At 32.4% G+C, this 72,089-nt stretch overlaps 4 protein-coding genes, 1 long non-coding RNA gene and 1 other non-coding gene across 9 annotated transcripts in view; 1 reads left to right on the forward strand and 5 right to left on the reverse strand.

The window, feature by feature from the left end:
- Positions 1-12,604: 12,604 nt before the first annotated feature.
- Positions 12,605-17,831, reverse strand: LOC144574979 (Polyketide synthase, enoylreductase family protein). The gene is made up of 10 exons (XM_078325089.1): positions 17,557-17,831; positions 17,204-17,301; positions 16,971-17,102; positions 16,538-16,681; positions 15,867-15,969; positions 15,665-15,764; positions 14,973-15,049; positions 14,314-14,392; positions 13,609-13,727; positions 12,605-12,860 (listed from the first exon to the last, which is right to left on the reverse strand). Exons 1-10 carry the CDS (start codon positions 17,724-17,726, stop codon positions 12,767-12,769), a joined length of 1,116 nt encoding a protein of 371 aa, XP_078181215.1. The 5' UTR covers positions 17,727-17,831; the 3' UTR covers positions 12,605-12,766.
- A 3,143-nt stretch (positions 17,832-20,974) lies between these two features.
- LOC144574746 (DNA topoisomerase 1 beta-like) lies at positions 20,975-29,610 on the reverse strand. Its single transcript, XM_078324791.1, has 16 exons — positions 29,453-29,610; positions 27,224-28,342; positions 26,422-26,616; positions 25,458-25,538; positions 25,221-25,280; positions 25,038-25,132; positions 24,651-24,807; positions 24,048-24,173; positions 23,816-23,896; positions 23,532-23,622; positions 23,290-23,444; positions 22,942-23,010; positions 22,750-22,839; positions 22,548-22,651; positions 21,842-22,010; positions 20,975-21,401 (listed from the first exon to the last, which is right to left on the reverse strand). The coding sequence occupies exons 2-16, from the start codon at positions 28,313-28,315 to the stop codon at positions 21,333-21,335; spliced, it is 2,634 nt and encodes an 877-aa protein (XP_078180917.1). The 5' UTR covers positions 28,316-28,342; positions 29,453-29,610; the 3' UTR covers positions 20,975-21,332.
- A 3,724-nt stretch (positions 29,611-33,334) lies between these two features.
- PHOT1 (phototropin 1) lies at positions 33,335-43,936 on the reverse strand. Of its 2 annotated transcripts, XM_078324789.1 has the most exons (24): positions 43,558-43,936; positions 41,654-42,271; positions 40,566-40,748; positions 39,914-40,005; positions 39,540-39,816; positions 38,404-38,641; positions 37,855-37,925; positions 37,638-37,744; positions 37,492-37,541; positions 37,288-37,392; positions 36,994-37,053; positions 36,810-36,899; positions 36,569-36,645; positions 36,340-36,424; positions 36,026-36,106; positions 35,846-35,949; positions 35,696-35,745; positions 35,492-35,598; positions 34,960-35,082; positions 34,742-34,793; positions 34,291-34,403; positions 34,060-34,200; positions 33,657-33,759; positions 33,335-33,569 (listed from the first exon to the last, which is right to left on the reverse strand). In XM_078324789.1, exons 2-23 carry the CDS (start codon positions 42,247-42,249, stop codon positions 33,667-33,669), a joined length of 2,895 nt encoding a protein of 964 aa, XP_078180915.1. In that variant the 5' UTR covers positions 42,250-42,271; positions 43,558-43,936; the 3' UTR covers positions 33,335-33,569; positions 33,657-33,666. The 2 variants fall into 2 exon arrangements, with proteins under 2 accessions (XP_078180915.1, XP_078180916.1); XM_078324790.1 differs by lacking the exon at positions 43,558-43,936 and having other exon boundaries at positions 41,654-42,323.
- A 10,498-nt stretch (positions 43,937-54,434) lies between these two features.
- Positions 54,435-55,219, reverse strand: LOC144575126 (uncharacterized). The gene is made up of 3 exons (XR_013518364.1): positions 54,981-55,219; positions 54,686-54,779; positions 54,435-54,502 (listed from the first exon to the last, which is right to left on the reverse strand). It is a non-coding gene; the product is annotated as an uncharacterized LOC144575126 (long non-coding RNA).
- Positions 55,220-58,256: 3,037 nt separating this feature from the next.
- TRNAE-CUC (transfer RNA glutamic acid (anticodon CUC)) lies at positions 58,257-58,329 on the reverse strand. The gene has a single exon. It is a non-coding gene; the product is annotated as a tRNA-Glu (tRNA).
- A 5,077-nt stretch (positions 58,330-63,406) lies between these two features.
- LOC144574744 (kinesin-like protein KIN-5A) overlaps positions 63,407-72,089 on the forward strand; it is a 10,103-nt gene continuing 1,420 nt past the window's right edge. Inside the window, exons 1-24 of one of the 3 annotated variants that reach the window (XM_078324787.1) lie at positions 63,407-63,574; positions 63,879-64,105; positions 64,194-64,326; positions 64,690-64,848; positions 65,406-65,879; positions 66,188-66,285; positions 66,374-66,530; positions 66,619-66,688; positions 66,893-66,969; positions 67,055-67,108; positions 67,181-67,273; positions 67,380-67,433; positions 67,506-67,586; positions 67,679-67,790; positions 68,048-68,134; positions 68,554-68,729; positions 69,254-69,415; positions 69,502-69,609; positions 69,771-69,929; positions 70,130-70,213; positions 70,308-70,513; positions 70,831-70,932; positions 71,389-71,498; positions 71,950-72,089. The exon at positions 71,950-72,089 is cut by the window's right edge and continues 12 nt beyond it. In XM_078324787.1, coding sequence (XP_078180913.1) covers positions 63,933-64,105; positions 64,194-64,326; positions 64,690-64,848; positions 65,406-65,879; positions 66,188-66,285; positions 66,374-66,530; positions 66,619-66,688; positions 66,893-66,969; positions 67,055-67,108; positions 67,181-67,273; positions 67,380-67,433; positions 67,506-67,586; positions 67,679-67,790; positions 68,048-68,134; positions 68,554-68,729; positions 69,254-69,415; positions 69,502-69,609; positions 69,771-69,929; positions 70,130-70,213; positions 70,308-70,513; positions 70,831-70,932; positions 71,389-71,498; positions 71,950-72,089 — 3,069 coding nt within the window. In that variant the 5' untranslated portion in view covers positions 63,407-63,574; positions 63,879-63,932. Of the gene's footprint in view, positions 63,575-63,668; positions 63,795-63,878; positions 64,106-64,193; positions 64,327-64,689; positions 64,849-65,405; positions 65,880-66,187; positions 66,286-66,373; positions 66,531-66,618; positions 66,689-66,892; positions 66,970-67,054; positions 67,109-67,180; positions 67,274-67,379; positions 67,434-67,505; positions 67,587-67,678; positions 67,791-68,047; positions 68,135-68,553; positions 68,730-69,253; positions 69,416-69,501; positions 69,610-69,770; positions 69,930-70,129; positions 70,214-70,307; positions 70,514-70,830; positions 70,933-71,388; positions 71,499-71,949 lie in introns of those variants that run through there. The other 2 variants (XM_078324786.1, XM_078324788.1) reach the window with 2 other exon arrangements.

A 72,089-nucleotide genomic window follows, 5' to 3' on the forward strand; every position in this document is an offset into this window, starting at 1 on the left:
CATAACCGGAAGCGTTCTGTAGTTGCCGTGCGCGGTGCTTTGCATTATCATAAATAGACCAGGTTCACAACGAAAACCCCACTGGCTGATGGGTTCGCCTCATTCGGTCTTATCCATTGTTCTAAATAGCGCGCTATAGCGTTTTTTGATCCTAAACACTACGCTATGGTATCAAAAAGCGCTATTTGAGCTACGGGCGCTATAGCGGTAATAGCGGTCCGCTATAGCGCATAGCGTGTAGCGCAAATAGCGCGCGCTATGTAACATGAGCTGTTTTTTTTTTTTTTTTTCAATTTATATGGGTTTTAAATAAAGGTTCAGATTGGATTTTAACCATGATTTTTTTTTTGCAATTGGCGTACTAAGTTTTATAGTGAATTATTAATTATTAAATGAGAGATCTATCAAACGAAATCAAATAAGGAAGCTACAGCGCGCTATGCAACATGTGCTGTTTTTTTTTTCTTTTCAATTTATATGGGCTTTAAATAAAGGCTCAGATTGAATATATTAAGATATTTCTTGAAGTAACAAAATGATACTTACTATATGGTAGTTTGAATATTTTGAATAGATTAAGATAATTAATTATGCCATGATGTCTAGGTTATTTTGAAATTTAAATAGAAAAAAGATAGATTATGTCATAATGCTGAATATATTTTGAATAGAAAAAGATCGATAGTTTATGATATTAGTATTACTGTGGATATTTTGAGTCACAATTTGGACTTTGTATTGGTTCAATATGAATATTATAATTTTTTAATCAATTTGATGTTATTTATTGTTATATGAGACTTAGATAATGTTGATATTTAGTACAAATATATGATATAATTTTTATAAAAATAAAAAAACGCTATGCGGCATAGCTTTCGTTATAGCGACGCTATTCGCTATAGCTTTTTTTTTTGGCTTCCCGCTATAACGCGATAAACGCTATTTAGAACCTTGATCTTATCATCGGTTATATTATATATGTTTAAAAAACGCCGGGTGCTGCAAAGTACTTCCCATTTATTATGGTGACTAGCGCTGGCAGCTGGGCCAGGTCACGTGATTTCCATGGTTGCCACTTGGGTCTTCCCCAAAGTATCCAGAATTCCAGACCGGAGTGTCGATTAGAGTCACTGCCGGGGTCCATTTGCCGAATCTGATAAATCTCACGCATTTGTTTGCACCGTGATTCATGCTTGCATCCATCTAGAGATTGTTTGAGGGATCATTTTCTTAGCTAGGTACCCTTTGAATTCGTATCCTCTGAGATATCTCAAACTTTGCGTGACTTTATGAAAAATCTCAATCGTTTAAATACGTTATGCGTGAATCTCAGAGCACACATAATACTGACCCCCTACATCACGCCGAATAGGCACCGAACACGTCGGTCGCTCAAAAGTTGAGATATCTCAGAGGATACACACTCGGTACCCTTCTGGGACTGTTATGCAACGAAATTTTTTATGGGAATGAACATTTTTAAAAGTAAGAATGGAAATTTTAACTTATGAATGAGTAGAACTAGGGTATTCTTAAACTCACCAAAGTGTTTGGTGAGCTTAACTTCAAAATGCATCAAATCAGTTTCAAATGATAAATCCGAACCGTTGGAACCCGTCTACCTTATGAGTGATGCATCTACATGTGAAAATTTTAAACATTCGAATTAATTTAGTATAAAGTCAATCGGTCAAAATTAGAAGGTTAATAAATTAATTTTAGTGCATTCATTGTTTGAACGTTTTTTGACCGCTTGACTTTATACTAAATTAATTTGAATGTTTAAAATTTTTAAATGTAGATGCATCACTCGTAAGGTAGGCGGGTTCCAACGGTTCAGATTTATCATTTGAAACCGATTTGATAGATTTTAGAGTTAAGCTCACCAAACACTTTGGACTTTGGTGAGCTTAAGAACACCCTAGTTCTACTCAATTTCATATATATATATATATATATATATATATGAGGAGGGATAGAGGTTTGCTAAACCCCTAACGGGTGGAGCCCGTTTTGCCCGGCCCGTACCCGTTACCCGTGGTACCCGTACCCGTTGCCCGGGTACAAACGGGTAGACGGGTAGACGGGTACGGGTAATAAACGGACCGGACACCCCTATTTTGAAATAAACCCATTGTACCCGTACCCGTCTACCCGCCAACCCGTACCCGCCTACCCGTACCCCTATACCCGCCTACCCGTACCCGTACCCCTTTACCCGTACCCGTATCCCTTTACCCGGTTGCCCGTACCCGTTACCCGTTACCCGTACCCGTTATCCGTTACCCGTACCCGATCCGTACCGCAAAATTCAAATTTTTTTGAATTTTCCGCCGGTTCAAGACGGGGCCCGGGCCAGGTCAAATCAAACCCGGCCGGACCCACCCGGGTCACCTCAACCGGTGGTTTTTTTTTTTTTTTTTTTTTTTTTTTTTTTTTTAATTTCAAATTTTATTCCCTCTCCAATTTTTTTCTTTAAATACACCCCTCTAATCCTCTTCCTCTCCACACTCAAATTTTCAATCTCTCAAACTCAATCTCAAATTCTCATTTTTCATTATTCTAAATTTTTAAATTTATTGTTTGAAAAACATATGGTTGTAATTTAATTCATTTTACAAATACGCAAACGGAATTAGAGGTTCGCTAAACCCGTGACGAAATTACGAAGGTATCGAAATTACAAAGTTGTGCACCTCCCGCAAGATTTCTCCGCGAAATTTAAAGGTTAGATTTATTTTATGTTAGATTAATTTATTTTTGTAGAGTAATTTAAAATTTCATATTAGATTAATTAATTTTTGTAGAGTAATTTATTGTTGTAGATAAATGTATAATTTAAATTGAATGTTAGATTTAGTTTATGTTAGATTTGTTACATTTATTTAATTTATGTTAGATTTGTTAGATTTATTGAATGTTACATTTATTTAATTTATGTTAGATTTATTAGATGTGATTATGTGAACTTGTGAAATAATTAGATTTATTTTGAATATGTTAGATTTTATTTTTGAAATTCGGATTTATTTTTAATAGGTTAAAAAAATATGTTAGATTCATTTTTGTGAATATGTGAAATATTTTGAATATGTTAGATTTATTTTATGTTAGATTAATTGATTTTTGTAGAGTAATTTAAAATTTCATATTAGATTTATTGTTGTAGATAAATGTATAATTTAAATTGAATGTTAGATTTACTTTATGTTAGATTTGTTACATTTATTTAATTTATGTTAGATTTATTAGATGTGATTATGTGAACTTGTGAAATAATTAGATTTATTTTGAATATGTTAGATTTTATTTTTGAAATTCGGATTTATTTTTTATAGGTTAAAAAAATATGTTAGATTCATTTTTGTGAATATGTGAAATATTTTGAATATGTTAGATTTATTTTTGAAAATGATAGATTTATTTTGAATAAGTTATATTTTTTGAATATGTTAAGTAATTGTATTTATTTTTGAATATGTTAGATTTTTTTTAAAATAGATTAGATTTTATTTTTGTTTTTTCAAATTCTTTTTTTTTCTGTTTTTTCCGGATTTTTTAATTTTATTTTTTTCTGTTTTTTTTAAAAGAAGTTGTATTTGAAATTCATTATATAACTAGGTTAGATTTATTTGTTGAATATGGTAAGTAATTGTATTTATTTTTGAATATGTTATATTTATTTTTAAATAGATTATATTTTTTTTCTGTTTTTTCCAGATTTTTTTAATTTTATTTTTTTCTGTTTTTTTTTAAAATAAGTTGTATTTGAAATTCATTTTATAACTAGGTTAGATTTATTTGTTGAATATGGTAAGTAATTGTATTTATTTTTGAATATGTTATATTTATTTTTAAATAGATTATATTTTTTTCTGTTTTTTTTTCTGTTTTTTCCAGATTTTTTTAATTTTATTTTTTTCTGTTTTTTTTTAAAATAAGTTGTATTTGAAATTCATTTTATAACTAGGTTAGATTTATTTGTTGAATATGGTAAGTAATTGTATTTATTTTTGAATATGTTATATTTATTTTTAAATAGTATATTTTTTTCTGTTTTTTCCGGATTTTTTTAATTTTATTTTTTTCTGTTTTTTTTTAAAAGAAGTTGTATTTGAAATTCATTATATAACTAGGTTAGATTTATTTGTTGAATACTTGAATATGGTAAGTAATTGTATTTATTTTTGAATATGTTATATTTATTTTTAAATAGTATATTTTTTTCTGTTTTTTCCAGATTTTTTTAATTTTATTTTTTTCGGTTTTTTTTTAAAAGAAATTGTATTTGAAATTCATTATATAACTAGGTTAGATTTATTTGTTGAATATGGTAAGTAATTGTATTTATTTTTGAATATGTTATATTTATTTTTAAATAGATTATATTTTTTTTCTGTTTTTTTTAAAAGAAGTTGTATTTGAAATTCATTATATAACTAGGTTAGATTTATTTGTTGAATATGGTAAGTAATTGTATTTATTTTTGAATATGTTATATTTATTTTTAAATAGATTATATTTTTTTTCTGTTTTTTTTTAAATAAGTTGTATTTGAAATTCATTATATAACTAGGTTAGATTTATTTGTTGAATATGGTAAGTAATAAACCTTATTTTTGTGAATAGGTTTACATTTTTTAAAAATGTCATCTCATCGTGATTCGGTGCAAGAAGATATCGCGAGAATGTCGGCCGATATTTTTGGTCCCGAAATACCAACTACAAATTATCCACAAGATTATCCACAAGGACCACAACCTTATTTTGATAGTTCCTCTCAAATGCCGCCACCTAATTATCCACAACCTCCCCAAAATTATCAAAGAAGAGACCAAATGCTACAAACAAATTATCAACTCAACCCCCAAACGGGTGCACCGTATTATACTTCAAATGATCCAAACATATTCATTCCACAAGAATCACATCAACTACCACCACCGTATGCATATGGAGGCACTTCTTCTGTTGCATCGTCGAGTCAACTCAACCCCCCTATTTCAGGTACTCCTTCGACAAGTGTCACTGAAATTCAAGAAGAAACTCTCGCTCCTCCTCCGCCAATTGTCCCCCGCCCCCCACAACAACCAGCAGCAAAGAAGGCTAGAAGACCTCCCGAATACAACCAATATTGGTTTGAATGGTATGATGTGACCAAAGATGACGACGGTTACATGAAAACTCTTTATTGTAAGGTAGACCATTGCAAGAAACCTTATTTTGTTTATAAACAAGCTAGTGGTATGAGTAGCTTTAAAAGACATGTTGATGTGCATATTAGAAAGGGTGAAAACTATAACCCGAATACTACCGCGCAAATTCAAACTGAAATCACCCCGGATGGTACTTTAACCAACCCAAAATTTGATGAAAAAAGAATGCTTAGTGAATTGGCACGGTACATAACCCACAAAGAACAACCAATCAGTATGGGTGGTTGCACAGCCTTTGCCCGGTTGGTCATTCGGGGGTGTGCTCAACCAATGTACAAGAGGATGCATCATAGAAAGTTGGTTGGTGAAATAAAAAAACAGTTTACAACCATAAAAGATGACCTCAAAGGTACATTTGCATATCAATCCAATAAGGTCTCAATTACCTCCGATATATGGACTGCTGGTAAACATGGCCTTGGGTACTCTTGTATTACTGGGCATTGGATCGATGATCAGTGGATATTACAAAAGAGGATATTAAGTTTTCGAGTGTTAGATTCTCCGCACACCGCAAATGTAATTTTTAAATCTATTATTGAGGTTTTACAAGAGTATAACCTTAAGAGGGATATGGCTAACAAGGTTTTTTCTATATCTTTCGATAATGCTAGCAACAACATTGCTTCCATTGAAATTTTTAAACGGTCACTAAACCCGATTATGAATGGTGAAATGTTTCACCAAAAGTGTGCTTGTCATATACTTAACCTCGTCGTGAAGGCGGGACTTAAAACAGAAGCCATAAAATTATTGATAATTAAATTTAAGGATGCCCTCAACCACATTGTTTCAAACCATGAAAGAAGACAAGAGTTTGCGAAGTTGTGCGTAACCTATCGAGTAAGCAAGTTGAAAGTACCTTGGGATATAGATACCCGTTGGAACTCAACTTATAGGATGTTGAACCGATGCCTTCCTTACAAAGCTGTCATAGGGGAGTTTTTGAGGGGATCCACCCCTGAGGGAATGCAATTGGAACCCACCGGCAGGGAATGGGACCAACTAGAAAGGCTTTCAGCATTTCTAGGAACCTTTTTTGAAGCAACCGTCAAACTATCCTGCTCGTATTCACCGACGGCATTTGAGTTGTTGGGGCAAATCTATCAAATTTCCAAGATTTATCGTAATTTGGAACAAGCAGAAACTCACGATAAATCTCTCACACCGATTGTAGAGGCCATGAAACTAAAATTTCTAAAATATTGGGAAGATGTACCCCTCTTGGCCATTATTGCAAGTTGCCTCAACCCGGCATACAAGAAATATTACACGATAAAAATGGTTGAAGCGTACAAAGATAATCTACATTTAGTCGCAACCGGGGTCGAGGCATACGTGGATGCGAAGTTCGCTGAGATGTTTAACATATACAACTCAAGAATTAGTGGCAACCAGAACCCCTCTTCGTCCCGGGCTGGTCCTAGGTATGAATAAATATACATTATGCTTTTAATCTTTATTATTTATAATATCTACATTATTTGTCCACTAATTTTTTTTTATTTTTTAATAGTTCCACTTTCAGGAGCACTAGCAGTAGTGGATTGTTAGCAGATTTTCAATCAGATGGCGAACCGCACGCATCCACAAACGAGTTAGTGAGCTATTTGAATATGCGCAACGAAAATGAAAACGTTGACATCATGACGTGGTGGAAGAGGAATCAAAGGTCTTATCCAACACTGGCGATGATGGCCCGCGACGTCTTTGCCGTACCCGTGTCAACCGTCCCTTCAGAAAGTTGTTTTAGTTCGGCGAACAGGATCCTCTCCGACAAACGCAGTAAATTGGGTCCACATGTTTTTGAAAGACTTGTGTGCTTGAAAGATTGGATTAATGCTGACGAGCGCAACCAACATCAAGCTCAAGAATCATCTTCTGCAGCTGATACTGAAGAAAGCGTTACCGAGCCTCAGCCTCAACCTAATTCAGATTCAGACGGTGCGGAAGAAAACGAACAATGGTATATGAATCCAAACTACTAGATAGGTAGTGTCGGTATAATTTTCTAACCTCTTTTAATATTTATGGTTATTTTAAAAATTATAATTTCTAAACATTTCAATTAGTTTTTAAATTATTCATTTTAAAGAACAATTACTAACAAAAAAAAAAGTTAGAACTCCGCCTATGTTATTTTACATAGCCGGTCCCAAGCCCGGAATAAAGGAGGAGGGTAACTTTTATTTTTTAATCTATTGTTTTCAAATTATTCATAATTATTTTTAATGTAATAAATTAATTTAAGATATTATTATTTATATTTTATTGTTTTAATTATAATGAGAATTTGAAAATAAAATAAAATGACTTGCTTAAAGAAATAAATAAATAGATTTGTACTTAGCCGTATAAATATACAAATTTTCGTACGAATAATTTTTATATATAAGGTACAAATTTTATTCATTTATAAATTATAAAGACGCGAGTTGATAATTTCATGTATATATATACTCTATTTGATATCGAACTATTCATATTATAAAAATTGAATTATAAACACGTAATAATATTTATACGACACTGTAAAAAAAACAGAAAAAAAATATTTAAACAAAACAGAAAAAAAAAACAGAAACAAAGACAGAAAAAAAAAAAACGGAAAAACAAAACAGAAAAAAAAAAAAAAAAAAAAAAAAAAAAAACTGACAAAAAAAACAGACAAAAACCGGAAAGAAAAACAGAAAAAAAAAACGGAAAAAAAAACGGAAAGAAAAACAGAAAAAAAAAGGAAAAAACAGAAAAAAAAAAAAAAAAAAACCGGGCGGACCGGACCCGTACCCGGATACCCGGACCCGTACCCGCGGTACCCGTACCCGTCAACCCGCAACGGGTACGGGTAATAAACGGACCGGATATATGTTTTGGGAGTTTTACCCGTCTACCCGTTACGGGTTTTACCCGTACCCGTTGTACCCCTTTACCCGTCCTACCCGTTACCCGTAACGGGTTACCCGGAACGGGTCACGGGTAACCCGTTAGCAATTGACTAAGGAGGGATCAAGTTACAACACTTGAAAGTTACAACAAAGTTACAACATCATTTTTTTTCATTTTCAAAGTCCAAATCGTCGATCCAAACCGTTAGATATTCAATCTATATTAAAATGTGCTTACAGACCAAATTTTACATTTTTTGAAAAAAAATTTCTATTTATTAAGATGGGTACAAAATTGCTGTTTTTTAATGGTGCAGAATTTTAATAAAAACAGCGATTTTGTACCCATCTTAATAAATAGCAAAAAAATTTCAAAAAATGTAAAATTTGGTCTGTAAGCACATTTTAATATAGATTGAATATCTAACGGTTTGGATCGACGATTTGGACTTTGAAAATGAAAAAAAATGATGTTGTAACTTTGTTGTAACTTTCAAGTGTTGTAACTTGATCCCTCCTCTCTCTATATATATATATATAGAGTTAGGCTGGGTTGCTATGGATAGCATAGTGGCCTCTATGCTACGGCTCAATATTCGAGTTTTCAAAATCCAAACGGTCGATCTGAACCGTTCATCTTATTCTCCATATTAATATCTGCTTGGAGACCAAATTTTATAATTTTCTGAATTTTTTTACTATTTATTAAGCCACTTTGAAAATCGCTAATCCAACGGTTTTACTGTTTTGTGCAGCCACCGTTGGATCAACAATTTTGTAAAATACTTAATAAATAGTAAATAAATTCAGAAAAATGTAAAATTTGGTCTCCAAGCAGATATTAATATAGAGAATAAGATGAACGGTTCGGATCGACCGTTTGGATTTTGAAAACTCGAATATTGAGCCGTAGCATAGAGACCACTATGCTATCCATAGCACCCCAGCCTAACTCTATATATATATATATATATATATATATATTATATAGGAGGAGGGTTCAAATGCACCCTATCTTTCAAATCTTTTTTTCTCTGTTTTCAAAGTCCGAATAGTCAATCCGAACCATTAGATGCGATCTATATATTAAGATGTGCTTGGAGACCAAATTTTACATTTTTTGGAATTTTTTTATTATTTATTAAGCCACTTTGAAAATCGCTGATTTTACATTTTCTGGACCATTGAATCAGCGATTTTTCAAAGTGACTTAATAAATAGTAAAAAATTCCAAAAAATGTAAAATTTAGTCTCCAAGCACATCTTAATATATAGATCGCATCTAACAGTTCGGATTGACTATTCGGACTTTAAAAACAGAGAAAAAAGGATAGGGTGCATTTGGATGCACAAAAATTTGGGTGCATTTGAACCCTCCTCATTATATAGATATCACATACATATATCACATATATAACAATTATTGTAAGTAAAATATTAAACTAAACATTAGAGAAGTAAAAGTAAAGACTTTGTGAGCTCTAGCTTTTGAAAGAAAAAAAAAAAAAAGTTGAAGGTGGTGGTTATTTTCCCACAAGCAACAACATAACAAATAGGAAAAAAGCCTTTGAGATTTTGAGATTAGGTATTTTAATTATGCTTCTGAACATTATATTGGTAATGTTACCTATATAATCAGTTTTAGTAAGAATTTCCAATGGAAATGTTGTTGCCGAACAGGCCCCTATCTGCATCTTTCGAACTTCTTCTAAATTTTATAGCTGCTAAAGAAGACTGGTCTCAATTTTATAAAGGTCGGCGATTAAAAATTAAACATAAAAGCAAAGTAACTGGATGGATAAATAACTTTCGTCGATAAATTAAAAAGGTAAAAAAAAAAAAAATCTAAGATTATTTTTGATTTAGAACTTGTGAAAATAGAGATTTGGATCAGGTACGTTTGGATGGTGCAAGGATTAATGCAAGAATAGTAATTTTTGGGTTAGTGATTGAGAATAGTGCTAACTTAAGGGATTCAAGAATAGCACTAACTTTGACTATTCCAGATTAGTAGAAATATTGTTTGGATTGTATGTTAGGAATAGCACTAATTTTTAATTGATATCGCTAACCCCGTTTCTTCTATTTTTCGCTAACCCATGGTTTTGACGGAATAGCAGAATAGAGCTTTTCCTCCGCTATTCTTATTTCCTATATGTCGTTTGAATGACAAGGTTCTAGGAATAGCTCCGCTATTCTGAAAATAGCTCTATTCTTACCGCAACCAAACACACCACCAGGCCAAGTAGTACTAGTTATAGAGCTAGTTCACACAAAACCAAATACTGGTATTAGAAATTTAGAATCCAGCTAACCATGGATAAGGATTTCATGTCATAATTACAATGAAGAAAAAAAATATATATTTATTCCATTTGAAAAGTTCACGGTATATTGAACACGTACAAAAAGAAAAAGAAAAAAAGATCAGGATATATATATATATATATATTTTCATTGTTCGGTCCGGTCTTCATAATTACGAAATAAATAATTCAAAAAATATTACATGCATCTAAACTAAAAAAAACTACATACACAAAAACTATGCATCTACATAAACCATGCAAATAAAAAATTCATTCAACAATTAATACATGTATCTACACTAAAAAAAAACTACATGCAAATAAACCATGCATCTACATAATTACGAAATAAATAATTCAAAAAATACCACATGTACCATCTATACTAAAAAAAAATACATGCACATAAACCATGCATCTAGATACAACATGCAAATAAATAAATCATTTAACAATTACTACATGCATACTAAAAAAACTACATACAAATAAATTACTACATAAACTATTTTTTAATACTACAATTACAACATAAACCATTTATACTACTAAAAAAATACACATAAACTATTTATACTACAAAAAGAAAAAATTATACATAAACCATTTATTTATACTACAATTACTACATAAACCATTTATTCTAATCATTTATTCATAATTGCGGATATTTATATTAAAAAAAATTCGTCAAACTAATAATTATTGAAAACCGGACCGAACCGTCAAAAAAAAAATGAAGACCGGACCGTCCGCACAGTCTGGAGTAAATTTTGTGTAGACCGTGCGGACCACTCGGTCTGGAGAAAAAGCAGGAGAAAATAAGAAAAAAAAATAGGGATCTCATGCGGCAGAAATTGTGCAGCAATTACAAAGAATTGAGAAAACCAAAAAAAAAAAAAAGGTTCAGACCGTGGGGTTCTCACGGTCTGGGGAGAAGGCAATTGTGAGACCGTGAGAACCCCACGGTCCTTATGGTTTTTCAAAAAAAAAAAAAATATCATATTGGTTCTGTAAAATTCATTTAATTATTTATGGTTTACAAAAAAAAATTGACTTTTCTGGCAAAAATTTAACGGATTACACTGATTCGTGGGACCATCCTGTATGTTTTCCACCTGTCAGTGTCATTGTTATTAGATTCGTCACCCATTTTAACACGGATTCCAACACTCCAATCTAGAACAAACTTTAATATATGCCTACGGACTTTTCTCTCAGAAAAAAAATAGAACAAACTTTAATATTGAACTACACCTGGCGTACATTATTCTATTTCACTGACAATTCAATTATGTAACAATTAATGAGCTTTGGATGCTTCACGGCAGTAGCAGCTCTTCAGCAAAGGAAAGAATTCCAGTACTATTAAACTAAACATTGGAGAAGTAAAAGTAAAGACTTTGTGACCCCGTTCGGCAACACATGGTGGATTAAATAATAATCCGTGCTAAGGAGGAGTTGTTCGGTAAGCTAAAGGAAGGGGCGAAGGATTAAGATAGCTAAAGAAAGCTAAAGGAAGGGGGGGAGGTGCCTTAAGGAACGGGCAGGGGATTAAGATCCGGACAAAAGGAGGCTAAATGAGATTGTCTTAATCCGCGCTAAGGAACCGGTGTTCGGCAAGATTAAGTGGCTAAGGAAGCTAAAGGAGGCTCATTTAGCCTTAAGGGGGCTTAAGGAGGCCCTAGCCGAACGGGGCCTGTGAGCTCCAGCTTTTGGCAAAAAAAAAAAAAAAAAGTCGGAGGTGGTAGTTATTTTCCCACGAGCAACAACATAACAAATAGAAAAAAGCCTTTGGGATTTTGAGAATAGGTATTTTAACCATACTCCTGAACATTATATTGGTAACGTTACCTATATAATCAGTTTTACTAAGAATTTTGAAGGGAAATGTTGTTGCCGAACAGGCCCCTATCTGCATCTTTCGAACTTCTTCTAAAATTTATAGCTGCTAAAGAAGACTGATCTCAATTTTATAAAGGTTGGCGATTAAAAATTAATCATAAAAGCAAAGTAACTGGATGGATAAATAACTTGCGTCGATAAATTAAAAGGTAAAAAAAAAAATAACATCTAAGATTATTTTTGATTTAGAACTTGTGAAAATAGAGATTTGGATAATCTACAAGTAATAGAGCTAGTTCACACATAAAACCAAATACTGGTATTAGAAATTTAGAATCCAGCTAACCATAGATAAGGATTTCATCTCATAATTACAATGAAGAAAAAAAAAATATATTTATTCCAATTGAAAAGTTCACAGTATATTGAACACGTACAAAAAGAAAAAGAAAAAAGATCAGGATAAACGAGGTGTATATTGGGGTAATATTTCATGCTCTGTACAAAATTAAAACCGAATAACTTGTTTCGGTTGGCTTCCTAATTTGCCAAGAGCCTTATCTAATGCAACCTTGAAATCACTGAACGAAGTCAGCTCCATCCTACAGTTCAAAATAAAATAAAATAATTATTTTTTCCTCATTTGAATTCCCAAGTATTTCAGAGTTACCATGTTAATTAATCCTTCAAGAAATTATAATTTGGACCATTGGTGTCATAAAATTTTAATCATAGACATGATGACATCAAATGAGTAATGTGTTGAATGACACACATCGCCAAAAAACATGACCATTCCTGCATTAATGCTAGCAAGTAATTCATCTACCATAATTAAGGACCAAAAATGCATAATTATAATCTCTGATCAATATGGGAACTTTGACTGTTCAGAGACCAAAACAGAGAGTGAGGCTATGGTACTATGCATAGCGTGGATTGGTCCGTACTACAGATCAATATTTCATTTATAAAGTCCAAATAGTTGATTTGAACCGTTCAACATGATTTTCATATGAAAATGTACTTGCAGACTAAATTTTACAATTTTAAGAATTATTTTACTATTTTTTTAGATAGGTAGAAAATCACTTGATCTAAAGATTCTAGACTATTCAAAAGTAGTGATTTTCTACCTATTTAAAAATAGTAAAAAATTCTAAAAGATATAAAGTTTGACCTACAAGTACATTTTCATATGGAGATCTTGTTTAATGGTTCAGATTGATTGTTTGGACTTTGAAAATAAAGATACTGATCCATAGTACGGACCAATATGTGCTATGCATAGTACCGTAGCCTCACTCCCAAAACAAATACTGCACTAAAAATAAAAAATTTGGTCCATACTCGTATTTGAGTTCGCCGGTTGCTACTAAGTCAAGAAGGTAATCTATCAAAGCTTTGCACTCATCTGCCTTATCTGACGCCATCCATTTTTGTAGCCAAAACCCTCTCAAGGAAAGATCCTAGAAAAAAAAATATTATTAATTTGTTCTTCAAGGCAAACTCAACTATTATCCCTGGAATTTTAAAAATATCAAGTATTTTAACCTGCAATGCCAAAATATGAAAACTCCCTTCTTACTCATGCTTGTATAAACACAATTATTTATTATTATTATTATTACTATTATTACTAATACCACACATTTTATGGACCCAATTCAAGAGAAAAGAAGGGCAGTGATAGAAAAGAAAAAGAAACCAGGGAATAAATATGTAATAGTTTTCCTTGTTTGGGATAGATATCTTGCAAATTTGTTGTTTTGCATGGGTTACACAAATGACTTTTGTTCCTTTTGAAGTTCTTGTTTCTCTTCGGTTTTATACGCAGAACTGATGATAATGTGACCCCTTTCACTTAAACTGCCACCAAAACCAAATTAAACAAACATTTGTCTTAGTTCCATACCAATCTGGTATCAATGCGACCACTTTTATGATCTTCAACAAGGTTAAGAGCAAATGGTTAAACTTAGAAGCTAACATATCCTATTTAAATTTATACTTGACAGAAAAATTGATCAAATCATATGAAATCAGACAACTAACCTTGAATATAAAAGATGAGGTGGATACAGTGATAGGTTTTTTGGACATCCCACCATATGTCACCATTGTTCCACCTTGTCTTAATTAAACAAAACAAAAAAAGCAAAAAGGAACGAGATTCATTTTAACATTTCCAAAAGATAAATAAGTGTACATTGCACAAATGCTTACTAGGAGTCATTAGTTTACTATTTTTGGAACTGATGTTTCGAAATTCCCATTTGCTTCTTAAAAATTAGAGGGGATTTTATGCATATCCCTCAAAAACCTCAAAATTACTTATTTACAAAATTATTAATATCATATTTACACATCTATATTTCAAAAACTCACAAATTTACCCAATTGATTGCCTTCTCTATTAAAATTTATTTAAAATTTATAAAGTACCCATTTTACCCTTTACTAAAAAGGAAAAAAATATGTAGCCCAATTAAGAGAAATGTTCAGCCTTCTAATTGACCGGTTGTGTGAGCAAATGATTCTGTTAAACCTCATACATGATTTTTGGGCCAAAATATTACAAGTTTTGAGGGACTGAAATGCAGACAGATAAACCATTGGGACCAAAATGGAAAATGAGCGGTACTTCATGAACCATGCTGTGTAATTTTACTTCATAAACAGAGAGTGAAGTAGGGTTATGATTACATATTTACCTCAAAAACTTGAGAACCAAAGCGGCAGCATTTCCTCCAACACAATTAAATCCCAATGCTGGTTCTGGTAAATCACCCTTGTAAAAATAGTTTATTTACCACATCAAAATAGAGCTAAAGCATTCTCAACAAATACACAGTAATATACAAAAAAATTATTCAAGCCAATCAAACAAAATAATAATCAAAAGGAGTATTTAAAGGAAGAGAGGCTAAATGCTATTATGCATAGTGCAGATTGGTCCGTACTATGGATTAATATCTTTATTTTCAAAGTTCAAACATTTAAACATTTTAAGTTAAACATGATCTCCATATGAAAATGAACTTTCAAACTAAATTATAAATTTATTTAGAATTTTTTATTTTTTTTTTTAGATAGATGAAAAATCACTATTTTTGAATGGTCTAGAATCTTTAGATCAAGTGATTTTCTACCTATCTAAAAAAAATAGTATAAATATTCTACAAAAATGTAAATTTGATCTACAAGTATATTTTTTTATGGAGATCATGTTGAACAGTTCATATCAACTATTTGGACTTTGAAAATGAAAATATTGATCCATAGTACGGACCAATATACGCTATGCATAGTACCATAGCCTCACTCTTTTTGAAGGAAAACAAAATTTGTAACAAATTGAGCAGAGTACTTAGCAGTACCAAAAACAATATAGGGAAAAAATTACCAGGAGGCCCTTGATGTTTTTAATTTCCAACTGGTTTTCGGTAAAAACCACATCTGCACCAAGCTTCTTTAGCTTCTCTTTAACCTCTGACGAACCGGGCCTACAACAGTTTGCCCAAGAAATCATTCAACTTTTTTGAACTTCGGCCAAGTCTAGCATATAAAAATCTTAAAACATAAAAGAAAATCATCAAAAGTAGAACCTATCTCGGATGATATTTATGCTTTGGAGACCTCGAGCTTTTGCTATTTGAATAATGCACTGGCCAACAATACTATTAGCACCATTCTGTACAATAGCATCACCTGGTTTTAAGTACACATTTAATATCTAATTACTATTTTGCTTTTCAGTCACCACAAAAAGTGAAATAAGATGGTTATGATGAGTGTGGCTATGATACTTTGCAAAGTGCACAATGACCCGTACTATGGATTCATATATTCGTTTTCAAAGTCCAAACAGTCAATCCGAACCATTCAACAAGATCTTCATATAAAAATATATTTTTTTAATTTTTTACTATTTTTTAAAATAAGTAGAAAATCACCTAATTTTAAAATTCTGGACCATCCAAAAGTAGTGATTTTCAACCTATCTAAAAAATAGTGAAAAAAAATTCTAAAAACGTAAAATTCGGACTTCAACTACATTTTCATATGGAGGTCATGTTGAGCGGTTAGGATCAACTGTTTGAACTTTGAATAACAAAGATATGAATCCATAGTACAGGCTGATCCACACTTTGTAAAGTACCATAGACTCGCTATGGTTATGGTTATGGTTATGGTTATGGTTATGGTTATATTGCAACAGTTGCAAAACAGAGAAGGTGGAATTACAATTTGATATTTGGAATTATAAAAGAAACACCTGAGTTTAGCTTGACAAAATCTTCAAGCATCCTGACTGCAGTAAGTGGATTTACAGTAACTGTAGCTGCATACTCCATTGGTATATCATTGCGCACTTTGTACCATTCACCTTCTTCTTTCACCACGTAATTTTGCCATGTCGCTGTATCAACATTACTGGTTTTTATTAATGTTTGCTTTTTGGTAACTCAAAAATTTCATCTCTCCATTTCAAGTCATACAGGGTTTGTGTATGGTAGTACATGGATAAAAAAATTCATATGATGAATGACCATATTGATGTTTGGCAGTACATTGTGTACCAGGCCTCACTAGGGCAGTATCATACATGTACTCAATGTAGCAATTCATCGAAATCATGCCAAAAACAACCTCGATTTGTCAAATTTGTATCGAACAAACTATTTTGTGTAAAAATATAATATAAGTACCTGAAGAAAGGGGAAAGGGAATGACCCAATCGCCCACAGAGAGACCCGTCACAGAAGATCCCAAGGTGTGAACTTCTCCAACTCCTTCATAACCTCCCACAGCAGGCACTTGTGGCCTCACTGGATATACACCTTCAACACCAATTAATTGTAATTAAATTAAATTGAATAGGGAAGATAAAGAACAGAATAGCATGAGCATTTATTTAAATAAACAAAATAAAACAACAAACCTTCGATTCGATTGATGTCGGAAGGATTGATTGGAGCTGCGAGCATTTTGACACACACATCATTTGGTTTTATTTCAACCGGAGGTAGCTCAACAATCCTGAGAGAGAGAGAGGTTAAAGATTTGAGGTTTGGTTTTATGGACAAAAAGATTAAGATTTTACTACAGCAAGAACACTTCATAGGATATATACGTCTCAAATGTAGACTAATTCTCCTCGCTTTTGGATTTAACTTTTAGCATTTTTTGAATTAGTTGCCTGAGAAGAGCTTCTTCTCAGTCACCAAAAGCCTAATTGAGATGATACCTCAATTTTTAGGGTGCGTGCGTGCGTAAGAGAGAGAGAGAAGCGACCTGGTGACTTGGTCGGGAGGACCATGGTGATCGTAGACGACGGCCGTAGAAGGTGGAGAGAGAGCGGTGGAAGAGGATACGCGGAAGGTGTTCGACGAAATGCGCGGGAGAGAGCGGGGGCCGGAGAAGGCGTTGTAGGTGGCTCGCCAGAGAATCCTCAGCGACGCCATTAGATCATTAAAAAAGTTGAAATTACAAGACCGAGCACTTCAGTTCTGATCTCTCTCTCCGTGGATGAAGAAGGGTCGAGAGTCGAGACTATAAGACCTCGAACTGGAAAGTGTTTTACACCTGACCGACTGGATCCCACTGTCAGTGATACTATGTACGAGGCGGTCCAACTCAAATCTAATTATGGGCTTTTCGGCCCGATTCCTTCAAAATCACTGGGCTATCTTCGGCTTGTAAAAGAAACTATAAATGGTTCATACACTAGCAATTAATTACAATCGGAGACGATTTAGAAATTAAACTGCAAAACCCTACTGCCGTTAAGCCCAGAAATATTAGAGCTCCATACAAAGCATAACAAACATACAATGCAAACTACGTATACCATCAACCTCAAAACTGGTACCTCTTATCACCCGGTACCAATTACCAAACCACCAGAGTCAGGATCCATGCACTTTAAACAAGTTAGATACAAGCAATTAAAATACTAAAACAAGCAAATGTATATATTTGAGAAAAGGAGAACAGAATGAAATTAACCATTTAATTAAATCCTAGCTTTTTTAATACTAAACCAACATATATATAGCTCTCCTCCAAAAAAATACATCGATCATACGCGTCGACAAGATTATTGTGCGCGTCATATCAACTGCATGTGCCCTTCAAACTGTGTGCGTATATCATCCTTCGCCAAAAACCGTGCATAAATCAACAAAAACAGACGAGCTAGCTAATGTACGTACACACATATACGTATATACATAATTCAAATACGTATATACATATATCTCTATCCGTGTATCTGTCTAATTTGTATATGCATGTCTTGTCTGTGTGTGTTTATATGTGTATATATAGCTTAGTAAATTGTATGGTGAGGCAATTTATGTATATACGCCTTATGACTGAATCTCCATCTCTTCCTACTTGCTAATCTTCTTTTTTTCTTTCTTTTTGCGCTTTTCCTTTCTTTTCTTTTTTTTTTTCTTTTTTAATCTTCTTTTGATTGGTATAGAATATCTAGATATGTAGAATGGTCTGTTATGAACTGAATGGGAAGTGTTAAAATACGGAGTACACGTTGGGGTCATTATATAGAGAATAACGATTAGTTATAAGCCCTGGAAGATGTTATAATTACGCTATTACTACGCATACAAGTTTTGAGGCATAATTTATATTTTTAGAAATATATTTTGTCGGAAAGAGAGAGAATTTTTATTATACATTAGAAGAAATTGAATCATTAATTTGATCCTTTTAAAGTTTTATGCATATCTCAATCCTTATTTATAATAAATGCATGATATGTATATAAATTTCCAACAAAACTGAATCAATAATTTGGTTCCTAAGAAATTACTAAATGAACCAAATCAATAATTTAGCTTCTTGTATGATACTGAAAAAATAAATCATTTTTTTTATCCTTTACAGATACTTTATATTTGTAAAAATATGGAGATAATGTTTTAGAAAAATAGTTAAAAATTCATCTAAAAAAGTAGTTAAAAATTTTAGAAAAATATATAAAATTTGAGTTTCAAGCACATTTTAATACAGAGATAATGTTGAACATTTTAAATAAACTATTTGGACTTTAAAACATAAAAATTTTAAGGCATGATTGAGGTAAAAAAACAAAAGGACATTTTAATCTTACTCTTTTGAAAAATATTTTACTACAAATTATTATTTTTGAAAAAAATTTAGAACTATCAAATTCTATCTAAAAAATAGTAGTTTGTTGGAGATAAATGCAAAGCAGTAGTTGTTGAGAATTGGAGCAATACTGCAGGCCATTTCCGGAAAAATTGAATACTGAGTTTTAAAGGGGTAAACGCGGACGTGGCATCAGATTCGCCACGTGATAATCCTAGAAATATGCGTGCGGGGCATCAAACAGGAAACATCCGAAAAATCCACTGAGTTTACTGAATCTAGTACATGCGATGCGTAACATTGCGTCATGGTTGATGGTGTTGCGTGTTTAGCCGTTTTTCAGCGGATGCAACGAAGCGAAGTAAAGGTATGGGCCCCATATATCATGGGATGACCGCCTGACCATCTGCTGTGGGCCCAACTTAATCCTGGTTCAATGGCGGTTTATTTTTCTCTGCAACGGAAAAAGACAAAAAAGAGAAATTAATAAAGACGCCCGGCATGTGCTGCCCTAGCATGGGCTAAAACGGGCCTAAATAAGGCCTTCAACGCACTCGGTATGTAGCCTAATTTACGAATGCATTATAAGAATTTTTTTAGTTAATGAATATCAACCGTCTGATTAAACGGAGTCAATCCGCCACCTATATATAACATAAGAGTTCTTTCAATATTAGTGTAGATCTAGTCTGTATTAATTTTAAAATAGATTGAACGATTGAGATTTGAACTCAAAAATTCTCTTTTGAGTTAATGCAGAGGATACGGATTCCTAATTTACATGGGTCGGACAACTCAAATCCAAACAACTTTTGCTTTTCAGGGGCAAATTTTCACCACACAACCATGCTGCAATGTTACTCTGAGGGATCTAAACAGGTCACGCATGATAAGACATGTTATGGCATGGTACGTGGTACGGTTCAGTAACATGCTCACCGTACGGCATGTGTGTCAGTCAAAACGAGTAACACATGACCAAAACGACATAATATTTTTAGGGCTCATTAATTATCTCAAACAATAAATTTGTTTTTTTTTACATGATTTTTTTTTTCAACATTATTTCTTTATTTTATAATTGTTTACATTTTTTCACATTTTTAACACTTTTTCAGATTTTATTTTCCCTACACAAATTTAAAATTAAAAAAAAAATGGATAAACATGATAAAACACAGCCAATCACATCACCTTTTGTCATGTTACATGAACGTAACATGATTTATTCGTGTTGTGAACATTTTACAACAGTAGCAACACAACACGTAAAAACTTGACATGATCACAACACAAATACATAACCCAAGTCATGACACGAATTTACATTCCTAGCTACCTCCACTAAGAGCAAACGAGCAATACCACTAGTCCACTACCAGTTAACAAGTATTGCAATTAAAATTGCATTCTTTAATTTTTGTAATTGAGAAAACAAGCATTCACTTTTTTTGCACTAAAAAATAGATATGCTGATCTGGGTTCTCATGTATTTTGTTCAAGCGACCAATGCTATCATCAGCAACCCAGAAAATAAAAAAATAAATAAAAACCATCGTAAACACAAAATAAAACATCATATACTTTCAAGATGTGTGCATTACCAGAATAATTTAATTTCATTGCACCCACCCAAAATGCTTTACTCATATAAATCAATTTTAAAAATCATTTTAACAATAAATAAACAAAGACTTAATTGTACTAATTTCAGTCCCAATCTCGAATTACCGGGCTGTATATTGTCACTCTCAATGTCTATCCAATACAACTGAATAAATTTAAGAGCATTTTTTTTAAGTAACAAAACAGCCAGCCAGATAAAAAGAAAAAATAAGAGCAACTTCCTAAATCAACAAAAAATTGGAGGCTCTAATTTTTCCATCTCTTCCCTCTAAAAAGGCTAATTTAAATCAACACCTTGCCACAATAACATTTTAAAATCTGTAGCTCGGTTCAACATCCATGGCCCAGGAAAATTTTGCCAGAAGCGATTTGTTGAATATCTGTTAACGAATTCAAAATATGAAGTCAAACAATTTTGAAAGAACTATGAAAACAAAGGGAATAGAAGAAAAAAAAAGGATGGAGAAATTTCACAAGTGCCTGCATTGCCTCAAAAGGTTAAAACTTAAAAGTATCAGATACAACACACCCCAACAAAATAAAGAAAATATCATGGATGTCCTCAACAAAGGGCCATCAGATTATATAACCTTTCATGTTATGCCTCTTACAATTTCAGAGGTAGTTTGGCATTTCTAGAAAAAAACTATGATAGAGGGTTACAATTAAAATATTTTCTAGTTCCCAAGGGTTTATATCCCTTTGTCCGCAAAGGGACTCTAGAGAGAGAGAGAGTCTTTCTCATCCCTACTCCTGAGTGAAAGGCAAAATTTCAAAGGTACAACAAATGCGTTGACAAACCATAAAGAAATATTATTACCTTCTCGATGGGGACTTCATGGCGCTTACACCATGCAACAGTGATTCTAGGATCGAGGTAGTTTATCTTTGACGTGCCTAGAGCAACTGTCTTCAAGTCCTCTTTTACCTTTTTGTCAAGCTCCAACTTCTCTATTTTGGCATCTACTTGCGACAGCTTCTTTTGGATCCTGTATTTTTAATAATCCAAGTCATTTATTTTGCTCATTGATGGACTTCAAAAACTTCCAAATACAAGTTGACTGAGGTTGTGGTACTATGCATAGCACGGATTGGTCAGTCCTATGGATCAATATCACCATAAAGTCCAAACAGTCGATCTAAACTGTTCAACCCTGATCTCCGTATGAAAATGTACTTGTAGATCAAATTTTACATTTTTTACAAATTTTTTAGATAGGTAGAAAATCTCTTGATCTAAAAATTATAGACCATTCAAATGTAGCGATTTTCTACCTATTTTAAAAAATAGTAATTCCAAAAAATGTGAAATTTAGTATGCAGTTAAATTTTCATAAGGACATCAATATTGATCCATAGTATGGACCAATCAGTGCTATGCATAGTATCATAGCCTCACTCGTAGAAGTTTGTAAACATTATCAGAGAAGTATAAGTGATTAGCTTTCCAGGGCCGCAGAACCTTTTTTTGTGTGTGTGGTTATTGGGGGGGGGGGGGGGGGGGAGGAGTATATAAGATTTCTTACGCTTCAGGGGCCAAATTGCGTTTTGCTTTCCCATCTTTGTCCTTCAGTGGAGGCTTGCCTTTTTTGGCTCGACTAAAATCCTCCTCTAATTCCTCTCTTTGTGCCTATATATATGCATATAGATCACAAAAATCAAACTCAAAATTTGTTTTGACTACAAACTTATCAAGATTTGGAATCAACCCTTTAAAAAAACACAAACCTTCAACTCATCTATCTTCTCGTTCAATCGAGACATCTGTGCATCATGTGATTTAGAGACACTCCTCTGGTGATTGCATATAATGGCCACCTATTTTTAAATGTTAAAAAAGGAGAGGAAATATGATGTAGGTAATTAATATTTAGAAGCGAGTAAATCAAAGTTCATGATATAATTTTTTTGCTGCATTACCTCTTTATTTGCGCCTTGATAGACAGCAATCTTTTCTGGGAGAATACCATCCCTTGTTTCACGGCTCAACTGTACACAGAGAAAATTAAATAAACAAATCAATAATGATTTAGGCAACATGCATATATATTTCAAAACTTCAAAACAGAAACAGGACATCCCTTGTTTCACAGATTAAAAATTTGATACAATTTTTAGCGACCATCTTTTGGATACATATAACAATGATTCTAATCGAATGTTCTTTTAAAGAATAACCACCTGATATCTATCAAAATCGTATAATTTCATAACACTAAATTCCCAAAATAATAATAAAAAATAAAAAAAAGATTAAAGGAATCTTACGATGTCATCTAAGGTGATAGAAGCATTATAGGTACGAAAAACTTTAGCAGTGAGGCCAGGCATAAGTCCCCTCAAATGAGCATTTAATTTACTAGTGTCAAGTTTATCAAATAAATCATCTCCTGGTCCTTTTCTTCTCCCTTCACTGTTTTTTGCTGCTCAATCATGCCAACAGATTAAGAGAAACAAGACAGACACACACACAGAGAGAATAATATAAATAAGACGAGAGAAAGACATACAGGTTCGAAAATCCTCAATAGCTTTGTAAACTGGCAACTCAACTTCCACCGTATTGAAGTATCTTATCGAATCTTTACCCAGGAAGTCAAACTAGAGAGAAAGAGAGAGAGAGGAGTTTTAACACAAAAAAGGTAATTTCATAGTACAATTACAAAATGCATGTTGCTAGAAAGAGAGATTTCCTTTACTCTTTACCCAGGAAGTCAAACTAGAGAGAGAGTTTTAACACACACAAAAAAAAAAATTCCTAGTGCAATTAGAAAATGCATGTTGCTATTTTCACCTGTAACTTGTTAGGTGGCAAACATGTGACATTCTCCACACGAAGAGTGCAACAACCGACCGTATCTGCCTCATCGTCATCCTATAAAACAAAATAAATGCCACTGTTAGTTTTCTTAAATGGCCTAAAATATATCTATTTTGAGATTGAAACAAAATAAATGGCACTATTAGTTTTCTTAAATATGGCCTAAAAGATATCTATTTTGTAATTAAAACTAAATCAACGGCACCTTTTCATTGCCCGCCCTGAGAGCAAGCTTATCAATGAGATAAGTGGCAACAGCTATCTGTCTCCGAGTAGCATCTTTGCTACCGAAATCCTTTGTATAATTTACACGAATACCATGAATATATTTCTGCATGGATTCAAGAAATAAGAATCAATTTGAAGGATTACACAAGCATAGAAATTTAAAAGGTGTCTTAAAATGAAAGAGCTGGGTTAAAATGCCCCATTGTTTTCATGCCCCAATCATGCCTCACATCCTCATCTCCATTTTCAAAGTCCAAATAGTTGATCCGAACTGCTCAACATGATCTCCATATTGAAATGTGCTTGGAGACCAAAATTTTATTTATTTTATATATTTTGAAACTTTTTACTGCTTTTCTAGATATGCACAAAATCATTGTTTTTCAGAAGATTTTGGACAATCCAAAAACAGTGATTTTGTACCTATCTAAAAAATTAGTACATTTTTTTCAAAAAATATAAAATTTGGTTTTCAATATGGAGATCATGTTGAGCAGTTCAGATCGACTGTTTGAACTTTGAAAATGGAGATAAAGATGTGGACATTTTAACCCTACTCAAAATGAAAAAATAGAGATACCTTTAAAAGGCGCGCCTTTTCATACTTTTCCTTGTCACTCTGACCCTTTAAAGAGCTACTAGCAGCCAAAAAAACATATTTCGACTCTCTAGGGTTTATGGGGTCGCTCCAATATGCAAGCCATGTCACTGTGTTGTCATGCTTCACCTCTCGCCACCTAATAACAAACATCAATTTCAATCAAAAATTGTACTTTCGGATATTTTATTTGTTTATTTTTATTTATAAATTTATTCAATTAGAGTAAGCATATCAAGCCTTGACATTTTTTTAAGCTGTCTATAAGGAACACAATTAAGAAAAGTACCTCCATAAGCAAAATTAATGATGATAAAAAATAAGAAGAAGACAACAAATATAAACTAATTAAAATAAGAAGAAAGTTACTTTTCACCGGGAATGGGGCACTCGGGAATTGGAACGCCTTTTCCAATATTGATTGTTATGTCACTAGGCCTGATGCGCCGTTTGAGCTTACCCATCTACATTAAATAATTTGATTAACATATGATATTATTTGTCTATTGAATATACATTATTAAATTTACTTATTTGTCTATTGTACAAAACCTTAGGATGCTCTCCACGGCCTCGAAATAATCCAGGTGGCTCTACTCTGAAGTTGCCAACCTAAAAAGTGAAAAAAAAAAAAAATGAAAGCATTGTCAATAGAATGTCATGCCAGTGAGAGAGAGCACTTGACAGCCTCTGACAAGTTTTTCAACAAAAAAGAAGAGCGAGAGAGATAAAATTCCCTTGGCAGCCTCTCCAAAAATTTTCAAGAAAAAAAAAAGAGTGAGAGAGAACCTTCTCTTTGACTCCATCAACTATGGCCCACATGTACTTCTCTTCTTGTTTGAGCTTTTCTTCTTTTAAGATTTTTTTCTCCTGTAACAATCGAAATTGTTGACATTTCATTAAGCTGGATAAATATAGGATAGAATTTTTAAGCCTCTTTAGTTTCCTCATTATTAAAAAGGTAATTTTAACCCCAAATCATCCTTCAAATTAAGAGAGCAAAAGTACTTGCATAGTGCAAAATAACATGCATTGACAGAGCACAGGAAAATATCATGCATAACCCTGCAAAACATAAAAATTTAACCAGACAGACTCCTCATTTCTTCATTTAATTATTTCTGTCTATAATCAAGATATAAGGTTTATAGATGCTATCTATAAACCCTATCAGTGTTTTAATAATTGGTTCTTATTCGGTATTCAGAAAGCCACCGAATACCGCATATATAGTATGCAGCCGAATATTCGGATTTATATATTTGGATTTTCAAATAAAAAATCATAGGCATTAACTCTAATAAACATAGATAAACATTACAAATAAACATAAATAAAACATAACACAAGTTAGAACAAGTTAACAACCCATAGTACAAATTACAAAACTACAAATAAGCATAAATAAAACATAAGTTCAAACTTAAATAAATGAAATTATAACTTATTCGGTTCTTATTCGGATTTTTATTCTCTATTCGGAAATATTCGGTTCTTATTCGGATTCTTATTCTCTATTCGGAAATATTCGGCCGAATAAATAATATGCGGAAAAAAATATTCGGCCGAATATGCGGCCGAATATTCGAAACCGAATATTGGACCGAATACGAATATTCGGCCGAATAGACCAAATATTAAAACTCTGAACCCTATAGATACTAATTTTGCATGGTTACAGATATCTCAAGGTTTATTCACTATTTCAGGTTTACAAAGTCAACATCAAATCTTTTAATTTTTGTAAATTTACCTCCGAGGTCATGAGTTTCTTCTTCTCCTTCTCAGCGAGATGCCATTCGTAAATAGGGGTGAAATCACATAGCTCAAATTTTTTTATGACATGGTTTTTACCGAGTACTTCCTTCCAATCATTCCAAAAGTTCTCTATAAACTTTGGTTTTGACGCATAATCTGTGTCTTTCATTACAGCAAACATTGTCGCAACCTTACAACAGGAAAAAATTTCATTAAAAAAAAAGGAATAGATACTGCTTAATAAATTCCGATAATATAATTATAGAAGAATACTCTGACTCAGATTCTATGACACAGCACTATTTCTATAGTTGTTCCTAATTGGATAAAATAAGGCCGATTAAAGGCCTCATTAATTATACCCCAATGAAATTATGATTCCAGAGAAGATCCCCCAATTTTACCGAATTTGCATACCCTGAGATATCTCAAACTTCTGAGTCGATATGTGGAAAATCTGGACCGTTCAAAACCTTTCTGCACGAATCTCAATGCACAATAATACTTACCCCTGCATTCTGAATAGGCACTGAAAAAATCTTGACCTTGGCTTTGAGATATCTCAGAGGATATGGACTCCAATTTACCATGAAAATAAAAGGGGGAAATTCATGTATACCCCTCAAAAATCTCAAAATTACATGTTTCCCCTCCAAAATTGGGTAAATTTGTGAGTTTTGAATTTTAGAAGGGTAAATATGATATTATGAATTTTAGAGGAGAAAATACGTAATCTCGAAGTTTTTGAGGGGTATACATGAAATTCCCCAAAAATTAAATTACCAAACCCAAATTACCTCCTCCTGTTCAGGTGTTAGATCAACCGGCTGCCTGTTATATAACATTTTTACCCCATGAGGGTTGTAAGGGGGTGGAAAGATAACTCCACTGTGCACCAAAGTGGTCCATTTCTTGCCGCCGCCCGATCCAGGTGGTTTTTTAAACTTAGAATTTTTTGTGTTTTTATTTTTCAACTTTGATTTATTCTTGAAGTCCTTCTTTGAAGAACTAGTGCTGCTCTTCTTCAAATCCTTGGTGGACTTGATGCTTGTGGGCCCTGCATCTATTTTCACCTTTTTCACAGAACTAGATGGCGTACCAGCACTGGTACCACTACTGCTTAAGGGCCGCTTGTTTAAGCCTTTGTTCGTACCAGGAGTAGCTTTTACTTGCTCTTTTGACTTGGAATGATTTTGTGATGAACCAAATCTAGAGGATAAAGGTTTTTCATCCTCTGAATCGTCTGAATCAGGTACACGGGTACTACTTGGGGTTGTTTTAGATGTGTTTGAGGATTTTGCAGTGGTATTAGGAAACCTAGAACTTAACGGTTTCTCATCGGCAGAATCATCTGAAGCCTCTTTCTTCTTTACTGATTCCTTATTAGAAACCACTTTACTGGTACTGCTTGAAACCGGCTTTTGACCTGATGAAGAAAGACTAAGTTTTTTACTGATTGGTTTCTCGTCATCAGAGTCGTCAGAGTCTTTCTCTAATTTTAGGGTTCTCTTCAAAGTGGTCCTTTCATTAGATACTGGTTGTTTTGAGGTAGACGCGATTGATTTTCCCTTTGACGGGTTGGAGTTTTCTCCATTGGTTGAGGTTTGCAGAGGTCTAGCAGACTTAGGTGGAGGCGGGGCCGGTTTTGTAGTCTTAGGTGGAGGCGGGGCCGGTTTTGTAGTCTTAGGTGGAGGCGGGGCCGGTTTTGTAGTCTTAGGTGGAGGCGGGGCCGGTTTTGTAGTCTTAGGTAGAGGCGGGGCCGGTTTTGCAGTTGTTGGTTTATTCTTAGACGAGGATCTTTTGAAAGTCAAGGGGGCATCATCAGAATCGTCAGAATCGTCGTTCGGAGGGTTATACGGCACTGGCTTTATGCACCCATCAACTGCCATTTCTTCAATTTAAAAAAAAGCATCCACCTGATATGCAAGAGAAATATTCAGTGCTTAGTCTCAAATATAACTATTTAAGCTTCAAATGCACCAGAGAAAATGTTCTAAAAAGACACTTGATGTAAAGATTGTTGACCTATCTTGTAAAATAGTAGAAACATTCTTAAAAATGTAAAATTTGGCCTCCAAATATATTTTCATATGGAGAGAATGTTGAATGGTTTGGATAAAATGTTTGGATTTTGAAAATGAAGATACAGATCCATAGTACAGAACTATGAGCGCTTTGCATTGTACAGTAGCCTCACTCATATTATCAAATCATCAGTGCCTAGTCTGAAATGTAACTATTTAAGTTTCAAATGCACCGGAAAAAAAAACTAATTAAATCTTATATTCTCAAACTTTAAATCAGGTTGGCATGGCAATGCATGATAATTATCATAACTTTTTGATTTATATATTTCCCAATTATAACTTTAAAATTATTTATTCACCCATCTAACTCACTTAATTTATCAATATTCCCATTTCCTAATGTAATCAATTAAAAGTAAAGACTAATATTATCAAATTGGGGCTGATGATATGGTCGATAAATATTATCGAATCATCAGTACCTAGTCTGAAGTATAACTATCTAAGTTTGAAATACACCAGAGAATAACAATTAAATCTTCTCTTCTCAAAGACTCAAACTTTAAATCAGGTTGACTCAATGCATGAATAATTATCATGGCTACATTTTCAAAAGAGGGTAGAGAACCTTTTTTTGGTTTTTTATTTTTTACTTGACAATACAGATTATAGATGCAAATAGTTACTCCATGTAAATACAGAGATTGATCCTGATTTATACAAAGCCACTCCAATAGCAAGATTAAAAAAAAACTAATCTAGGTAATAAACAATAAATAGATGGACAAAATTGGAATAATCGCTAGAAAATTGAAAGGAAAAGTTTCAAAGTATGACACTTTCCCCCAGTATACAAACAAATCTATACTCAACCAATCGAACCCAAAGTTCCAGCTCAGAGATTGATACAAATCTAGCACGGAGCAGAATGCAGCCGTGATTAGATAAGCAGCACGGCAGAGAGAGAGGGGGCGGGAAAGAGAGAGAGAGATCAATTACCTGAGGCGCGAACAAATACGACAGGTCGCCGGTTGGTGAGAGCTCCGGCGATGGCCGGAGAAGGCGAAGACAACTCGGTAGGTTGTAGAGAGATTAGGCGAAGGGGGGAGAGTGCGATAGGGTTAGACGAGGAGAGTTTCGAGGCCTGGCTTCCCCCCTTTTAAATCGCCTTCAGGAAAAATATAAAATTCACCAAATTCCAATCAGAGCATGAAAAACAAAAACAAAACGAACAAAAAAATAAAAGGAAAAAGATAATACCAAAAAAAATAAAAGAAATAAGCAAGTTCAAGGTGACAGATTTCTTTTAGTTCCGTAGCATTTAAAAGAAAATTAATATATAATATCAAATCAGCAAAATTTCGATACATAATAAAAATATCGACATTTAGAGTATTTTTCTGCTGAGATAAAATATCGTAGATTAATAGCATTTCGCCCATAGAGAACCTCATTATATTTTTGTAATGAGGTAAAACATTATTTTTTGTGTTGATCTAAGACGATGTCATTAACAATAATTCACTCCTAGAGAAATGCTATAAATGAAGTATAACAAAGTCTCAACCAATTATAGCCATAGGGTTGAAAACTAAGCAGATAATATCTAATTTGTATTTGAAAAATTAGATACGGATATCTGCATCTAAATATTCGTGTGGATACGAATACGAATATGTTTTAAATTTTAATTATTTGTATCTGAAAAGTAGATATATATCATATAGTTCAATACATATTGTGAAAAAATTTATCTTATTCATCATTATAATTAGATAAATATTATGAATTTTAATATTTTTTTAATAAATTATCTAATTTGTATTTGTATATGTATCTAATCTCATTAACATCATTTCACTCTAAAAAGAAAAGGTTTCAATAATGTATAACAACATTTTATCCTAAAGCAAATATTACTCAGAAAAATTGCGATAATATTTAGTTTACGTGTTGAGTGAAATGCTGACTCGCCTCAACAAAAAGAAATGTTATCCACAACAACAATATTTTTGCTATGTTCAGAAAATTTTCCGACTTCAGGCAAATTTGTTTTTTTAATGCTAAGGATTAAAAAATAAAAAGAATCTGTCAAGATGAAGCTATGGGTGTCAACGGGTACGATATGGATTGAGTGAAGATATTTTTATATCCGTACTCATTATGATAATGAATATATATATCCATTTTGTTGAATACGGTACGAATCGGTAAACAGATAAAACAGTGCCTCTGACATCTTAATTTGTGTTTTCGATAATATATTTTTCAAAACAAGAAAAATAATAATTATTATAAATACAACTAATTTGTATTATAAAAATTTAATAAAATACAAAATTTTATTGTATCATGTATCATTTTTAACAAATATATATCTCTATATATAATTAATTTTTTTTAAGTTATTTCATATAATAACGTGTAAAATAACGCAAAAAATCTACACCCTTATTTGTACTCAATCAACTAATGAAAATAAAAATCTTATTCTTACGGTCGTACTTGTGTTTTAGCATACGATACAGGTAACAGATTGGATAAAAAGGGTGTCATCGACGAATTCACATCCTCTCCAATACCTGATAAGGGAATCTTTTACAATTACTAGATTTCAACCGTTCATTTTAACTTGGAACGAATCGCAAAGCACAAAAATACTGCCCCCCATTGCGATCCGAATCCTAAACCGATTGAGATTTAATCTCAAACCGTAAAGTGAGGGTGATCCTCTGCAATACCGTAGAGGATACGGATTCGTCATCGACGCCTCTAGATGAAGCTGTGCTTTCCGTACCGTGCAAGCTCGGGCTTATTTGCGTGTGCAAAAAGGAAAATCAAATGCTTTTTCTTAAAGCCCGGCCCAAACCCAAATCCAACTGGGCCAGGCATCTCAGCTCATATAGGCTCCTCTCCAACTATGAATAAACAATACGATTCTCCTGACAGATCGCAACCGTAATTTTACATCTCACGGTCGAAATTCATTTGCATTTAAATCAGGGTCTTTCAGAACTTCTTAGATGCGGTCCAATCTAAATCAGACGGCGCAAATATATATCTCGTTTTATAATTGCGGGAATATATCCAAATCCTTCGGCTCTGCATGGGATTATATTTTTTTTTTATTAATCATTCGCTTCAAAGTTTGACGAGATATTTTATACGACATTTTTTTTAGTTATGGAATGTAACTTACGTAGCAATTTAACTGTTTTGTTCTTCGTACGTAAAACATTATTGTAACTCTTAAATCATAAGTTAATTCAGAGCAGTTGTTTTGAATTCATGTACCGATCCATATGTTTGTAAAATATACTCGGATACTAAATTTTACATTTTTTAAATTAAAAAGTCATTGAATGATACATACTTTTCAAATCGAGTGATTTTGTACATATTAAAAATATTGTAGTTTCTAAATAGAATAATATTTGATATACAAGTATATTTTCAAGGGTAATTACATCTTCTTTCATTTATTCTTCTCTCATTTCTTCTTCCAACTAACTAGTTTTCTTTTCTATTTATAATTACCAATTCTAACTACCTAGTGGTCCCTACAAATTAATTAGTAAATTTTGTCTCCCTTTATTTCTTTTCTCTCTCTCTCTCTCCCTCTCCCTCTTCCACCTCTATCTCCGCCTTCCACCTCCACCTCTGTTTTTCCATCGATAAGCTCCCTCCCTCTCCCACCTCCTCCCCCACCTCTGCTTTTCCATCTCTGCTTGTTGTTTCCACTCCAGCAGACGTTCTGTGGGGATCCTCCGTCACTCCATCTCAATCAAGCACGCATCTGCCGGGTTAGATCCATCATTGTCGACCATCTCAAAATGAGTGCTAAATGGATCGAGTTCAACTAATTCTGTCTTTTGTGGATGCAATTAATCTCTTTCGTGTCTATGTTCATCTTTCTCGTGCAGTAGCGAGTTATTTGCAAAGAACAAAACTTCATTAATGATGAATTAGGCCAGTGCGTACTAAGTACTAAGAAATGACATAAAAACAAATTTTGAAAAAAAAAATAGAGGTGTATGAATGAATACTTCAACGTATAAAAATGAGTACTTGATATCTTAGGTATGAATACTTCAACGTATATGTATGAATATTTCAATGTATATGTATGAATACTTCAATGAAATATGTTTTTTTTTTTAGATATTGTTTTTTTTTTGTAACATTTCAATTACATAATCCGTAAAATTTGATAGATTATTTTTGTTTCAATAGGGAAATATGTGGCAACTATTTTTTATTTTAAAAAAAATTGAACTAGAAAGCAATATTCAATACTATTTTGCTGCTCTTGTAAAATTAATCAAGCTATGCACATATGCTTGTAATACTTTTGATACATGAACTATTTACACTTACACGACGATGTATGAATACTTGCTCGATAAGGTATAAATACTTACATGACGAGATATGAATACTTGTACAACGGATAACTCAAAAGTATGTCATCAAGGATCTCATTTGAAAGAGAAAATTGTGTAGAAGACGGTCGTGATTTTATATTTGCAAAAATTTTCATAGATCATTATAAATATTAATTAGATGGAACAGAGAAAAAAAAAACCACATCTAAAAACACATAAAAGATGGGGAGAGATGTGTTCAATTTTTTTTTTAAAATATTTGATATCTTATTTATTAATACTTAATGTATTATATATAAATATTTGCACGCGTCAATTGTAAAACCTTTCAAATATTATGCGGACCCCAAATAATAAATGGCTCCCTAAGTAGTTAGTAGTTACTCAAGTAAATGACAGGAGAAGAAATTTGAGAATGTTACAGGGGACAACTAGGTGCTCCCTATTTTCAAACAAAGATCACAAAAAACATTCCAAAATAATCTTAAAAACAACATTGAAATCCTGACAAATTCATAGAAAAATCAGGTTACAATTGTATAACATGCTAATGAGCACATAATTCATCTTATCACACAGCACAAGTTCCCTACGGATAAATTACAATAGAAACAAAAAGCACACAAATATAGAAAGCATATTTAAACATGAAACTAAGGCAAATAACGGAGCGAATTCAACCCGGAGACCACTCGAAACAAAGCACATATCTAGAAATGCAGATTGCCAATCTGTAAAAATGAAACACATGTACATATTATGTGATAACAGTTTCAAAGTATCATCAAGTAATATAAAAAAAATAAAATAAAGGTTACCTGTTGAAACTTAGAACACATCGACCTGTATATCGGCCTCTGGTTCTTTAGTCTCTTTCGAAATTTCTTCATCAAATAGCGGTGCATCCATTTTTGGTGGTGCCTATGATTAACATTTGTAAAAGGAGGTTTACTTAAAAAAATACATTTGAAATACAGGAAGATAAACAAAATTGATATGAAATGAAAATACTGAAATTCAATTCTTTTGCACACAAAAACCAACATGCCTCATATTTTCAACTAGCACCCTGACATTTATTGAGAAATATGCATAAAGCATGCAATTGGGCCACTTAAATGAATATCACCATGAGAGGATTGAGACTTTGATTATGATTCCATGTTGATATGAATTTGATATGATATGTTAACCAAGGGTAAATTAGGAAATTAAGCTGACCATGCATCGAACAAGAGCCCAATTCATGCCTCTAAAAAATGGATGTTGTTTAATTTCATTTGCTCCTTCACATGAGCCAAGTCTGTTTAGCGGGTCCCGATGCAGTAACCTATACATCAACTGTCTTGCTGGGAAGCTCACCTAATAATAATATAAAACAACAAAATAATCAGTCTATGTAACCTTTATTTTACAAGAAATAAAGATCAAAAGGAACATTATCTTTTTTACCGGGATACTAGCTGGGAATTTAAGATCCTTTTGTAGAATATTTGCAAACGTCTTTTGTCGAGTTTTTCCTCTGAAAGGTGTGTACCCATATAACATTTCATACAGCAGTATTCCTGTTAAAAAAGAGTATATTTGTCAAAGAAAGAATTATTAGATGATTTTAGTTTTTAGAGACAATAACACATTTTATGCAAAATAGATAAAATTTATTGAAGAATTTAGGATTATTAATAGATAAAGGTATTCACTATTTCAGACACTCCCTTTCTAGTTTACTCTCAAATCAAATGAAAATTGGGATTTTCTGAAAAATTTAAGCAAGGAATTTTTTTTAATAAATTCCCCTAATCATGTGAGGAGAAGATTTAATCTTATATGATATACATAGAGAACCATGAGATACAAAAACAATGATAAGTTCACGTTTATAAAGTAAGCAAAGAATATTTACCAAGGGCCCACCAGTCAACTGCACTAGTATGTCCAGCTCCTGTGATGATCTCCTGAAAAAAAAATATATGCCAAGTTGTAGAAAGAGAGAATTTTTTGTGAATACTAAATAGTAACCCCAAGCATCGGTAGAGAGAGAGAGAGAGAGAGTAAAAGGATTTTGGAAATAAATTCTACAATTGCAACTTCAAAAGAAAAAAAGAGAGAAAAACAGTATACCGGTGCAATGTACTCTTCGGTACCGACAAAGGAGTTTGAGGCTCTCATTGGTTCGGCAAAAAAAATTGGAGGTACCCTCTTCTTTTTGCTTTTTTTCCTCTCTTCCATTTCCGGAAGTAAGAGCTATAAAAAGAAACAGTAAATAGACATTAGTAAAGATAAAGACCGGTTGCTCAAGAATTACAGAGGGAATAAAGAAATTAGATCGGAAAGAATACGAGAATAAGGTAATATTTTTCAGGTTTTGGGAGTATAATTAAGGGGAATAAGAAGGATGTAGATCTAGAATAGAGATTTTTATTCTAGCGTATAGTAGAATAGAGAGGGTTCATACTATTATAGAGAAGAATAGAGGCTTATTTTCTGGAATAATATTTTTATTTTATTTAAGTGTTGCAAATACTTTTTTCTGGTTATTATTACAATCGTTAGTAGGCATCAGGCCACTAACCTTACCAGAAAAAGACAACTTGCTCGAGGTTTTCTTAAAGAAATTAAAGGTAAATTTGCAAAGAAGACCATGAATGAATACCTGAGGTCTACATGAAGTGAGGCAAGAAAGGTCAAAATCGGTAAGAGAGATGTGGCCATCTCTGTGTAGCAGTATATTTTCTGGCTTGAGGTCACGGTATATTATACCTGCAGTGAGAAATAAATATTTCATATTATGATGTGAATTAATATTCCTTGGAAAGAAATATCTAAAACAAATACATACTTAGCAATTAATCCGTACCTTGACAATGGAGGTACTCAAGTGCTACAACCACTTCAGCCGCAAAAAATCTACCCAAGACAAAAGTAAAAGGGTCACAAAAGGATGTAATGATGATTTTTTATTTTATTTATAACTCAACACAATACATTGATTTAAATAGGTCCTAACCTAACAGCATCTTCTCTTAGGACCTTTTGCGGTTGCCGGTCTAATAACATAAATAGCTCTCCACCGGGATAGTAATCTGTTATTAGACATATGTGCGTCTTTGTCTAAAAAAATAATATAAAAAGTGTCACTGTTAGTTTTACTGAAAAATCGAAAGTCCAAGAAATTTTTGTTTCTCACCTGAAAAGATGCATATAGAGTGGGGAGAAAAGGATGATCTAACAAGTCGAGAATTTGTCTCTCAGCTGTTGCTCTATGAACCTGTTAAAGAGATATACGAGCATTTATTGTATATAACGCAAGAGATGGAAGTAAAGTAATAAACAGATATACTAATTAATTTTGTACAGATTTTAACAGAGAAGTTTTGGCTTCATGCAGCACACAGACTATAGAATCAAAACAGCACTGCATATTGTTCGTGTGCTGCATAAGCCAAAATTGCTCTGTTAAAATCTTTACCCAGGGTAAACAGACAGGAGAGAGAGAGATACCTTGTTGCGATTAAGCATGACATTTTTATCCATGGCTTTCATTGCAAAAAATTCTCCGGTTTCCGTCAATTCCACTAAGTGCACACTGTGTTTCAAACATGAAAAAAAAAAAAATTTGAATCCAAATTGGATCTAAATATTCAAAAAACCTTACAGCACCTGAAAATAGATGTAAATGTATGAGAATTTTCTTTAAATTATAGTTATAAAAAGTGCAAGGCTTTATTACCTTCCGGTGTCACCAGCTCCCAATGATTTAACAGGTCTGAAATGCTTCAAGCTGATTTGTTCCCCCTTCTCAAGAATCTGTAAGAAATTGCAGCAATTTCTAATTTTACCTAGACTGAACTTTGAAGGGTATACAGTATGTTCCAAACAAAAATTTTCAAAATATGCTATCTGTCAAGTCCTGCAAATTTTTTAATCTTATGAAGACAAAGTGCAACTGAACTCAAATAAAAATCATATACTTTCTCAATAGCTCTCCATGAAGAGTTGCTCTTCTTATGAGGTTTTGGCAGCACAGTCTTCGAGTGATTAGTCCACAAATCCTCTGGTGTCTAAATATTTTTTAAACAACCATAAATTACAACTAAATTCACATTGTAATAAGTTCAAATAACAAATAGGAATATTCACTATCTGACATCTTACCATGTTAGCATCCGGAAGTTCTTTCACTGCTAGGTTCACATTCTCTGCCGTTTCTTTTACCTAAATTGATTTTGTCAATCAAAATGAGAAATAGGTTATGCAATTGCATTCAGCACCTCACTTGTTGGGTTGGGTAATATACTGTATGATGTAGCTATACTTGGTATCTTTTTTCTAAGATTTTTGAGTTTAGCCTTCAGAAAAGCAATATGCCCCCCAAAAAAAGTTGTCAATTTATCTAACATCATGCTGATTTAATAGTGAACCAGTCAACAAAAGAAAAAGGCACCATACCAGCTTGAAGCCTTCTTTAGCGGTATCCTCTGGAATACAGTTATGCAGCGGCTCTACATGCTCCGTTCCATCCAATTGCACCCCAATAAAGTATTGTACTTCTCCCTGATAAAATACAAAATTACATATGAGCACAAAAAATTAAGGAAAAAAAAGGCTAAAGCAAATAACAGCAGAACTGTTGTCTTTTACTGAAACAGGTACCTTCTGGTCACGCATCGGTTGCAAATGGAAAAGGTTCCAAAATTTTTTACCTGAAAAATCAAAATGGACACATTATTTATTTATTTTAATTTGGTTTTTGATGTTTTTAGTTCGTCTTGTTACAATAGAAAAACAAGTTAGCGTACCGCTTTTAGTGTAATTTATGAGTTGAACAGTGACATCCCTTTGGTTGTCTATGGCATCTCTTATCTTTTTTACTGTATCTGGATTTGTTTCTGGGCCTTGGAGAAATCTATAATAATTCATGCACAAACAAATGAATAGATTTATAAGAACAAGAGAGAAACTGAAATGTAATGTGTGCTCAATTCCATATTTTTGTTTTATTTTATTTTTTTGTACCTGCAATTCCTTCCCAATATCTCTTCCCGGCTGTACTCAGTTAATTCCAGGAAACTATCAGATGCAAATATCTGAAAAAAATAAGTAAAAATGACATCATTTAATCTCTTAATCTGCAATTGTATCCATGTAACATGAACAGAATTTACTGGACTTTTCCTCTGTGTGTGTGTGTGCATGTGTAGAAGCAAGAACTATATGAAACAAACAATGAAAACTTTAAATAATATATACTATTTACAAGTTAATTGTTGCTAGACTTACTTGAACATGTAACTAGCAATTCACATTAGCTTAATCAAACTATAGCAAAAGAAGTTCATTTTAACTAGCAAGCAATATTTAAATTTATTTTGCTTAATTTTATCTCAATGTGTACTTCTGAAAAGAAAACGAAAGAACATAAACAATGGGATAAGCTTAGTAAAGTTGGTTTTGGATGCTATAGGAAATACCTTAATTATATGGGTGTTAGTTGCAAGTTACCAAGTACAATACAGTGCTTTATTTGTTATTTGATTCAAATAACAAAACAAAAAGAGATCTTACAATGGGATTATCTGGAAGTCTAGGGTCAGTAATGACAAAATTCTTTTCAATTCTTTCAAGAGTAGTAGCAAGATCGATTCCTTTTCTCATCTCCTTCTTTCTTGACTCATCATCAAAGCTCTCTAGCCTTTCATCATCATTCTCCACTATTGGGTTTAATGGATCCGGGCTGGGTTTATCTTCCATTGCAGCCTCAATCTCTTGCCGAGCCGTATTTCCTTGGCCTAGACCAAGCAAACTAGCAAAAAAGAATGTAAATAAATCAGGCAAAAGCAAGGATCTTTCTTTTTCATAATTGAGCAACATTTTAATGTGCAAAAGGCAGCCAGAATATACACTTTGGCTATTTGCAAACAACAGCCAGTTGTTATCACCTGATTATTTATTGGTAGCATAAAATAATATTAAAATTTCACCCGTACCATTGATGTCGGACAATTTCATTTTATACTGGCATTCTCTTTTGATTAACTGAGCGGTTGTGGTATAAAACAAATTGTCTGAAATTGATGGTATTTTTTTAATTCTTTTTTTTGGCTATGAATAAAAAATTAGGTGTTATCACTAAGGTTAAACTGAATGAAAATGATGTAAACAACAGAGTTGTTAACATTGAGTAAAAAGTGACTAAACTAGCCCTGACCATTTCCAATATTAACCCAAAGAAATCTTCTTATTTATAGTGTAATAGAACATCTTGATGGGAGCAAATTTGAAATGTTGTAATAAGTACAGATCTTCCATTACACCACTCTAACAGAAGGGTGTAGTTGCATATATGCAAAAGATATTGGGAGTAACTTGGAAACTTTTCACTTATTGCACTAGACATTCGACCATAGTAATGCCAAACAGATAAAACTTGTGCTTTTAATCTTAAATTTACTAAATTTCTTTTTTCATATGTACTCCAATTTAGCTTAATATGAGATCACTAGTTTATTGTTTTTGGGTGGGATTTTGGGGGAGGAGGGGGTGGGAGGGGGGCGGTGTACTGTCAATGCTCTAATAATTATTTTTTTAGGGTACTAGTGAGATGAGACCTGTCTTCTATGGGCCTTCCCAAATATAATTTATGAAACATTTTTCCAGTTCTGGCAAGTAAGATAAAAGTGATCTAAATTTCAAGGAAGTACCCCATAAAAGATAGCATGCCAGATTTTCGAGGCTTTTTAACCACTTTTTCTGGCACCTCGCTGATCTTTTGTAATGAGCTTCTTACACCTCCACCTGAATTTCGCCTACTAGGAGGGCCATTTTCGGAATTTCTCCTACCAGTAGAAAATTCTCCACTTCCCTCTGATTTTCTTCGAAACGGAAGGTTCACCGAATCAGACAGAGAAATTGAGCGAGGCTGTTTCACGGCTACCATAACCTCTGAAAGTGAACTACGCGCTTTATCCTTTTGCCTTTCTGGAAAATTAAAAAAAAAAAAAAATAATATTGTGTGAATTAAAAGGGAAAGAGTAAACTCAGTTTGAGAGCAGCATGAGATTCCGATGGATCATACCATCATACCGAATCAGTGATTCGGGTAACCCATTTGGCCGTAGCATTGTATCTTTACTCCCTTCTGTATGTTTACTGACCTCTACTTGCATCCTTCAAAAAAATCAATATAATATGAAAATTTCAATACCAATAATCAAATATCAACTTTGTAGAGTAATGGCTCCATAAATACATTTTTTAAGCAAGTTGTTACACAGTCTCGTCATGTAGATAGACACTGAATAAACAAATGACTGTAACTTTAGGCTTTCATTGGATTTAAAGCAAATTCTTATTCCAAGTACAACACAATATTTATATAAGGCATGTTTGGTCGTGGGGTAAGAGGTGGAATAAACCCTTTACTCTACACTTAAGTTGTCAAACAAGGAGTAAAATAGAAGGAATAAGATGGAGTAAAATCTGAGTTAATCCATAGTAAGTTACTCCATCTCTCCTAGCAGATTAACTTAATCCACACTTACTCCGCCCATAGGGCCACTGTTATAGGTAGTCTCATTTTCCAACATCTTATCCCTCCAACCGGATTAATTTAAGCCATGGCTTAAGCTACCAAACAAGGTGTAAAATATGAGGAGTAAAATGGAGTAAGCAACTTAATCCTCCTTAAATTTAAGTAGCAACCAAACATGACCATTTTAAAAACTCACCCAATAAATTTGAGAGTATTGCCCTGTTCATCCTTGATAGGTGCAACGGTCAAAAGATTCCAAAAGGAGGTTCCGTCTTTCTTGTAATTTAATATGCGCCCACAATAACTTGTCCCAGATGCAAGCGCCTCTCTTATCTTTGCTATCTCTTCCATATCAGTACCAGCGCCTTGTAGGAATCGGCTGTAACAGAAAAAAAAATTGTAAAATTCAGATAAAATAACATAGTGACCATTTTAAAGCAAAACCTTATTGTGATCTTCGGTATGAGCACATCTAACCATTGAACCAGTGTCATGCTTACCAAGATGAACTTACCAAACCGGTACATTAGTACTGGTAAAAGTCTGTCTCAATATTTACGAACTTATAAACATGCTGCTATTATTATTAGATGCATTGCAGCATTGCTGCTTATACATACTGGTTTGACACATACATCAATGGACTAATGGTACCAACACACAGAAAAATACAATACCAGCATCCACCAATCTATCCCATATTGGGACAGTAATTGCACAAGGTAAATTAGCCGTACCATGATACAGTTAGGCATTGGCTTAACTGTGTCATTGGCGGCCTAGGGGTGTCAATGGTACCCTTTTATCTGTTTACCCGAGTTGTATCGTATTCGATAAGATCGGTACGGGTAAGTTTTTTTTTTTCGTTAGCTTATCGGGTACAAGTAAGGGTAAAGTTTTTTTCATTAACATAACGGGTAAGGGTACGAGTAAAGACTATTTTGTACATGTTACCCTATACGGTAATTATTAAAAACAAAAATAAAAATTATATATATAGATATATGTTTATGTGGGGATGACACATGATATGGTATAGTTTTATTCATGGCCCATATACATCTTTCAATGGCACCCTTTTATCTGTTTATCCGGCCCATACCGTATGCAATAAGACGAATATGGATAAGGTGGAACTTATTGGTTACGGATAGGGGTAAAAAAAAAATTCGTTAACTTAACAGGTAAAGGTATGAAAATACTTCCACCTGACCCGTTTCGTACCCATTGACACCCCTACATTGGCCACATAACCAACTGGTACAAAGAGCAATATCAGCATACCAGTTTCGCCCGATAACTTCCTTGGATGTATACCCAGTCATGTTAAAGAACCCAGCACTGGCATAGAGAATGGGGTAATCAGGTTTAGTCGCATCAGACACCACAAATGTCTGTTGAAAGGCCGACAAGGCCTCTCTCAGTTCCTCAGAAACCCTTGGCAGGTTCCCTCTTCTTATCCCTTCTTCGTCATCGCTCGACGACCGGTTCGACCGGTCAATGCCACCAGACGACCGCCGCGCTTCGACCCCTTGCAACCTCCCCGTTTCTTCGTCTGTACGGAGCACAAGACCCCACTCCGCCGCCCGCTTTGCGGCCACACCGACATCGTCGGAGGAGGCGGGGGCAGGGGCGGGAGCGGGGGCGGGGGTGGAGGTGTCGGCGCCGAGAGAGATGGTTTGGGAAATAGCGGGCCAGGATGGAAGGGTGGGGTCAGAAGGTGGGGACGATTGCCACGTGGTGAAAGGGGAGGAAGGTTTGGGATGAGGTTTAGGAGTGAAGGTGGCGGGATTGAAGACTTCGAGTGATCCGCGCGAATCTCGAGGCAATGTTGGGATCGGCTGTGGCGGAGGTTTGGACGGTCCTTTGTTGTCTTCCATATGTTCCTCCTCTGCTAACGACCTGAAATTTGCAATAGTATTTCATTATTGCCATTGTGCTCATTATTACGGAAATTTTAACTCATGAAAAAAAAAATGCACATATTTATTATATTAAAGGCGATTTTACAAAACATTCATTACGATTTTAGATAGCCTTGCTAGTATTATGCTGTCATATATAATGGATGCTACATCTCTGATCCACACAAACAAAAATCAGCTCAGCCTTCTAATTGAATAATTTGTGTTTTTTTTCATGAAAACTAAAAGAATAATAGTATGAATTTTAGAAGAAAAAATATGTTATTTCACAAAAATTATAGGATATATATGAAATTGCCCCCATCTAAAATCCAGATTTTATATTGAATGTTGTGTTCCTGATCCACACAAACAAAGAATCAATTAGCTCTTGACAAATGCACAAAAAGATGTTTGATTTGAAAATGTAGCTACAATGTAGTATCTAGCTGGGTCACATGGGGCATATCACTATTACAAATTTAGATATGTGGTCCAAAAAAATACCCAAATTATATGTCCATTGGATTTCTTTTGACATACTTATCCAAGTCAGTTGCTTAGTGACATTGACACTTAATTTGCAACTATCCAAGTGAATTTACCATTAGCATATGCATGAACAAAATAAATAAATAATTAAATATAAATAATCCAAATTCTAAAAGAGGAAACTGACATCACATCACACTCTAGATTTTGTAACTATTCATAGCCTGACTCATCACCCCTTCCCTTTGAATATATCAGTATCCGTTTTTATTTTCCGAATACGTTAATGTTAAATTATATATATATTGCATGGCTACTTGTTAGATTTATATGGGTCCCCCAACTGTATAGTTTGGTTTTACTAATTAATTATATATAACTAATCCAAATTCCAAAAGAGGAAGCCAACATCACATCACACTGTAGATTTTGTATTTATTCATAGCATGACCTATCATCCCTTCCCTTTGAATCTCTCTTTGAAAAATCCTTGGTAGTGGCTAGCTACCAAGCTCTCTCTCTTTCTCATATAATTTGAATTTTTTATGAAGTTTAACTATAACATGAACTTCAAAATATTTGGCAATTGATTTCATGTTTACAGGAATTAATTAGCTTAGTGGAGTTCAGTTTAACAAGAAGTCTAGAACATGAATTTCTCTTGTTAAACAAGGAAACCAAAAACCATCACTCCAAATGAATCCCTGAAATTCAATTGATTCCTTTCCCTAATATAACCAACTAACTTGATTCAAAAATATTAAGTAGAAAGACGAACTGATCATGAGGTACCTTGAACCAATTGTAGTAGTTGTCTTGTTCTTCTCTTCTCTTCTCTTTCTCTCTTGCAATCAAACTAAAAAGCTATACATACATACTGTATGTATATATGCATGCATGTATATACACAGACAAAACAAGAGGAAACAAATTATTATAAGGAGCATGAGCAAGAGGAAATGGCATGGGAATTATATGGATCTGATCACGTGACAGAGCACGTGGGGGAGATATGTAGGAGGAGGAATTGCACCGTTGCCAAGATATGGGGTGCCTCTGATTGCACCACTGTACTTTGTTTGTATCTCTGCTGCTTCAATGGTTCTCTCTCAAATTTCTCAATCAGTGGAGCTTGCACTTTGTTTGCACTGTAGCACACAATTGGGTTATCTGGATCTGACCAATAAATTATATTCACATATAATTTTAATGGATAAACCAGTGTCCCATGGAATCAAATTTGAGAATTTGAGAGTGATGGATGAAAAGATTTCACTTTGGTTCCTCTGTGGCAGTTATTTGTGTTATCAATTGTGAGCCCAATTGTAAGCAAGTTCGGATCAGGTATATGACAAGTTCAGACTAGATCCGAACTGTTAATTTAGGCTTGCACAAAATTTTAAGCGGGTCCCCAATATTTTAAATAGACTCAAATAAGTTTTGACTAACCTGATACAGCATGCAGGAGATACTCTTCCATTATAATTAAGCCTGGTTATGCTCAATTTTCATTATGAGAAATATTAATTGGAACGGTTAAAAATTGTGATTAATTGCCTAGCATAATCTACAACTTTAATAAATTATAGTGCTTTATTCTGGAGGATCATTCTACGATTCTATCATACGTTTATTTTTTATGGAGCATTTTTTTTACTTCTACAATATTTATTAATTGTTCAAGTTTGTCAAAAGATTTAAAAAAAACACTATGCAGGCCATAAAGTGTTCTAATAAGATTAGAGGGCATATTTGATGCAAGTTTTATCTAAATAATTTATATAATTAAGAATATATCTGTACTTTAGTATTTTGCAATTCAGACCGTTGTCCATCTTATATATATATAGAGAGAGAGATGGGCTATGGTGCATTGCAATGCATGGAGGGGTTTGTGCATTGGACTATAAATCTAAAATTCAAAATCCAAATGACCAATCCAAACCGTTCATCTTGTTCTCCATATTAATATGTGATTGGAGACCAAATTTTACATTTTTCTGAATTTTTTTACTATTTATTAAGTATTTTACAAAATTGTTGATCCAACGGTGGCTGCTGATTTTACTGTTTTGTTAAGCCACCGTTGGATCAACAATTTTGTAAAATACTTAATAAATAGTAAAAAAATTCAGAAAAATATAAAATTTGGTCTCCAAGCACATATTAATATGGAGAACAAGATAAACGGTTTGAATCGACCATTTGGATTTTGAATTTTAGATTTATGATCCAATGCACAAACCCCTCCATGCATTGCAATGCACCATATCCCATCTCTCTCTATATATATATATTATGCACTCTCCATTATTTTGTAGTACGTAATTTCAAGCAAGCGGTGTATAATATATAATTAAGTTAAAGCTTAAACAAAAAAATCACTTGGTTATTTTTTTTGGATATTGAATGAGGATTGATTGATCTTTATTTTTTTTTATAAAATTTATATTTATATATAATTTAGAGTAATTAGATGTCATAAGCACTGTAAATTTGATTTACATTTTTAGTATGAAAATTAATATAATTGATCTCATTTACGTTTGATTCTTATAGTTTGAAAATCTAACTCCGCTGACTAGCTGATTGTACATGCATTATTAGGTGCAGATTTAGAAAATAATGGAGAGTGCATAATACATGTCCATTATTTGTTTCTATGTTATGGGTCGCTAGCTATTTCTAAAAGGTGACCCGACCATTTGCTTGTGTTTTGGTTCTATAGGGGTCTATTTAATTTAAAGGCCGCAACAATGTCACTGTGGTGTGGAATCCCATCTACGGTTGGTTCTCTTCGACCTCTAATTGGGAATGGGTATGGACACATGAATTGAACTAAAAAGTACTGTTTTTGTGGGGAAAAAAAAATTAGTTGAACTGATTTTTTTTTTTTCCACGAGAACAGTAACGCAGCCGAACAGGGTAATGTTTTCTATGACCTTTGTCAAAATAGAATGGGATGATGTTACTAGTTTTTATGTATACATGTTATATTAGATAATTCACAGATATATATGCTGATGACATTTTTTTAACTTAATTATTAATCAAAATTTTAAAATTTGGCACTTTGATTTTTATTTATTTTTTGTTATTGACAACTGGTTGATCAGAATTAAAGCGACATTAAATTTTAAATATTAAAAAAAAATCTTCTAATTAATCCCGAAATAAGAAAAAATTATATACATAGCATACAATATGATTTAATCTTTAATCTAATTTTAATTGCACAGATCATTAGTGGCCTAAATATCAGTTACTATTGGATTTAATTCCAAAATCAGTAAGTCCATCTCCTTTTTTTCATTAGCGATTTATTATTTTGTTTTGTAATTGTTTGGTTCATTTTTGCTTGTAATTTAATCAATTTAGTCAACCTTTTTTTTTCCTTTGTATTGTGATTAAATTTATGTTAATTATTTTTTAGTATGTACTGTATCGATTGATTAGTGACAAATTGACTCCTTAATTAATATAAGTTTGACAAGATTTGTTGTCTTAACGTATAATTTGAAAATCAAATTTAATTCTTAATTGCATTGGGTTGAAATTAATTGAATTGTTGATTGGTTAAATTCTATTAAGCCTTGTTATCTTATAAAGAGAAATTATTTGATTTTCTAAAATGGTTTTTTGTAATGTTATGCGTGTAATTTTAGAACAGCTGTAGAAATGAACATTTTTAGCACAACAACAGAAATTACTCATTCTTATAAGCATGTAAATGAGTCATGCCAAAAGCAAAAAAAATATCTTTAGAAGTAAGAAGTATATGAATTTAAATATTAAAATATAAAAACTCTATATGTGTTCAGTGAGCATACCAAATTAATGTAACGAAAAGAATCAATAGAAATAAGAAAGTCATGAATTTAAGGTAATAAAAAATTATAGCTCTGCAATTATTACTACCCTTTTTATTTTCATGCGTTACCTCATCATTTGAGTTCAAATCTGGGCCATCCGATTAAAATTCGGATCAATCTAACCCAAACATGTAATGAACAATATCTCTTTAAGATTCGTGGTAATATAACAAATAGATCAGATTTGAACTCAACATTTGAGGTACCTTAGGTGATATATATAAATATTTTCTCCCCAAACATTTTGATGAGCTTAACACCAAATCTATTGGATTGACTTCTTATCCAAATGTTAATAAATTTACATCGTGATGTTTACTTTACATGTAAAATTTTATAAGTTTTTGAATTAATTTAGTATAAATCAAATGGTAAAAATATAATAAAAAATTAAATGTATTATTTTGACAATTATAAATTGATTAAAAATTTATAAATTATGTACATAAACGCATTACTTGTGATATAGATCAACTTCAACAATTTAGATTCATTGTTTGAAATTAATCTGATAGATTTTGGATTTAAGCTCACTAAGGCCATGTTCGGCAGTAATCCCGAAAGTTACTGTTCACGTGGGAAAAAAAATTCACTTAGGGCGTGTTCGGCCAGATCACTATTCACGTGGGAAAAATAAAATTCAGTTCAACTGAATTTTTTTTTTCCCACGGGAACAGTGTTTTTCAGTTCAAATCCCGTGCCCGCGCCCATTCCCATTTGTCGGCCGAACAGGCCCTTAGGGCCTGTTCGGATGTAATTCCGAAAATACTGTTCACGTGGGAAAAAAAAAATTCACTTAGACTGAATTTTTTTTTCCCACGTGAACTGTAAATTTCAGTTCAAACTTTTTTTATTCCCGTTCCTATTCCCATTCCCACTGTGCAGCCGAACAGGGCCTTAGACTGAATTTTTTTTCCCACATGAACAGTAAAATCCAGTTCAAAATTTTCAATTCCTATACCCATTCCTATTCCCTATTGGGTTGCCAAACAGATCCTAAAAGTCTCAGTTAGCTTAAAAATATCACAGTTCTACTCATTAATTAGTACAAATTAATAAGACTTTAGTTGAACTAAAAAGTTTTAGTCACAGGAAACCTGTTTAATGGTTTTTCCTTTAACACGGGCAGAGACAAAGAAATTGATTTGATTTTGTTCAAATAATTATGTGGTACATCAATGGAAGCAGAAGTAATTAGTTGGTCTTGCTCTATGTACCCTTTAATTTCAAAGTTAAAGTATGCAAATCTTGACAAGTGGCAACAAAAGCCTGGCTCTGTTGAATTATGCTTATTAGAATTTCATTTGTTGTTTGAAGTTATTTTCTCTTGTTGTTGTTTTAAGGTAGTATAAATCCTAATTTGTTTTTCTATATTACTCTTAACAGAGATGCTATTTCAATAACTATTTAATTATACTTATTATAATTTTAAAGTTGTTCCACAACCAAAAAATTATTGATGCTGCTAATATTGTATGGTAAAGAGGCTATTAGATAAAGTTATTATGACTAGTTTCTTAATCAATAACTTCTAACAATAATTAATTATCTATATTTTAAGCCAAGGCATTTTTTTAGCACTTGAAAGTGCCTTTAACTAAATTTTTGTTTCAATGGCTTTTGAAATACATTGGACACATCTATAGATTTATATTTTAATATTTTCCTTGAAGTCATAATTTTGTTATTCCAACAGTTATTTTCATTGTTAGGCGTGACCCATTTAACTTGCAATGCATGTCATAAAAATATAATTTGCATGAAAATCTTCCGTTATAATGCTTAAAATATTTGCTTCCTAACCCCTTTTCAAATTATATTTTTTTTATACTTCAAATTAGATTAAAAAAAACATTGTATGTGTTATAATTTAAAATATTGAGGGTAACGATGCATATTTTTTTTCAGTTTACTGTTCTTAAGCATAACAATACAAATTATGAGCACAATCTTATTGTAGTAACACAGAACATACTAAATGCAAATTATCATTAATAATTTTGACAATAAACAACAACAACAACAACAAAATAGTATTACTAAACTGCAGTAAAAACATCAAATCGATCGTGCTATAATTAATAAATTGTTTGCAATAAACTTATATTGATAAAATATCTTAAAATTTATCAATATCATATTGAACATAACAATTCATCCAAGTTGATGGTAGCTCATTATATATATATTTTTTCTCCATTAATACCGTGAAATGATAAATTATTTAGCTATATTACTCTTGAGTTTTAATACATAGTTTGAAATGAATGAGAATCTATTAAGTAAAATCAAGCTTTATTTCTTGTCTGTCACTTGTGATGCGCAATGTCAATGCTGAATTGGTCTAATATTTTAATGCATATTTAATGCAATTAGAAAAACGGAAAAAAAAGAAAAAAAAAGAAAAGGAGTATCAATCATTTATAAAAATAAAATGATTAATAAATGATTACTACATTAATTACATTATGAAAAGATATTTAAAAATAGTTAAAATTGTTCATATATTTAATTATTTTTTAAGATTTAAGACGTTGTATTAATAAAATTCTGATATTACCATTAATTTCTGCAAATTCACATGATATCAGCACAGTGGTGTTGCACATATGGTGTTGGTCTCGAATTAATAGAGAAACAGAGAAAACTCAAATGCAACACTAAAGCTACGTATGAGTTATGACCAAGCAGCACCACGGTATGCACGTGATAAGCTTACAATTTTGTAGAAATAAATAATAAGATTCAAATTTTAAATACTATATCATGGGCTGAGGTTTAATCAGCAAGGCCGGGTCCATTTGGCCCAAATTAATTTGCAGTTTCAGTTCTCTTAACAGCAAGGCCGGGTCCATTTGGCCCAAACTAATTTAGGACTAGAGGAAATGCTTCCGAACAAAACAAAACTTTAATATATTTCCCCACTCCTTTTCTTTTTTCTTTCTTTTTTTCTTTTTAAAGAAGAAAATTGAGAGGGCAAACCAGGTATGTTCTTTTATGTTTTCCACTCAGACTACTTATTTAATTATTATTATTAAAATTATCTATTATTTATTCGTTTACATTTACTCGTTGACATCATTGTTTTTGCGGGCTCGGATTACTGCAACAAAAAATGAAATTAAAGAAATTTTAGGAAATAACAGTCAATAAAATAGTAGTCCTTTTTCTAATAACCTGTCAACAGAGGCCATTCTTCTCAACAATTGCTTCTGGCCCACTAAATCCGATCATTTCTATTTCATGACACACTTTGACATTGAGACTTACTCTCCTCGTTCAAACCTGAAACGTTCAAGTCTATAACCGCCTTATATGGTACGTTTGGATTGTGCAAGAATAGTGATTTTTTGGTTAGTGGTTGAAAATAATGCTAATCCGAGTGATTTGAGAATACCTCTAACTTTGAACTATTCGGGTTAGTAAAAATATCATTTGAATTGTATATTTAGAATAGTGATGAAAAGAATGAATAAAATAATAATTAAACTAATATTATATTACATTCAAGTTAAATTTTTTTAACACTAATCTAACATTTTATTTCATACTCATATAATATAATATAATATTATATTTATTTAATACTAATTTAATACTTTATTTAATACAAATTTAATATTTTATTTAATACTAATCTAATATTTAAACTAGTATTATATTACAATTAATACTAACATAATATGATATTATATTTATTTAATATTAATATAATATTTAAGTTAATATTATATTACATACAACACTTAACATTTAAACTAATATTATATTACATTAAAATTTAAAATTAATATTATATTTATTTAATGCTTATTTAATATTTAAATTAATATTATATTACAATTAATATTTAAACTAATATTTTATTTAATACTAATCTAATATAATATTGTATATAATATTAATGTAATATTTAAACCAGTGTTGTAAATAACGGTATGCGGTCATCGGACGGACGGGGTACCGCCAAGCGATTAATCGATTTGCAGCCGATTAATTGGAATTATGCGGATAATTTAATGTTTTTATTAAATTTATGTATATATATCATAATTTATTAAAAATAATTTATTTAACTCATTAAACTTAAATTAACTTAATTTTTTTTGTTTTAACATGCACTACGCTTATTTTTCTTAACGCATAAATATTTTACATGTGCAAGTAACAGATTTATTTAATGAAAAATAAATTCAAGAATTAAGCTTTTTCAAATACTAATAACATATTATTTGAAGGAAAACACATTTTAACATAAAATCACTAAATTTAGTTTATGATAACAACTTAGTTTTATAAATAAACATGTGGTATTAATTGAAAAAATTACATCAGTAAGTAAGAAAAATATGTGGTATATAAATAACAGAAGAAAAATGTGAAAATAAATATTCACTAGAATAAACAGAAATAAACATAAATAAATGGATGATTAAACGGTAAAACGACAGATTAATCGTTTCATCCGTGAATATGCATCCGTTAAGTATATTCGTAACATTTTGGCCACCGTTAACAATTAAACGACCATTAAGGTTGTTTTTTACAACACTGATTTAAACTAATATTATATTACATTTATATTCAAACTAATATTATATTATATTTAATATAATATTTTATTTAATACTAATCTAATATGATTTTATATTTATTTGATACTAATATATTATTTTAATTAATATTATATTACATTTAATATTAAATTTAATATTATATTATATTAATCTAACATTTTATTTTATATTAATCTAATTTGATATTTATTCAATAATAATCTATTATTTAAATTAATATTATATTCTATTTAATAATTAATCAAATATTTTATTTAATACTAATTTAATATTTAAACTAGAGTGAGTTTATGGTACTATGCATATTACGATTTGTTACCGTGCTACGGCTCTATATTCGAATTTTCAAATCCTAACGGTCAATCCGAACCGTTCATCTTGTTCTCCCTATTAATATGTGTTTGGAGACCAAATTTTACATTTTTTGAAATTTTTTTACTATTTTTTTAGATTTATTGAAAATCACTGTTTTTGGATGGTCCAGAATTTTCAGATCAAGCGATTTTCTAAATATATAAAAAAATAGTAAAAAATTTTCAAAAAACGTAAAATTTGGTCTCCAAACACATATTAATATGGAGAACAAGATGAACGGTTCGGATTGACCGTTAGGATTTGAAAACTCAAATATAGAGCCGTAGCACGGTAACAACCCGTGATATGCATAGTACCATAGACTCACTCTTTAAACTAACTCTAATTGAGAGGAATGAAAACTATTTTTTTTTATTAATATCACTAATCCAACGAGTTCTATTCTTGCTAACCCGTCATTTATATGTGTTAGTAGAATAGAGCTATTCTTGAACTAATTCAATTTTTTAATTTGTGTTTGAATCACCCAAAGTTAAGAATAGTGGAGCTAACTCAAAATTAACTATATTTTTGCTCCATCCAAACGCAACCTTTTATGTCTACAACCCAACTACCCGTAACATATTAGCGGCATGGTAAGTTTGTCTGTCAAATATAAACAAAAAAAAAAATCTATTAGCTGCAATTCCTTTCAAAACAAATGTAATTATTACTGTTCAACTACATTCGAGATATTTTCTAGGATTACAGAAAAAAAATTCACCAAAAAACCAGCCATTAAGGAATACAAAACATTGTCTCGGATTCAAAATTTGAATCGGAAATAACGCTGTAGATCCAAGCCAACAATTTTTTGTTTGTTTAATTCGCAGGATTTTCTGTATCCATCTTTCAAGGTGCACGTGGCATAGAAGGGGACAAATATATCTACATAATATAAATAATGTAAACATTACTCGTTTCAAAATCTGTGGCAGTAAAAGAGGGATCCGTATCCGAGTGCGTATCCTCTGAGATATCTCAAATTTTGCATGACCGACGTGTTCGGTGCCTATGTGGGGGTGACGTTGGGGCCAGTATTATTTGAGCTTTGAGATTCGCGTAGAACGTATTGTAACGGTTCAGATTTTCCAAAAATCACACAAAATATGAGATATCTCAGAGGATGCGAATTCTCCGTATCCTCCCAGGTATCTGACTCAACACAATTGAAACGGACTGCTCAGATTTATTCTCAGTCGGTTCGAGATTCGGGATGACAGGGGAGCAGGATTATTTGTGATTTGAGATACGTGCCTGATAGACCTAAATTATATACATATTCGATCTAATTTTTATCACGAAATAACATCAAATATCTTGTATTTTGAATATAAAAAAAAATAGAATACACCTAGAACTAAGTTACTGCGTTTGTTTGATTTTAATTTCCAGAAAAATGAAGAAAAATATCCAGTGCGGATTCACAGTTTGCGATATAGCCGCACTAAGTAGTTAGATGGATTTCTAGACGAGCGCCAATTTTAAAAAGATATAATAAGCTATGCATCAAAATTCGTGCGGATGCACATATTTCGATGCAGCCGAAATCCGATCGCACCAACAAAGTCCGAGGAGCTAGTGTGGGTGGCCTGGCCGCACTGTAGCAGCATGCAGAACTGGAGCCTGAACTTAAAATAGCCATAACTTTTGACTCGTAACTCCGTTTTGGGCATAAGACCACTTTTCGGAAAGGTAATGAGAAGATCTACAACTTGGAAAGCCTAATGTGAATGCACTCTAGTCGGAGACAGCCTAAAAATTCGTTTTCGATACGTTTTTCTATTTTGGAACTGCTGGCCACGTTTCAATGCCTAAAATTAGACATGCCAATCTAGAAAACATGCAAAAATAGCACTCACTAACCCCACATTCTAGCCTCTAAATTGGGCATAGTCTTTGACTATAAGGGGGGGGGGGGGGGGGTTCTTCTCCATTCAAGGCATCTCTTCGCAAAGATCAATCTCATTTCTCAAAATCTTTTCTCGACCAATACTTAGCGTAAAATTATGCAATCAAGGAACAATTCAAGGAGGAGGAAGAAGAAAATTTCAAGAATAAGGGTTCTTCATCTAGAGAATGGTGTAATCTCACTAGTGAAGAATTTGGAATTAGTGTTGGCTGTTTATGGGTATTAGTGTCGGATATTGGGCGACACTAATCAGACTGATACTAATACTCTGTAAATAGCCGACATTAAAAGTAAGGCATTAGTGTCAGCCATTTAATAAATAGCCGACACTAATACTTACTTTTAATGTCAGATATTTAATAAATAGCCTACACTAAATTTTTTTTAAAAAAAATAATTTTCAAAAATTCACTATAAATCATAAAAAATTTGTGTTCTGGGATGCTCATTGGAGTGTTGTCTATAAGCATGTGCAATGACTTGGCTTAGTTCAACTTGGAAGCATAATTTCTATCTCAAAAAAGTTTGCAACTTACAAATAAGCCTCACTTTATCCCAACTTACAAATTTTACACTAAGTCACTTTACCCCAATCTAAAATTCAATCCACAAAAGCAATCGAGCAATTAACTAGTTCAATCCTCATTTATAGGGACCTAGTAATTCAATTTACAATAATTATTAATATCACTCATAATTTACCTCTTTTGAATATCCTGACAGTTGTGAATCCCGAATAGATCAGTATAAGTCAACCGGTACTGTGCAAAGAGAAAAATTGAAGAAAAAATGGTCACGACTGTAAATTATAATGTGTAGGGATGAAAATGGATTGTATATTATTTGATTCGTATCTGAAAAATAAAAATGGACATGGGTATGGCCATCAAAACGGCAGCCTCCGCCAAGATCTTCTCTCGAATTGCCATATGTCTCTTCGCATTGTCCATTGTCCAATTAAAGTGGGTTGCTGGAGTCTCCGAGAGAAGATAGGAGAGAAATCCAGAGCGACATCGGATAGACTGAAAAAATTTCAAGAGAGGGACAGACTCGAGTGGCTGAAAACGGGACCGAGTAGTCAATGAAATGCTGTAGCAGATATATAGTACAGTATAGATACGAAGGTATGGAAAACCGGAGAGAAGGATGAGTTTAAAATAAAAGAAAGTTAATTCAATTCTAAATAGAATTTTAGGCGAAAGTACCATCATGCAGTAAGCATAAAAATATTGTTGCGGTGCTTTTAGAAGAAATGATGTCTAAAATTTCTCCTTCCACTACCAGTGACTTTGGACACAGCTGTATAAGTGAGTGAGACAATATCAGGTTAATTATTTTGTGGCATTCTATCTTACTTAACTATAATCTTTTACATTGTCCCTGAAATCACTAATACCAGTATACAATGGCAAACCTTTGCCTAACTAAATAATGATACAATTTTACTCGTCATTAACTAAATCCTAAATCAAGTGGCAAAAGAATGATAAGAGAAAGTACCTGAGTGCACGCTGACAGAAGCTCCAAAGATGACTGATAATCGCAATTTCTTCTCAAACGACATTGAATAGGGTAATCCCTAAATCGGCTAAGAAAACATGCAAAAAGAAACAAAAATTTTGAGTTACCTCTAAAATCAATTCACTGAAGCAAGAAATTGAAGTGATTTTGCTCAATATAAAGTAAACCCTAAATCGGGTGAAAAAGTAGAGAGAAAAACGAAGAACTGAGCGATCTCTTGCGAGAGAGAGAGAGCTAGAGAGGGAGCCAGTTCACTCGCTCCAGCCAGCCGCGAGGTGAGAAAGAACTGAGCGAGAGAGCCAGAGAGGGATGAGCGGTGGGAGAGAGGCGCAGTTTTGAAAAATCCTAAAGATGCTCGCGAGAGAGAGAGATGCGCGGAAAAGAGAGATGCGCAGGTTTTGATGAGAGGTGGGACTGAAAATGAAAATGGTGCGTGGGTTTATGCGCGAAAATTTTCAGTTTTAGTGTCGGTCTTTCATAAACAGCCGTCACTAAAGTATTAATGTCGGCCTTTTAGAAATAGCCAACACTAATATTTGACAATTAGTGTCGGTTGATTATAAAAAGCTGACACTAAGTATTAGTGTCGGCTATTTCTAAAAGGCCGACACTAATTGTCAAATATTAGTGTTGGTTGTTTATAAATAGCCGACACTAATACTATTAGTGTTGGCATTTTATAAACAACCGACACTAGTATATATTATTAGTGTTAGCTATTTATATTGATAGACACTAATTATATTAGTGTCGACTTTTTAAGACGTCCGATACTAATGAGGCGACACTAATTATACATTCTCCACTAGTGTCTATTTCTCTACTTAATTTCTCTTTGTTTTATGCCAATCTTTGTAATTAATTCTTTGTTGAATACTTGCATCTCCGTGAGAGGCTAGTTTTATCTCTAGGAGTTTAGGTCAATGCATGAACTTGTTTAATTTTATCTTATTCGGTTATTTATTTTTATTATGATTGTTTTATGAGATTTGATTGTTAATTTCTGTGATTTATCATTTGTGTTAACTACATAGTTGGTATTTGAAATTGATGTACTCCTGCCTTGGATTCGAAAGAACCATAGTAGTTAGGACGAGAGGAGAGTACCAAATTATGAATGCAAATACCCTAGGTTTGGATTATGATCTAACCAATTTGTAATCTATGCCGGAACTATAGAAATTAGGGTTAGGGACTTGGTGAAAGACGTAACTGTGAAATCAAACCCTAATTAGGACACCTATATTGATTAAGTATTGATATGTATTTTGTGTGAACGTGATTGTTAAATATCTCTTTAGGATGGTGACAGAACCTAAAATTCGAGGAATATTAACCCAATCCACCAAAATACTTGTATCAATAATTAGTCAATATATGCTAACAAGAGCTTATGGTCTAGGTAGCTAGGGTGGAGGACGTAACTGTGAAGTCCGAATTACTTAGGCACGTTATTAATTCACGAAAGTAACCCTTAATGACATATTAGGTTAGAAACCTCATCAAATCAAACATGAATTTAAACAAACCGAGTAGATAAAATTAACAAGGAATTATAGACCGAATGCCCCTAGATCTTCCAAATTCTTAAAAGCAATCAAGATTCTATTTTACTTTCTTTTTTTACTTTTATTGTTTTAAATCTTATCTTCTCAGATATTGAACCCAACCTTAGGATTGTTATAACAAATCCCTCCCCTAATCAACCTTTTCTTTCACAACTTTGAAACGAATCAATAGAGTTAAAAACTAGTATTTTCCGATTTCCCTGTGGATCGATACCCAAAGTACTACAAGGATAGGTTGTGCGCTTGCATCCGACCATTATTTAAGTATTTAGGTTCATAAATTTAAAAGTCTAAATAGTATAAAAATAAGAATAAAATTCTATACTTAAAATACTCATCATTGCCAATTCATTTTCAGACCGTCCGTTTCAATTCTACTCAGTCAGATAACTTTAAGGAGATACAAATTCGGAAAAGAGACCGGTCACATAAATTTCTCTTGCATGGATTGATTCGGTTCTCCAGAGATATGATACACGTGGAGATAGCATGTCAATGGTTTTGTAGCTTGCACCTAATATAAGGAGATACAGAAAATCCGACTAATAAAAAAAAATATATATATTAGTTTGAATTGGAAATATTGTTCCTGCTCCAAATATTTAGATCGTAGTCTGATCTTTTTATATTTACTAAAAATAAAATATTTTTTTATTTTCGTACATCTAAATTTAATAACTTTTATAAATAAAGAAATTACACTCCCAAAAGTTAGTGTTAATATAACTTGTTTCTTAACAAACAAATATTAACTTTAATAATTAGCAATATTTTTATGCGAAGACATTTTGTAGCACTTTGTGCCTCGTGAGGAGTCATTAATTCTTCCGACTTGCTCACAAAATTGTAATATTTTATATTTTAGTATTCCTCCGGTATCTCACTAGTAATTAATTATGTTCTACGAAATGATCGCACCAATAACAATTTGGTTTAGATTTATCTTTGTAAAATATATTTGTTGTCCTTGTAACGTATTCATGTTATAGTTTATCCTTTTTGCGAGAACTGTGGAAATGATAATTTATAAAACATGTTTTGATTTTTATTTACGAGTAGGTATCACTTGAATTGTGTGACGCAAATTTCGATGTGAAGACGTACCATCTACAAATTGCATGAAGATGTGTCACATAATTAATGTTGTACATTGCAATTCATACTTCACAATAAATTTATCATGCTAAAAATCGTGCTTTCCGAATTATGTTTTAAGATACATAACACATTGCCTGTATAATAAAGGAGAATAGATAAGAAAGGAAAAATAACTATCCATTTGACTAAGGTTACTAATATTTTATTTGAGAGGGACCTTTATGAACCATAGATATATTTAGAGTAAAATTTGAACTAATGCCTGTTAATTATAATTAATGACCCACATCCAATTCTTAATTTAAATTGCACCTTTTTTAATTTATTAACTCATTTTCTTCTCATTCTCTAAATTTCTAAGCATAGATAATTATCAATTATTTTAAATTAAATATTGCAGTTATTCGAAGTTATGAAAGAGATATTTAACTTGTTTTTATCAGAGCATATTTTATCATACTAGAAATTGAACTTTGTTTATTATACAGCTAGATAATGAGAAAATAAGATGAAAAATTAAAGTATGGAACCGAACAAAAGGCAATATTTGAAAAAGAAATGACGCTACAGATAAGGCAAAAATAAAAAATTCCGTTGCCGGGACTCGAACCCGGGTCTCTCGGGTGAGAGCCGAGTATCCTAACCAGCTAGACTACAACGGATGCTTGTTAATATTTGGTTAATAATAGTACTTTACTATATATATATGATTTCTCTCGAATAATCTTTTATACAGTAGTCCCATATAGTTTTCATTATTTCATTTAAAAGTTCATCAAATCAGATCATGCTGATTTTTTTTTCCCATTTACTTGCGTATAATTTTCAAAATAATTTTTATTAATCGTGTGGAAACTGAATATGATTTCTGTGTCAATTTCAACCAACAAACAGGCAAGCAATACTTGTGTGTCAATCTGAATCACCAAATCTTTTCTCTCTTACTTTTTTTTTGTGATTGTCAAAATAATTTATTATCAATGTAGTACCTTCAATGAAATATATTCCTTCCTATTTTATATTTTATAATGAACAAAGAGTTAGTTCTTCATATCATATTAATCAATTATTAAAGTTTATAACTATATGCCATCTATTATAAGCGAGAGCTGGTTTTATGCATAATGGTCTCCAATCCAATTGAATGAATTCCTTTAATTGGAGAACTATGGGCAAATTCAGACCGTTTATTTCAGTCTTCAGAGCAAACAATTCAAATTAATACCGACTGTATATGTGCATTTTTATATAACCATTATATTTATATGAAATTAAACATGATTTAAATCATTCGATCTAATCCATTTCGAACTCTCTAGTTATATTTGTACAATTGGAGAGAAATTGAATCGGTATCATGCTGTTGTGTGTAAGGGGAGAAGGAACACAAATGAGTTTAATTTGATTGTGTTCTAAACAAGTGCAAATTTATTGGAAGGTTGAGTATATTTTTGATTCAGAGTTAAATATTTATAAAAAAACTTTCAGTTGAGTTTTAAAAATTGAATATATAAAACAACTTATAAATTAACTCATAAAATATTCATTTCTTTGACCGCTTGATCGTGTAGCAAATAAACTCGAAACTTTTAAAATTTTACATGTACATGCATCACTCATGAAATAGATGAATTTCAACGGTTTAGATTTGGCGTTTGAAGTCGATCCGATGAACTTTTAAAGTTGTGCTCACCAAACTCTCTTGATGAGCACATCACACCCTAGCTTTACTCTAATCAGAATGCATCTTTAGGTACAGTGACTATGTAAGCCCTTTATTTTATTTTTCTTTCTTCCTATATTGTTTTCTGCGTTGAATACTTGAGCTGAGCCGTTGTGCTAATTTGGTTACTTTTTCATTGTGAATTGATCAACTTATTAAGCCATTTTTCCTTGGTGTTGTAATTGAAATTTTTGTTAAATTTTTTTATCAGAAAATTAAATAAATAAAAAAAAAATTAGTGAATCAGTTTTATGTATAGTATTACTTGATTCATGAGGGATTGTCACGACTCCGTCGCCGGGCCTGGAGTCGCGACAAGAGAGGCATCTCACATCCATCCGTCGTCCCGTCAACCTACGTCGCAATAAAAAGAAATAACATAAATAATACGGAATCATCTACAAAGCTCAATAACCGGTTATTTAACGACGCACTTCTCTATAATTGACTTAATTAAACAACAATTCAAACATACTGGATTAATCCACACAAATTCAAATCAAATTATGAATATATATTTAACTGGTCATAGCACCTGGGTTTGGGTTATCAATAAAACAAGTTTGTGTTGCCTTAACGTATAATCTGATTATCAGATTCAATTCTTAGATTGTGTCTCGGGTTAAAATTAGTTGAATTGTTGATCGGTTAAAATCAGGGTTCTAAATAGCTAGCTATAGCTACGCAATAGCCGCGCTATAGCTTTTTGAGATCTCGAAAGCTATAATACTATTAACCGCTTTTCTTTTATAATAATTCTAAATAGCTAGCTATGATTGCACGATAGCTGCACTATAGCTTTTTTAAATATTAAAAACTATAGCGCTATAATCGTTATTTAGAACCCAGATTAAAATCTATCAAGACTTGCTCTAGCTTCTTTAAATTTGATAATTCTTGATATTTCTTGCTATTAATCCTTTTTAGCATTAGATCTATAGAAATAGGATATGACACTTTTACCGTTAAAGAAAAGTAACAAGATATACTAAAAAACCAAATAGAACTTATATTGTTCGGTGTAGGTACCAAAACACCCTTTAATCTTGTAAAATCCTTAATAATTTATTTCTTTGAATTTTCTTACAAAAATTACTCAGCATGTTTTGAAACTAACATGCTATAAGTTATAATATCATATAGATCTAATGATTATATGTTTTTGTGATGATACTTGTTGGATAACAAAAGTTAAATTGTATGATTGGTAAGAGCTGAGATTATTTTTCGGAGTTGTGATCTCTTATCCATGTTTTATGCCTTATTTTAAAAAAATAATATAAACAATGTGATAATGTAAATAATATTATATTTTTCTAAATTTTGTATAATTTTGAGAGAAACAGGTTGGAATTAATAGCTTGATAAATTTTGATTTAGAAGTTAAATAAAAAAAGTCAATTATTGCCTTATAAGTGATTTTCTCTAATATCTAATATGAAAAAAAGCTTCAATGTTATGCTTCATTTCTTAAATTTTATAACATTATATTATTTTCTATCTAATAAAAAAAATATGTAGAAATAAATATTTTTAGCATAACAATAGAAATAACTCATTTTCATAAGCATGTAAATGAGGCATGCCAAAAGCAACGGAAAGCATCTTGAAAGTAAGAAATATTAAAATACAGAACATTGATACGTGTCCAATGATCATACGAAAAGTAACGGAAAAAATCTATAGAAATAAGAAATTTGTGAATTTAAGGATAATATTGAAATAAATAAAAAATAGAGCAAACAACGTGCCTTCGCATGACGAGCTTGTGAAATAATATAATAGCGAGCTAACTTAAGAGTCGGAACAACTATTTTTTTAATCAAACATAGAATAACGATCTACTTTTTGTTATTCCAAAGCTAATTCAAACTTAATTTCTGATATTCTGGAGCCATCCAAACACACCCTTTTCAGAAACATAGACACGAATAGACAAAAATTGAACACTGCAATGCACAAAGATGAATTCTATGATAGACAAAAGTCCACAAATGTCATATATAAATCTAGACTTAATTTTTAATATCAAGTCCCAATGTGTCTCAGACTCTCAGCTCCTAGTATTATTATGGTATATTTATAAGACTAAATTCAATTAAATTATAAATTGATATATGTTTGTTAATGAATAATACTTCAAAATGTTAAGATACTCTTGACGATTCTTTCAAAAAAAAAAAAAAAAAAAAATTCTTTCAAATGCCTTTCAATTTTCAACATACTCCAACTTTAATTTTTGTATAATATTCCTACATCCAGATTTTGCAAGAAGGGTTGCTCTGGTTGAAGTCCTGTTTAAAAGATTGATAGATGTTTTAATTTATTTATTTTCTTTGTATGATTGCTTGATGCTGATGCATGGTTGGTGTAAGATGTACTAAACATGTAAGTTTTTTAATAAATATCATTAGCAGACACTTGCCAAGGCTTTCAAGAAGATATGAGATGGGCTATGGTGCATTGCAATGCATGGAGGGGTTTGTGCATTGGATCATAAATCTAAAATTCAAAATCCAAATGACCGATCCAAACCGTTCATCTTGTTCTCCATATTAATATGTGCTTGGAGACCAAATTTTACATTTTTATGAATTTTTTTACTATTTATTAAGTATTTTACAAAATTATTGATTCAACGGTGGCTTAACAAAACAGTAAAATCAGCAGCCACCGTTGGATCAACAATTTTGTAAAATACTTAATAAATAGTAAAAAAATTCAAAAAAAATGTAAAATTTGGTCTCCAAGCACATATTAATATGGAGAACAAGATGAACGGTTTGGATCGGCCATTTGAATTTTGAATTTTAGATTTATGATCCAATGCACAAACCCCTCCATGCATTGCAATGCACCACAGCCCATCTCTCTCTCTCTCTCTCTATATATATATATATATATATATTGCTCTTCTGATTATATCCCATCGTTAATATTTTAAATGTTTTTTTTTAATTTATTGTCAATAAATCTAAATTTTTTGCATTCAATTTAAAAATATCTAGGAAATTAATAAAATAGTGACATCACACATCAAACGGTAAGTAAATCAAAGCAAACATATGGATAAATTGTATTTTTCATAAACAAACAAATTGTGCGTCAGCGATAAATTTAAGTTTGGCCATAAACGAAGAAAATGAAGGAAAATGAAGAAATTGAAGATAATATTATCTGACAAAATCTACCATAGTGAGGCTGAAATTGATAAGAAATAAATATTTAGCAAAATATATTTAGTGCTAACATTGAAATTCTTCATCAATATAATGGGCCAATTATAGTTTAAAAAAAAATGACATGAAAATACAAATGAAACATAGACACAGAACCGAATGAGGTAATTTATAGAAAGTTTATATTTAAAAAAAAAAGCTACATTAGTAAATTTGTGATTACAAGTTATATAGTTAGATGTTTGGCCACTTTCTTATTTTTAAAAAAAAAAAAGTAAAAAAAAATACTAAATATCGAGATCCAAAAGATATAAATAAAATACTGGCAAAAAGAAAAGCAGCATTGTGTATGTTTCGAGCTTTGATTTCAAAAATTGAAACCAGAGTTTTGATACCAGTGACAAACATAAAAAATTCCAACAAATACTCTCAACCAATGGATTTCATCGCGTCCCACCTCGATAACGGTCATATTCTAGTGTACAACCTTGTTATACCACGTTATTTTACGAAATACTTACTAATCTCAAAGTCCCGACACTTTTATGATCGCATAAGTGACACGTCATTCTTATGTAAAATATTCGTAATATATCAAGTGCATTAGAGATATTCACTCAAAATCTCACTCAAAATCCCTCGGCACGTGACGAGTGAAAAGGGTATGAACCTGGTCTATTCCACATGTTAGAAATTATTCCGTTATTTGCGGACCCACTTTCTGTTTATAGTTACGACCATTTGGTTCAAACTTTAAATCATAGATCGGGTTTACGGAATTAATTTTCCTTTCCCTCTCTTTCAAAATTTATGAAAGCGCCTCCATCTCTTCTCTGCTCATTTCCATATCTGCTCCTCTCTGTGCTTAGCAGAAAACTACAACACAGTGATATTTATACTCTACTTCGGTTTTCTAGCATCCGATCTAACTTCTCTGTTTGCTCCGTTTGATCTGCTCGGAGATCGGTGCACAGTGTCGATCGGTCATCTCAGCCGTCCGATCAGGTGCGTTATGTGACCAAATCAGCATTTACGCCACTTTCTATTTTAAACTTCCTTTTTAAGAGTAAAAATGGAAGCGTTTTGTTAGGAAAAGAACGCTTTTGTGTTATTTTTATTACGCCCCCAAAATTGCACTAAAAAGGGGGCAAATCGTTTTCCATTTTTTATCCAATCGATAATGGCTTCAAACCGAATCAAACGAAATTCTGTTCCCCCAGTAAAGGTCAAAAATACTTTCCTCCTATTCAGTGTCTTCTCTTCAATTTAGTTTTTTTTTGTAAACTATTTTGAAATTTCAATTATGCAGGTAGGGTTAAGGTCACCGGGGAGGGGTTCAAGGCCTAGCACAGCTGACTCATCAATGGAGACATCCACTAGAAGGTCGTTGATACCGATGTCGCCATCTCACACCCCTCGATCTTACGACAAGATCCCCAGAGATAATCGATCTGTTGATGGAAATGGCAATGGCAATGGTAATGGAAAGCATGACAAGGAAAAAGGGGTTAATATTCAAGTGGTGTTGCGGTGCAGGTAAGGTGTTTGGAAAAATTCCTCAGTCACTGAAATAATTCTGGATGGAATTTATGATTACATTTTCAATTTTTGCTCGAGTTGCCAGGCCCATAAGTGAAGAAGAGAAGAGATTGACAACTCCTTCAGTTGTCTCTTGCAATGAATCGAGGAGAGAGGTTTCTGTTACTCATAAGAATGTTATTAACAAGCATGTTGATCGAACTTTCACATTTGATAAGGTAAAAGTTGCCTAACATTCACATTTGGTAATTATTAATTGGCATTCTTAATTTATCTTCTGTTTTCATTCAAGCTTTGTACAGAATGTAATTAAGTTATATCTGATCTTGGGGTCTATTTTGATAATTTGACGAACAAGACTGAATTATTCTAATAGGTTAATTTGACAAAGTCACAAATTTCTATCAGTGTGTAACAAGAAAATTTTGTAGACCTACCTGAGAAAGTGCTTTTATAATTGAGTGCTTTATTACAGATGTTGTCTATGTTTTCCTTTTTCCTAATAATTTTAATAGCTAACTTTTAAATATCATCTTACATTGGCTAAATTTATTCTGATTTTTATGTTTTTTTTCATGTAGGTTTTTGGGCCGAAATCTAAACAAGAGGACGTATTTGAGCATGCTGTAGTACCACTGGTGAATGAAGTGCTAGAAGGATATAATTGTACCATTTTTGCATATGGCCAAACTGGCACCGGCAAAACCTACACGATGGAAGGTGGAGGCACAAAGATGCAGGTTCTTAGTTTCAAATACTTCCAAGTTTATATAGTTGATTGACTATTCTTTACTTTATAATTTTGACAGTCTTTGAAAATCAAAATTTTAAAATTTTAAATTTGAAATCCACATATAATGCCAATAAAACGTGATGAGATTTGGTGTATGTTTCCACCATACATCAAGTAGCTTGAAGTTTCAATGGTCCGAAATTAACTGTCTTAGATGCAAGGTTAAACATAACTTTTATAAATTTACTTTTCAATTATCAATTTTATCTCAAGTTTTTTGAAAATCCATGAAATAACCATTGTCAAGTCATCAACAGTCCACTTTTCTGTGTTTTGCTTGTTAGCAACTTCAACTGAAATAGCAATTTATTTTGCTTTTGAAAAATTTGAAATATCACAAATATCACATATTGCATGGTTCCTTTCATGAATTCCTTAATTCTAGATGCTCAAAACTGCACTCATGGCTCCTGTTTTGAATGGGGGAGCTCATATCTATTTTTGTTCGCTATACTTTTTTCATATATAATTATTCTATAAGCACTTTCACACTTGGAATTGTAGAATGGTGAGCTACCAAGTGATGCTGGTGTAATATCGAGAGCAGTAAGACGAATATTTGAAATACTCGAAAATCAGGGAACTGAATACAACATGAAAGTTTCATTTCTCGAGTTATACAATGAAGAAATCACCGACCTTCTGGCGCCCGAAGAAATCAAATTCACTGATGAAAAGACAAAAAAACCCATAGCTTTAATGGAGGACGGAAAAGGCGGTGTTCTCGTTAGAGGGTTAGAAGAGGAAATTGTGGGTTCTGCAGGGGAGATTTACAAAATTTTGGAGAAGGGGTCTTCTAAGAGAAAAACAGCTGAGACTCTGTTGAACAAACAGAGTAGTCGATCTCATTCAATCTTTTCGATTACTATTCACATTAAAGAGTGTACGCCCGAAGGAGAAGAATTGATTAAATGTGGCAAATTAAACTTAGTCGACCTTGCTGGCTCTGAAAATGTCTCTAGGTCTGGTGCAAAGGAGGTAATATCTACTCACTTCTCTGTTATTATTATTATTTTTTTTGATGGTTAGTGACATGATGAATGCCTACTATAACGATTGTATTAATAATAAAAATAAATATTTACAACACTTCAATAAAAACTTTTTTTCAGAAAAAATTCAATTATATTTCAGACTGAGAAGAAGAATTAGATCCAACTTTGCACACAAAATTGACTTTTCAAGCTTATGATAAATTGTATAATATTATCCCGAGCTTTAAATTCATCAAATAATTTGGGTTAATTTAATGTGGATTTAAGAATAGATTATTTTTGGTGTACTAGGGAAGAGCAAGAGAAGCTGGAGAGATTAACAAGAGCCTCTTGACACTTGGTCGAGTAATTAACACTTTAGTCGAACACTCTGGTCACATTCCTTACAGGTATATTTTATAGTATACTGATTTCAACTTAGCACTACAATTAATTTAATATGTATTGAAATTCTTTTCCCCCTTGTGTTAATTTCAGAGATAGCAAATTGACAAGATTATTAAGGGATTCTCTGGGAGGTAAAACAAAAACATGCATTATAGCGACTATATCTCCTGCCATACATTGTTTAGATGAGACAATTAGCACATTAGATTATGCACATCGTGCCAAGAATATCAGAAACAGACCAGAGGTGCTTTTTACTTTCTTTGTTTATAACATAATTTTTGAAATGGAGGCCATGGTAATTATAATTTTCCTTAATCTTTTATTTGTTATAGGTGAACCAAAAGATGATGAAAACTGCACTAATCAAGGATTTATACACAGATATTGATCGTCTTAAGCAAGGTATGCCACCATCTACTATCTTATTTTAGGAATTATACTCATAAAAACAAGATATTACACAATGTTGTATTAGAAATGCAAACATATATGCAAAAATATATTGAGTGTAGAACAAAGGAAAGAAAAAAAAATGAAATGCCACAAGGAAATATATTGAGTGCAAACCTATATATAAACATCATATCATCTCTTTCCATCAAACAGAATTATATGCTGCAAGAGAGAAAAATGGTGTATATATCCCAAAAGAGCAATACATGCAAGATGAGGCTGAAAAGAAGGTAACATCTCTCTCTCTCTCTCTCTCTCTCACACATTACAAGCATTCGTGTTTGTATATTTACAGCTTGGAATATTTATTTACAGGCCATGTTAGAGAACTTGGAAAGGATGGAGATGGATATTGAATCCAAGGATAAGGTAATTTTTTGAAATCTGATTTGTCTTTTAGTTCTTCAAATCACATAATATTCACCTCTTTATATTTTGCAGCAATTGCTCGAGATTAAAGAACTTTACGATAATGAGAAAATGTTGAGCGAAGATTTAACAGACAAGCTCCACCAGTCCCAGGTTGAAAACAAGGTAACATTACAAGCTCCACCAGTCCCAGATTTAACTCTCTCTCTCTCTCGCATCATTACACGCCATGCATGTTTGTATATTTACAACTCGGAATATTTATTTACAGGCCATGTTAGAGAAATTGGGAAGAATGGAGATGGATATTGAATCCAAGGCTAAGGTAATTTTTTGAAATCTGATTTGTCTTTTATTTTTTTTCAAGTTACTATATTCACCTCTTTATATTTTGCAGCAATTGCTTGAGATAAAAGAACTTTACGATAATGAGAAAATGTTGAGTGAAGATTTAACTGACAAGCTCCACAAGTCCCAGGTTACAAACAAATTCCTCCAAATCTTGTTTTGTTATAAAGAGTAAGCTTAAATAATATTTACACCATTTTGTTTTAATTTTTTTCTTTATAGAATACATTAGAACAAACAGAGAATGCATTGGCTGACATGGAACAAAGATTCACGCAAGCGACATCTACAATCAAAGAGAAGGAATTCTTGATTTCGCATCTTCTTAAATCAGGTATGATTAACAGCCCATTCTTCCCGAATTAGCATCCCCTCAGATATCTTAAATTTTGACTTGATCTGTGGAAAATCTGACTATTCAAATTTTTTCTGCACGTACCTCAAAGCACAATAATACTGCCTGGCTTTAGATAAACTGAAATTTGAGATATCTCAGAGGATATGGACTCGTTCTTACTTTTGGTTTCTTTTTGTGAAAATTGGTAATTCAATGCCTTTCTAAAAATCTCTCTTTATTCTATAATAAAACAGAGAAAGATCTTTTTGATCAAGCATCAAAGCTCAGGTTACAACTTGAGGATGCACTATCAGATGTTTCTGGACTGTTCTCTAAGATAGGTTTGTTCATTAAATGAATTTATAGCTTGATGATATATATCTTTTAAATTGAAGTTTACATGTTTGCCCTTCTGCTTACAGATAATTGGTTTTCAGGGAATATCTAAAATACATAAATTTTGAGGCACATATGCCAATTATAGAGGGACATATGTCAATTGTAGACATTTACAAGGCCCTTTAGATTGCATATAAACTAATAGTCAACGGCTTGGATTCGTCGTTTGAAGCCGATTCGATAGGTGACTTGAGTTCACCAAGGGACTTGGTGAACTTAAGAACACCCTAGTTCTACTCCTAATAGTCTCGTATATTTAATTAATGTTGTTATCTTTGAACAATGTCTTTCTTCAAGTTTATCAGAGCATATGTGCAAAAGTATTATTTCTTATTAAATTCTGATATTGTTGTATTTTCAGAGAGGAAAAATAAGCTGGAGGATTCAAACAAAACCCTAGTTCAAAATTTCCAATCTCAGTTAACACAGGAACTTGGCGTCTTGCAAAATACAGTATCAGCCTCTGTTGCACTACAAGAAACTCAATTGAAAGAACTATGTGAGGAACTGGGATCCTTTTTCTCTACAAAAGCTCAGGTATAATCTAATGGAACGGCTTTGCTTACAATGTTATTCAAATTTATAACTTGTCATATATATCTTGTAAATTGAAGTTTACATGTTTGCCCTTTGCTTACAGTTTATTGGTTTTCAGGGAATATCTGAAATACATAAAATATTATAGTTTTTTTTATAATTTTTTAGGATAGTTACAAAATCACTGTTTTTCAGAAGATTCTAGACCATAACAAAACAGTGATATTCTACCTATCTAAGAAGTTAGTAAAAAAACTCTAATTTTTTTTTTTTTTAATATGGAGATCATGTTGAGTGGTTCGGATTGACTGTTTGAACTTTGAAAACATAGATAAGGATATGAGGCTTGATTAGGGCACAAAAACAATGGGGCATTTTAACCCTGTGTTTCTTCTAGGGATGGATCTACACACAAATTCATCTAATTACATAAAAACCTGTGACTTAAATGATCCTTGTGTTAAGAACAAAATTAGTATATATATGAAACATAAATGAGTTTATCTGTGCTTAATATATCCTAGATTGCTGAGCAACTGAAAGACCGAGTAAAGAAAATGAAAGAGATGAATTGTTCCAGCACAAGAGAGCTCGATGATTTGGTTGGTGAAATTGACACCAAATCTCAACTGACGTTTGAAAATTTAAATTCACAAGTCAAATCTCATACTTCCACTCTGGAAAATGTAAGTGCCATTTTACTCTAAAATTATAAATTAAATGGCTACTTTGTTTTTTGTATAATCTATAATTTGTTTCAACTTTTTTGCAGTGCTTCAATGGAATTTTGGTTGAAGCGGATGAGTTGCTCAGTGCATTACACGATGACCTCTCTAAGCAAGAAGAAGCATTAAATTCATTTATTGAACAACAACACCAGGTTAGCATCTTGCATTAATTGTTTAAAAGTTTGAATCCATATAATTTAACTTTACGAATCAAAATCTAAATGGAGTGTCGTGTCTCTTGTATTGGTTATTTGTCAGTATGGTACACTTAGTTTTACATTTTCTGAAATAATATTGTACTGTTTTCTGGCAGAGAACACTAAGCACGATTGAGGCAACAAGGTCAATTTCAAAAGTCACAGAGGATTTCTTTGACACACTAGATACACAGACATCTAAGTTTTGCACTATTCTAGAAGATTCCCAAGCCGTGAACAATGAACAATTCTCCCAGTTCCAGAAAAAATTTGAGGTATACATTATCTCAATTTAACTCTAGGTTATCTTTATATATTACAAATGCATATGAATCCTTGCAACTCTTTTTACAATGATGTGCAATGTTTGATTGGTATTGTTGACCAAAGGGGCGGGAATGTATGTATAGGTCAATAATGAACGTTTTGATGCTACTTTTTATCTTTTTTAATGTTTAATGTTTAATTTTTTTAGGACTGTGCTGCTGAGGAAGAAAAATATCTTCTAGAAAAGGTGGCTGAACTGATGGCAGATTCAAATTCGAGAAAGAAAAAAATGGTATGAAATATGTCGTTAATACTGGTTCCAATAAATTATTAATAAGAGATTAAATTTTAATATGGTGCATCTAATACAAAATCTTTACTATCAGGTTGAAGAGGCTATAGGAAATCTGAGAGAAACTGCCACGAAAAAAACAATAAATTTACAAACTGAAATGGAGAAGACCAGGAATGCATCAAGTTCGATTAGGGAAAAATGGGGAGTATATGTGCAAACTTCTGAAAATTCATACAGCAGCAATACTTCTGCTCTAGGAGATGGAAAATGTTGCTTAGAAGAAGTAATTCAACAATGGTGAGTGTAAACAAAAAAATACATTGGTTCGTTACATTTCCTTCTTTACGCTTGAACACTGAGAATATTTGATGGGTAACTGCAAAATTTTGAATATCAAGTAAACACATTGAAAAAGAGAAGCTGTTGCATAGCAGATACTATTTACCATTTTGTGCTATTTGATCTTTTCAGTTTCATATGAAAAATTATTCTTATAATAGTAGCAAACTCTGAAATACCCTATAAAATCCCTAGAAATTGAACAAAACATAGATTTGCCATAAACCAGTTTTGTATTTGGACCGCATGAGACTATATCTTTTGTCTATGTGTAGCATGCAAAAAGTGAAGTTGAGCTCAGAAACATGGAGAAATGCTCAATCTTCCCTTTCAAGTATAGCACAGAATCATATTGCATCAAGCAACACTATTATCAGGTAATAGATCTTAACTGACAAAATATTTAACTAATTGTCAACACAGTATGTAATAATTTGAGTGAGGCTATGGTACTGTGCATAGCGTGGACTGGTCCGTACCATGGATAAATTGTCTTCCAGTCCAAACAGTTGAATACCGTTCAACATATAAAAACATATTTGCTGACTTAATTTTTCATTTTTTTGAATTTGTTTACTACTTTTTTAGATAGGTAGAAAATCACTACTTTTAAATGGTTTAGATCAAGTGATTTTCTATCCATCTAAAAAATTAGTAAAAAACTATAATAAATGTAAAAGCTGATCTCTAAAGTACATTTTCATATGGAGATCATATTGAATGTTTTGGATCGATTGTTTGGATTTTAAAATGTAGATATTGATCATAGCCTCACTCATACTTATTCATAAATTTGAAAGCATAAATTCATGTTTTCTTGAAATATGTAAAAGGGATAGAGCTGAAGCCAATCAGATATTACGTGCGAAGGTTTCAACTCTGAGCAAAGCTACTATTGAAGATAGTACTCTTGCAAATAAGGACCTTGGTTTATCTATTGATGGTAATTTCTATTTATCTATAAGTTGGCTAACTTTCCACAAATTAAGTTTTTTAGTTTGGCAAATTGCACTCAAACAATTTATTGCTTCTGGAAATTATGCCCAACAAGGATAATTAAAGAAAAAAGATGACTTGTTAACTGTAACTTTTTTTATGAGTGCAAACCAAACTTTGTTACTAGATCTGTTCTGTTAAATTGGAATATTGATTTTAGCCTGTTCTTGTTATTGGGTTATAGAAAGAAGAAAGTTTGGTATAATTAAGGAAAAAATATTGTGTTCCTATGCCATTACCATAGAAATAAGCTGCAAATTTGACTAATTTGGAGTTTGCACAAAAATGAGCACAACTGCCATTATATAACCACAAATCAGTAAATGCTGTAACTGAATCTTATGTTTTGTTCTTGGCATCTCTGAAGTATTATTCATTATTTCTCTTTTTAAATTCAGATTCTTTGAGAATAGACCAAGAATTGCACGAGAAAAGCAATGCCATGATTGCACCGTGCCATGAGAAATTAAGAGAGCTTGAGAGCATGCACCACAGCAAGGTTCTTGAGGTGTCAGATTGTGCCGAGAAATCTCTGAAA

Source organism: Carex rostrata, chromosome 23, assembly GCF_964058835.1.
Source record: "Carex rostrata chromosome 23, lpCarRost1.2, whole genome shotgun sequence".
NCBI classification, from domain to species: domain Eukaryota; kingdom Viridiplantae; phylum Streptophyta; class Magnoliopsida; order Poales; family Cyperaceae; genus Carex; species Carex rostrata.

Coding starts and splice junctions, on each gene's coding strand:
- LOC144574979 (XM_078325089.1), bottom strand. CDS start 17,726: ATGGCGTCGCTGAGGATTCTCTGGCGAGCCACCTACAACGCCTTCTCC. Junction 17,103..17,203: donor CGACATCAATCGAATCGAAG/GTTTGTTGTTTT, acceptor TTGGTGTTGAAG/GTGTATATCCAGTGAGGCCA. Junction 14,393..14,972: donor TTGGTTCTCAAGTTTTTGAG/GTAAATATGTAA, acceptor TGTTTAATTAAG/ACAAGGTGGAACAATGGTGA.
- LOC144574746 (XM_078324791.1), bottom strand. CDS start 28,315: ATGGCAGTTGATGGGTGCATAAAGCCAGTGCCGTATAACCCTCCGAAC. Junction 23,445..23,531: donor TATTGAGGATTTTCGAACCT/GTATGTCTTTCT, acceptor ATGATTGAGCAG/CAAAAAACAGTGAAGGGAGA. Junction 22,840..22,941: donor ATCAAGGCGCAAATAAAGAG/GTAATGCAGCAA, acceptor ATTTAAAAATAG/GTGGCCATTATATGCAATCA.
- PHOT1 (XM_078324789.1), bottom strand. CDS start 42,249: ATGGAAGACAACAAAGGACCGTCCAAACCTCCGCCACAGCCGATCCCA. Junction 39,817..39,913: donor ATCACTGATTCGGTATGATG/GTATGATCCATC, acceptor TTAATTTTCCAG/AAAGGCAAAAGGATAAAGCG. Junction 37,054..37,287: donor CTAAAGAAGGCTTCAAGCTG/GTATGGTGCCTT, acceptor AAATCAATTTAG/GTAAAAGAAACGGCAGAGAA.